The sequence below is a fragment of the Triplophysa dalaica genome, chromosome 23 (genome assembly GCF_015846415.1).
Source record: "Triplophysa dalaica isolate WHDGS20190420 chromosome 23, ASM1584641v1, whole genome shotgun sequence".
Taxonomy (NCBI): domain Eukaryota; kingdom Metazoa; phylum Chordata; class Actinopteri; order Cypriniformes; family Nemacheilidae; genus Triplophysa; species Triplophysa dalaica.
Window position 1 is genome coordinate 10,091,772 of NC_079564.1, and position 60,948 is coordinate 10,152,719.

General features: G+C 38.5%; 3 protein-coding genes across 5 annotated transcripts in view; 1 reads left to right on the top strand and 2 right to left on the bottom strand.

Moving 5' to 3' along the window:
• ccr9b (chemokine (C-C motif) receptor 9b) overlaps positions 1 to 413 on the bottom strand; it is a 3,394-nt gene extending 2,981 nt beyond the window's left edge. Inside the window, exon 1 of the mRNA XM_056738407.1 lies at positions 307 to 413. Coding sequence (XP_056594385.1) covers positions 307 to 331 — 25 coding nt within the window. The 5' untranslated portion in view covers positions 332 to 413. The remainder of the gene's footprint in view (positions 1 to 306) is intronic.
• A 10,397-nt stretch (positions 414 to 10,810) lies between these two features.
• Positions 10,811 to 22,178, bottom strand: lztfl1 (leucine zipper transcription factor-like 1). Its single transcript, XM_056738901.1, has 10 exons — positions 21,977 to 22,178; positions 21,227 to 21,351; positions 20,884 to 21,078; positions 16,882 to 16,939; positions 15,663 to 15,734; positions 15,452 to 15,517; positions 13,988 to 14,065; positions 12,878 to 13,054; positions 12,664 to 12,767; positions 10,811 to 12,561 (listed from the first exon to the last, which is right to left on the bottom strand). The coding sequence occupies exons 1-10, from the start codon at positions 21,977 to 21,979 to the stop codon at positions 12,543 to 12,545; spliced, it is 897 nt and encodes a 298-aa protein (XP_056594879.1). The 5' UTR covers positions 21,980 to 22,178; the 3' UTR covers positions 10,811 to 12,542.
• Positions 22,179 to 27,114: 4,936 nt separating this feature from the next.
• LOC130413234 (dnaJ homolog subfamily C member 13-like) lies at positions 27,115 to 60,474 on the top strand. Of its 3 annotated transcripts, XM_056738299.1 has the most exons (57): positions 27,115 to 27,274; positions 30,721 to 30,801; positions 36,196 to 36,271; positions 36,406 to 36,555; positions 36,861 to 36,902; positions 37,511 to 37,711; positions 37,973 to 38,179; positions 38,342 to 38,437; positions 38,691 to 38,782; positions 38,881 to 39,047; positions 40,018 to 40,097; positions 40,300 to 40,469; positions 41,272 to 41,371; positions 41,468 to 41,575; positions 41,671 to 41,826; positions 41,913 to 41,969; positions 42,041 to 42,162; positions 42,632 to 42,707; positions 42,802 to 42,897; positions 42,992 to 43,132; positions 44,397 to 44,414; positions 44,808 to 44,890; positions 45,524 to 45,677; positions 45,875 to 45,978; positions 46,086 to 46,245; positions 46,348 to 46,410; positions 46,498 to 46,599; positions 46,700 to 46,804; positions 48,607 to 48,809; positions 48,903 to 48,987; positions 49,078 to 49,232; positions 49,408 to 49,453; positions 49,592 to 49,746; positions 49,900 to 50,101; positions 50,236 to 50,351; positions 50,792 to 50,870; positions 50,968 to 51,103; positions 51,200 to 51,384; positions 51,480 to 51,554; positions 51,724 to 51,843; positions 52,297 to 52,692; positions 52,776 to 52,889; positions 52,985 to 53,101; positions 53,189 to 53,366; positions 54,228 to 54,319; positions 55,240 to 55,339; positions 55,498 to 55,572; positions 55,716 to 55,828; positions 55,928 to 56,097; positions 56,171 to 56,213; positions 56,298 to 56,471; positions 56,734 to 56,913; positions 57,080 to 57,220; positions 58,163 to 58,306; positions 58,432 to 58,531; positions 59,050 to 59,153; positions 59,433 to 60,474. In XM_056738299.1, exons 2-56 carry the CDS (start codon positions 30,734 to 30,736, stop codon positions 59,103 to 59,105), a joined length of 6,744 nt encoding a protein of 2,247 aa, XP_056594277.1. In that variant the 5' UTR covers positions 27,115 to 27,274; positions 30,721 to 30,733; the 3' UTR covers positions 59,106 to 59,153; positions 59,433 to 60,474. The 3 variants fall into 3 exon arrangements, with proteins under 3 accessions (XP_056594277.1, XP_056594275.1, XP_056594276.1); XM_056738297.1 differs by lacking the exon at positions 59,050 to 59,153; XM_056738298.1 differs by lacking the exons at positions 44,397 to 44,414; positions 59,050 to 59,153.
• The last annotated feature ends 474 nt before the right edge of the window (positions 60,475 to 60,948 follow it).

Below are 60,948 nucleotides of genomic sequence, written 5' to 3' on the forward strand. Positions count from 1 at the left end.
ACACTAGTAAAATAGTTCATAAGCTACAATATTTCTTGATATAATGTATTACACAATTACAGTTTATATACTGTTGTTGTGGGTAACCACAAATCACTCACGTAAACACAGATTCTATAAACGCTATGTACCTAAATGATGCCAAAAATCATCATGTCACCAAGCTAAGAGTAAATAAAAATACTTTTCATATATTTACGCTTCAAACACTGTCATTTAACTTTGTGTTTACTATAAAAACTGATTTTAGGCAGATTAATTGCATGTTACTCAAGTAATCAAAAGGCCAGTTTTACATGTACTTACAGTCGTATGTTATGTACTGTTCCATTTTCTGTTTTTCAGGCGTCTTTAAATGTCTTCAGGCATTCAGTCATAAGCAATCTCCTCCAGCAGTGTCTCCGCCTGTTTATAATAGTTACACTGTGACCACAAAGTCACGCCTCCCATAGCGATGTGTGTCAAAAGTGCGCCTAAGAACCTTTTACATCTTGAAGGACTTTGAATGAAAATGTTTTATAGGGCAGAGAAAACAAATATGTGGGCTGGTATGGTAACCTGTACTATGACTCAAAAGCCGATTCTGATTTCTCTGTCATGTTTGCATGAGTGTCGAGCATAACAGAATGATTTAAACAGCATAAAGATGCAAAGTATGATTAGAATACTATGAAATGAAAGACTCTATATAGGGGGAAAGGTGAACGCATTGAAATTGCAATGTGGTTATTTGATATGGACACTTTAGCCAGGATGTTTAGAGAAGGAAGAATAAAAAAAGATTATATTTCTGATTACATTTCAAGTGGAAAATGAAACAAAAATGGTATGCAGCTACACTTCCCCTTTCATGTTATGTACCAGAATTTCCCTCATTGGTTGACTTTACAGCATTAAAAGCCAGGAATGTTATTACGCTATACTAATCCTATGTAACAATAAATCACAAAACAGTTAAAGATCAAATGTATAAGGCAACGTCCAGAAATTTCAAAGTAGGATTTTGGTAACTAGAGATGAACTGAAATAAAATACATAAATACAATAACATCTTCCCTTTTATATGACATGTATCGTACTGTACGTAACGGTACCGTGTTCCATTTTTTGCCCACAAGCTGAATATTGGAATAACAGTTTGGCATTTAAAGCTATTTCTTTGTTTTAATCCCAACATATTAAACACTTTTAGAGAAAATTCATTCGCATGTTGGGACTTTTGTTTTATTTTTGTATAAGGGAAATACCACTTTCAACTTTAGAGAGAGGTGGACAAGCTCTTTTCAGATGCTAGCTCCTGAAGCAAATTCAATCTTGGTGTTCGATGTGACTGTGAAAATGAATCACTGGTATGACACGTTGATGTGGATTGCAGAAATATAGCTTCAGCGCTAGTTCTGCCAGGAAGACTCAATCCTGCATCACTAATTACCAATCAACACCCAACCAATCACCTTCCAACATGAAACATAAAAGATTGCCACTTACCCCTTTCTACATCCGCAGTCGAAGCAACAGTGATTTGTCGTAATCCAACAGCCCGACTCGCAGACCTCTGCAATGTCTCAGAATAATTTCTGTGAGTATACTGACTCCGACGAGGAATTCATCCCTCCATCTCCAGCCAACGTGAGGCGTAGCTCAAGAATCCAATGCCGCGTTTCTCCTTGGGCTCAGTGGCCATCAGAATTGATCGCCAGCAAATTAGAAGCAGCAGGCATTCCAGCCGATCCCCATCTCTCCAGGGACGACCTGCTTCAGTTAGCCTTCAACACCTTGGGTGTCCCTCCCGGAACTACCGAGGTAACCCCAACGACATCAGCGCCACCAACCCAGCCCAAACAAGCTGGTAGGAAGCGGTCCAGCAAATCCTCTCCTACTCGCCAATCCAAAAAGTGCCTGCAGCCCACAAGGATCCAATCTCCCCCGCACTGATCCCGCGATGCTAACGACCAGCTGCTAGAGGTTGTTCGATCTCTTTCCGCCACCGTCCAAGGCCTACAAATGAAAATGGTGGATTTCAAAACAGCGCTCAGCAACCCAGGATCCAATATCCGGACGCGCTCAGCAACCTCGACTATTCATCCCACCCCCGAACAGCACGATCACTTTAGCCTGCCGTCAACGTCTACCCCCGTAGCCTATTCAACAATCATCCAGACACCACCACAGGATGAAACTACTTCGCAGGCGACCACAGATTTCACCCTCGCCACCGCCGTTCCAGCGGTAGCTTTCGGCAGGCGATTCGTCCCTCCAGCAGCGGCGACGGTATCTCCCGCTTTACGCAACAACATCATCCAAGGTAAGGACATTAACTTGGCTCCACTTCTACTCCCCTCGCCTGCGACCGACAGGAAAATGGTCGACTGTGGTGACGTGGCAGTTTTTCTCCGAACATCCGATCCCAGACTGCAACGTAACCTATCGTTCGGCGAATTCGCGATCGCTTTTGGAGTTTATCGCGACATACTCTGCCAAGTTTATCCCTACAGGAGGGAGGAAATGGATAATTATCTAGCAACCATGGCAGACTTCAGTCAACGCTACGGGGGTACACTGTTCTACGAATACCATGCTTCGTTCTCTGCTAAATCCGCATCCATTATTTCTCTTTTTAACTCCAGAATTGACTGGTCTATAGTAGACACAGAACTACTCATTCACCACTTTGGCGGCCAAACGACACTTGCATGCGCTATCTGCAGCTCTCACCGACATTCGGCACAGTTTTGCCCTAAAACAATCACTATTCCAGACTCGCACGATGTACTTGGTGCTGGAAATGTAAGGAAGCGCTCAGATGCTAGTGGTCGAGACATATTTAAATGTAACGGCACTCCTCTTTGTAATAATTTTAATGAATCTGTTTGTTCTTTTCCCCAATGCAAATTCGCTCATGTATGTAGCTTTTGCAAGGACCCACACCCAAAAACAGTCTGCCCCAGGAGATCCAGGCCGGCTATCCGAGCGAAAGCCGTCGTTCGGGCGCAAAAGTTCTGATCAACATAGTATCTACCCCCATCAACGTCCCTATCCTCGCAAACTACCTCTCGACGCACCCCGATAGATGTTTTTGTAGACTATTTGTTAACCGGCCTCTCTCAAGGGTTCCAGGTCGGTATTAAGTCAAGACTCACTGCTCCCTTTGTGGCAAAAAATCTACAATCTGCCATGTCCGAACCCGGAATTGTTTCATCTCTGCTGGAGAGAGAAGTCAATAAAGGATATATAATCGGCCCGTTCGACTCTCCTCCTTATTCCTTGTTTCGCATTAACTCGCTCGGTGTCGCTACTGGGAAATATTCGGGTAAGAAACGCCTCATCTTTGACATGTCTTCTCCCCACTCCAACACGACTGCAAGCGTTAATGAATGCATCCCTCTAGACCCCTTTTTACTGCATTATGCCTCAGTTGATAACGCCATCAGGCTGCTTAAGCTAGCCGGACCCGGAGCCTTGCTAGCCAAAGCCGACATCACAGACGCATTCAAAATTATACCACTTCACCCCACGGACCGCCACCTGTTTGGAGTTAAATGGGAGTCAAAATTTTACTTCGCCGCTAGACTCACTTTTGGTTGTAGAAGCAGCCCACACATCTTTAATTGCCTTTCCGAAGCACTGTGTTGGATCCTTTTGAACGTCAACAAACTGCCCTTTGTCCTACACTTGCTCGACGATTTTCTACTCATTGACTTTCCAAATTCCCTAACATCCTCCTTCGACATACTCTGACAGATCTTCGACGACGTCGGCGTACCCCTGTCTGTTGAGAAAATGCAGGGTTCATCTACGGCGCTAACTTTTTTAGGCATTCAACTCGATTCAGTTAAGATGCAAGCTTCTCTCCCAAGCGATAAACTCATCAGAATCAGATCCTTCACTGAAGAGTTTTCATCGCGCAGCGCCGCTTCTAAACGCGATGCTGTCCGTTTTAGGCCACTTAAACTTCGCCATGAGCATTATTCCCCAAGGCCGGTCATTCATCTCACGCATGCTTACCCTGACACATTCGGCGGAAGAACTAAGCGACATGATCTTGCTAGATGAAGGTAGCCGTTCCGACCTCAGATTTTGATCATATCTGTTAAATAACTGGAATGGTCGATCTTTTTTTTTATAACGATGCTTCAGAATTGCTGCTCGACCTACAATTATTTACCGACGCTGCCCCCTCCATAGTCTTCGGGGGATATTTTCGAGGCCATTGGTTCGCCGAGAAGTGGCCACGTGATTTGGCTCGTCAGGTTTCGTTTCGTCCGCTCTTCACGAGATCTATCCCATAGCAGTAGCTAGCGTCATCTGGGGCCCGGCATGGTCTCGTGAACGAATCACTCTGTTCTGCGACAATGAGGCAACAGTTGCCATTATCAACAAAGTGAGATCTCACTGCCAGATTATTATGCCATTCGTGAGACGTCTGATCTGGCAGTCAGTTCTACATAATTTCACCATCACAGCCAGACACACTCCGGGCCATCATAACGCTATCGCTGATGCTCTATCTCGTCTTCGTCTGCAGGCATTCAGACGACTTTGCCCGTCGGCAGACCAGGAACCATTGGCCTGCCCCGCTCTAGAGGAGATAAAGCTGGATTAGATTATTTCCGACAATCGGTCGGTTGGTACATGTCTAAAGGCGTTGCTCCGTCGACACTTAAGGCATACAATTCCGCCTGGTCTCATTTTACAATGTTCTGCTTTTCCTTTCAAATTCCCCTATTTCCCATTACAATTTCGTCAGTTTGCTCTTTCCTAGTCCATAAATACGAAACCTGTAACCACACAATATCCTCCATCCGTATACTATTGGCAGGAATTCAATTTCACGCTAGGTATCATAACAACGACTATCCGAGCCTTTTCACCAATCAATCAGTGCGTCTGTTGCTCAAAGGCATGAGCAATTCGTCGAGCAGCCATCCTGATAGACGCAAGCCAATCACCTTACCAATATTGCACAAACTTATAGACTCCCTTCGCAGCAAGCTTTTTGATTCCTACGTTAATACACTTGCTGGAGGCCATATTCCTCTCAGCCTTTTACGGCTTCTTGCGTCCGGGGGAATTTACCTCACACTCTACGAATCATTTCGACCCAACGCAAGACCTTTCGTTTTCTGATATACAGTTTTCCCACTCCGCATTCTCAATCACCCTCAAAAGCACTAAAACCGACACGAAGTGAACTGGCACTACGATAAATCTAACGAAAACCAACACCAGCTTCTGCCCGTTCACTTCTATGACGCTCTATCATAAAGTCCGCCCCAAAACTCCTCCCATCTTTCCACTTTTTATTTTACCTAACGGAGCACCCGTCACGAAGGCATGGTTCAGAAAAATTTTTACCAACGCATGCAAAGCCTGCAAACTCTCGCCTCTCCAGTATACCGGACACTCCTTCAGGATCGGGGCAGCCACTACAGCGGCCGAACGCGGAATCCCAACTGAAACCATCAAACGAATGGGTAGATTGTCATCTTCCGCTTACGAGTCTTACATAAGAATGGACTCCTAAACCATCTTGGCAGCTCAACGAGCCCTATCCGTCCAAGATTCAGGTAAATCATGCAACTACTGGTGGTGGTGTTTTTTGTTTCATCAGTTACCTCGCTCAGTGTTATGGCCTACCAAGGCCTGTTCAGTGTGGTGGCCTATCAAGGCCTTGTCCCAGTGTTGTGGCCTATCGGGGCCGTGTTTCAGTGTTGTGGCCCATTGGGTCCTCATCAGTGTTGTGGCCTATCGGGGCCTTCTGTCACTGGGGCATCTCGTCGGCCTTGTCAGTGGTTGTGGCCTATCGGGGCCTTGTCAAAAAGGGGCCGTACGGGCCTCATCAATGTTGTGGCCTATAAGGGCCTTGTCAGTGTTGTGGCCTATCGGGGCCTTGTCTCAGTGTTGTGCCCTTTCGGGGCCGTGTTTCAGTGTTGTGGCTCATTGGGGCCTTGTCAGTGTTGTGGCCTTTAGGGGCCTTCTGTCACTGGGGCCTCTCGTCGGTCTTGTCAGTGGTTGTGGCCTATCGGGGCCTTGTCTCAACAGTGGCCCGTACGGGTCTCGTTAATGTTTTGGCCTATCGAGGTCTCGTCTATGTGTTGTGGCCTATCGGGGCCTCTTCAGTGCTGTGGCCATCGAGGCCTCGTCTATATGTGTGGCCTATCAGGGCCTTGTCAGTGTTGGGGCCTATCCGGGCCTCGCCCCAGTGTTACTCACGGCCAGCGACCGGTAAATTGTTTAACATTTGCATTTAATATCGTTCTGCAGGTACTGCTAGAGACTCCGACCAGCAGGTCAGTAGAAATCATTTTTTTTGTTTTGGGGGTGTAGGCCCCGCTCCAGAGGTAAGCCTAAAACCATTCTCTGGGGTTGGCTACGCCCCCGCCTTACCATCTCAATGCGGGAAGTGAAGGACTTCTTCCTCTGGATGCGAGCCACGGACAGGGCCTACTCCAAATAAACCAATAACCATCTTTATATAATCTATATTCTGTCTATCAGCGTCCAATAAATGTTGAATACTCAACTTCGGCCGAGTCTTTCTGGTAGAAATATAGCTTCAGCGCTAGTTCTGCCAGGAAGACTCAATCCTGCATCACTAATTACTAATCAACACCCAACCAATCACCTTCCAACATGAAACATAAAAGATTGCCACTTACCCCTTTCTACGTCCGCAGTCGAAGCAACAGTGATTCGCCCCCATCCTCCCCACCACCACCAGGAGGTCCCTGTCAATATAACCCCAGGGGGGTTGGCTACGCCCCCGCCTTACCATCTCAAGGTGGGAAGTGGAGGACTTCTTGGCCCTCTGGATGCGAGCCACGGACAGGGCCTATTCCAAAGAAACCAATAACCATCTTTATATAATCTATATTCTGTCTATCAGCGTCCAATAAATGTTGAATACTCAACTTCGGCCTTCCGAGTCTTTCTGGTAGAACTACAGTAAGTCTTAAAGGGACAGTTCACCCAAAAATGAAAATTCTGTCTTCATTCACTCACTTCATTCCTCAAGTTTGTCCAAATCTCTATACATTTGTTTGTTCTGATGAACACAGAGAAAGATATTTGGAAGAATGCTTATAACCAAACAGTTCTTGGCCACCCTTGACAATACATTTTTTTATTTTTTTATTTCTATGTTCTGTTGAAAACAGAAGGAGATATTTTGAAGAATGTTGGAAAGCAAACAGTTCCTGGGCATTATTGACTACCCTTGAAACGTTACCTTAAATGTGCATGTCCCCTTTAACTTCATCTGACAGTGAAAACTTTTGGACGTAATGTGGAAGATTTGTTCACTATTTTTAAATAACGTCAAACTATTTCATTCGAAGCACATATTGGGTTAGGTTTGATGAAACATACACAGTTCTGTTCACTTGAGCATAGCATACAAAAACCGACACATAAATGTGGTCTATGCTGTTTTCTTAAGAAAATGTTTTAACACAATGTCCGCCTGGTGTGAAAGTCTTACTTTTGAAAACATCCTTCAACACTGTTCAGAAGTTTCAATACCAGTTTCAGTCCTTGGGTACAAGTGCTGTTTTTTTCTGCGAAGGAACCAGACACACTGTTGTGATGGTGGGGTGTCGTACCCACATCGTTTTTCTTTCTCAGTTCAGACCACAGTAAGACATTAAACGGCCGTGTCTGTTACACCGTCGGCGTGGAGTATGGGAAAGTATTTTCACCGGGTGTGACACGAACAAAGGTGACAGCAATGCCAATCTGTAAAACAGAACGGAATCACCTGCAATAACAGAGAATGAATTCAAGTTTTACAAAGGCTGAAAAAAAATTGTCAAACGAACAATCGTAACACCACCTCCATTTAAGCCTCTTTGACTTTGAGTGTGTTTGATCAGGTCAATAGTTTGTGCATCATAATCTGCTTAACTAGTAATGTAAGAATCAAGGAAGGATTCGTGAGAAAAACTGATCCGTGTTGCCACATGTCATTGATTCTAGTTCAACTGAAACCCCAGCCACAAGGAATACAGAAACTGACTCATTCAAATACAAGAGCTTGTATGAGAGCGAAATCTGATAGACACATGGGATAACCACAAACGATCAGAGGTTAAACCGTACAACTGTCTCTCACGACCGTTTAAAAACCTGACTAATGAAAATCTATTTTAGTTGTCACAAGTTCCCTTCTACTCCAACAGGTCTTCTATAGAAGATCCAGCTTGTCTTGGAATGACCCAAAAGTCATATTATGTATTTAAGCAAACAAACATGTTACAATGATATGTTACAGTGTCATGAACTTGCCATTTGAGAGCTTTGCTATCACGAAAATACACTTATAGCTCAAAGGTGCCGTCGTCTTGAACTGATGACCTTCAGTTCCACATTTTCAGTTTCAAACATCATTGTATAAATCATCTGTTCAAATTAATTTATTGATATTTATAAGTGTAAAAGTGTATAATAAGATTGAAGAGATTAAAGAATTTCATCACTCAAGTATTTACCCTCATGTCATTCTTGACCTGTATGACTTTGAAGAAGGTTGGTAACCAAACAACACTGGCTCCCCTTGCCTTCCACTGTATAGACACAAACCCCCTCCCCCGAGACATTTCTCAAAATACCTTCTTTCGTATTCCACAAAAGAAAGAGTGATAAACAGGTTTGGAATGAGATGAGGGTAAACGAATAATGACAGGGTTCTTACTTTTGGGTGAACTGCCCCTTTTAAGTTTCCAAGATATGGCAAGTAGTGCATGATATCAACATCAGGTGACCCAGTTCATGTAAAATACAACACAAAAGATACCTTTAAAGGTTCATCTATTACATATTCTGCATGTTTATAGTTATCTAAACAACTAATATGACAACATTAGAGACTATTTGGTGTTTACGTGACATTGCTGCAAGTCAAAGGTCCAGTGTGTACTTTTTTGGAGGATTTAATGACAGAAATGCAATATAATATACATAACTATGTCTTCAGAGGTGTATAAAGATCTTTTAATACCTTAGAATTATCTATTTCTATGGGTTGACCATACGTGCCATTTTTCCCAGATAGTCCCGGCAAGGATTTTGGGAGAGTCCTCTGGATGGCGCATTTGTCATCCACATACTGTACGTCATTGAGGTTCTCACATTTCAGTTAATTAAACATTTATTTCTCTTAAAACGTATAATCCTTGTAGTTTCATTCTTACCTTTAAACCTAACAGTTGAATTTTTAATATAAAATAACAATGACGTATGCGGTGGACAAATGCGACCTCTGTAAGCACCCAAAATCCTGGCCAGGGCATGTTGGGGAAACATGGCACGTGTGGTCAACCTAATTTCTCTCTATACACCGCGGGTCCCCTTTCGTGGAATTCCCCATGTTGTTTCTACAGTGGCCCTAAAATGACAAACTGCTCTACAGAACGTGTTTCGTAAATATGTTATCTCCTTCGGCACAGAAGCGAAAAAGGCCACAGCATCTTGGTCCTGTGAGAGCCACCGTAGTGCTTTAAAGGGGAGTGGTGGAGTGAGCCGTTGGTTGCAATTAGAAATCTCGCCCCTAGACGCCGCTAAATCTCCACATTGCTACTATAACAAATACACACTGTAACAAGTTGGCCAATGACTGACAGTAAGAGCGGTTACCTTGTCTAAGAGATTACAAGATGTTCCGTTCTACAGAAGAGATGTTTTTAAAGGGGTCATATGACACTGCAAAGACAAATATTATCATTTGTTTTAGACGTAATGCACTGTGTGTACTTGATTTAAGGTTAAAAAACGCTGTGTTTTCCACATACCGTGCATGTTTGTATTTCCTCTTTGACCCCCTTCCCTGAAAAACATGGATTCTTTACTAAGATCATCGCTCAGAAAAGCGAGGTGTGCTATGATTGGCCAGTTAACCAGTGTGTAGTGATTGGTCGAATACTGCAAACCTGTTACTAAAATGTAACGCCTCTTACCATATTTGGAAAATCAGGTTCCAAAGCAATTGATCTGACAGGTCACCCACATCACTTGCGTAATCATTTGGGTGGTCTTTGTCAAATCATCCCACGAACTGACGTAAATTTGAGGGGGTGTGGTTACACGAGGCGTTTCAGGCAGGTCTGGGTGAGCATTCGCATTTGGATAGAATTAATCTTTTGTTCCGACACGTAAATTTTTGCATTTTATAACACACACCAAATACATAGAAAAACACATATTCGTGCCATATGACCCCTTAAACATCTACTGTGTTAACATAAAGCCTACATTAGGTCAATGCCACACATGTAATAATATTAATAATAAAACATGTTTTTCATTTCTCCATGCTCTCTGTAATCAGCTGTATGTATGTCTGATTAAAATTGAGAGGATGTTGGTGACTATGAAAATCCCTGTTGACTTCTAGGGTCTTTTATCGGCAACCGAACAATCATACGAGTACATTTACAATGATCAGCACTAGTGAAACTTTTGAAAATACCATAGCGTTGTTTATTGGAACTTCTGACCACAAGTAAATGGCAGTCAGAAAACAACTTCCTGTCTGCTGAGATTTGTCTTTTCATTTGCTTCTGATGTAATACTGATATAGCAAATGTTCAGAATTTTATACTGAGTAATGCCACAATAGTGTGTGCGCTGAAGTTTCTAAATATGGAAACCTGTGCACAACTCTTACGTTTCAGGTTTCACAAGTGACATGACGGTTAGGATTGTTGATGGCTGCACGAGATGCTGACTGCCTTAACAGTCAAGTTTCAGTCCCTGTTTGCAGTCGTTAAAGTATGGAAGACTTTTGTCAGGTCATTTTGTTGAGAGGTACATTTTATTTATTTTATTGTTTATAAACAAGCCACTGCTCATCCAACCATAAACAAACAGACACACACATAATACGTGACAACTCTAGGTTACTATAAGGCAGACAGTGGCTTTGCGAGTTTCACTATTAACATTCTAAGGGGCTTACCACTCAATAATTTATTTCACCAAGCTTAGATAACCAATTACGTTGAGCTTTGTGATCTTACAGTGTTTTTGTTGTTGAAAGTGTATTGAAAGTGTCATGATTTCAAAATGAAGAATTCTGCTTGATAACACTAGGCATGTGTACTTATTTCTTTTAAATCTGACATACATGAGTACACATTTAAAAAATAGAAGAATTGGGCTTTAAAGCTTGGTTTCCTTAAACCAGACAAAATCTATGCAAATACACGTGTAAAATTATAGTGTCTAAACCAGTTTAAAACAATACTGAAATTCTCTCGTGTTCCCCAGAATACACTGTGTTGTGTTGTTTTGTTTTCCCCCCATTAGTTTATGCACATTAATGAGGGAATTGTGTGTAATTAAATCAAATACAACTAGTTAAAATCCTAGTACTCCCAGTGTTAGCAGTATTTCACACAAATATAAAATGTGCATAAATCAGACCAAGAGTGGTGCAAAAAACACTATATTTTACATAAGACATCGCAAGAAAGGTGACACAAAAAACAAGACTCCGACCACAGGAAGAGTCCCTCCTACACAGCTGTTTAAGTAGGCCTTTCTGATTGAAGAAATATAGGTCAAAGGACACAAATCTTACAAAAATATACTGTGGACACCATATAAATATACAACGAATGTGAAATACAAGAAACATTATAAAGCACTGGTGCTTTCACTGCTGAGCTGAATGCATTGAAATTGTCCTGTAGTTAGTGTTGTAATGCAGGTATGCGACATTCAGACCTCTAAGACTTATTTCAAAACATTAGAAGTAAAATAAGACAAATTAAAGGAGGATGATCAAAGATGGGAACTGGTGTCAGCCAGAACGGGTGAAGAAAATTCTCTCAACATAAATAACTACAGTACATTCATGTACATACAGTCACAGATTTTTTGTTTATACAACCACAAAAAGCATTTTAGTAACACTTTCTATATATTAGGTGTGTAAAAGCTTTGATTAACGCATTTTAAGCATATTGTAGTGCATACTTAACTTTATTTGCATTACACCACAGTACACAGTATTATAATGTTTTGTAACTGCACTTATGATGTATTATAAGTGCATTAATTTTACAGGCTTAATAGAAACTGTTGTCAATTTACAATCTAATGTTAAATCCTCTAGCAGAATATAATGTATATAAAAACTAAATTTAAGAAATATTATTTGTGACTTGAAACAAAGACAAAAGTCTATGGTGCCCTGAAATAAGATTCTTTTGTTTAAGGAGGCTACGAATTTAAAACAATCCTTGCTCTCAGGTAACAGGCTTCACACACTGAACAACACACATCAGTGAGAAAAAACTACACAATTTGTAGTGTTATGTATGTCAGATTAATGTTTCTTTACCACAATGAAGCCGATCTAGTATGATTGATCTTGCTGACCAGTGATTACATGGAAACTTGGTGGAAAATCCCTCCTCTCGTTTATTTCTCATACTTTGGTTCTTTGCCTTTTGAAATGTGTACCGTCGCAGGCTCACTTCCTGTAATATCCATTAAAAGTCCTTTAAAAGTCCCGCTGCATTTGTGTCCTGCAGTCTACACGTTCACTCATCTGATTCATATCTGAGGAAAGAACAACACACAAAAATACAAACATGGATGGAACTTTAATAACACCACTTGAAAGTTAGTTTGGTGGTCATAACATGCAAAGTTAAAGTGTACCTTTGTAATCTTTTTCTGAGATCCTTAATCTGTTCATTCTTTTTAGTGAGAATCTCTTTCATGTTTCGGTAGGCAGCGGTCTGCTGGAATTTTTTCTCCAGTTCCTAAAGAAGTAAAAAACAAATGGCTGAGTAAACAATGACAGCATTTAAGAGAACTTTAGGTGAACTGTCCCTTTAAATGGCAAAAATCATAATGTGATTATTGTAATCACCTTCTCAGCTAATGCTAGTTGCTCCTGGATTCGCAGCAGGTCGTGTTTAGCCGACACCAGGTTGTCCTGCAGGTCCTTCTGAGAGGCCATGTTGGCATTCAAGGTCTTCTCAAAGTCAGACTGCATTGCCGCTACTGTGCCTTCTAGATTAGCGATCTCCTGAGCGACCATGACAGACTGCAAAAGGACAAAGAGAACCTGTAAACGTCTTTTATTATACTGTAGACTCTATATATAAGGGGGGAGGGTGCAATACTGTAAGTAACATTGATTATAAAATAAACATAAATGGCAAATAAACAGCACGTACCATGTTTCCATGAAGCCAAATAAATAACAAAAATGATCAAACATAACTTCATGAACAAAATATGATGATTTATACTGGCTAAAGCAGGAAGCCAAGCAGGTTGATCAACAAGCTCAAATCAAAATACAAAGAACAAACACAAACAAACCATTGATAACATTTAGGCCTAGAGAAGTCCTGATTAAGTTTTTTTATTTTATTTATATTATATTTTCCTATAGTTAAGTATAAACATCAGATACTCTGTTGTTATAAAAATCAATCCGATTTATATGCTTGACAACTGAAAGCTCTGCAATAAATTAAGAATACTATATATGCATTCAAGTTATTTTCCTCAGCTTCTACATATTTTTTGGGAAACAAGCACATTTTTATTTAACATTGAACAGAACGATGTAGCTTTATAGTAAAACTAGTGTTGTGCACAAAACATCTCAATCTAAAGGTCTTTGCACATACGGTCCGAAATGCTTCTATGCGTTTTTTCGTATTTGGCGCTCGTTTGTACGGTGTCTCTGAATGGTCAAATAGGCTCTCAAAATGCCTGCTACGAATGCCAAAAACACAGACAATCGAACCCAGTCCGAATATTTTTATGACGGACTAAAATATCATAGGCAGTGTGTAAATGTGATTGACACAACATGTCGTATTTATTTTATTTTTTAACGCGCGGAAATTTCGGAAGCAAATTTCGGACTCAATGTAAAATGGCCTTAAATCAGATTCAGCTTATTGGAGCTGCAGCATTACTCGAGACATCCCTATTTAGGTCCATAAAAGCGAGTTTTTCTTACCTGCTGATCTCCTTGGTTCCTCTGAAGGTCTCTCAAGGCTCGTTCTGCTCTGGATTTGTTGTCTAAAGCACTCATAGCCTAGAAAACAACAGCTGAAATGATTAATTAATAACAATAATAATCTTGTTGGTTGTGGTTGGGGGATTTCTTTTGTTGGGGTTATGTGGGTCTGGTTTGGTCTTGTTTTGTGGTCGATGTCGGACAACAGAGAAATAAAGTTACATTATGCAATTACTATTTTCCCTGGTTGTTCGTCTGTTTTCTGGAGTCGATCGCCAAGTGGAACCTGCATGGTTTCGGCGAGTGGGACTTCCTGGGTCGCGGGTGGTGGGCTCTCCCTCTTCTTCGTGGATGTTTGCTCGGTGGCTTTTAGTCGGGGTCACTGAGGGCAGCTATGACATGTCACGGCCCTCCCGGCAGATCCTGGTTTCTCTGTTCTTCATTAATCAATCATTGGAGTTTGGGATCCTCCCTGGGCTGTGTTAGCTTGCTCACCGTGAGACTGCATTTATTTCTTTATTAGATATTATTTACTAGAATGATCTTGCTTGCTCTATAAACACCATGCACTGTGCTGTGTTTTACCTTTCTGTGTTTTTCTGTTTTTCTTATTTGCTCCTGTAAAGCTGCTTTGGAACAATGCACATTGTGAAAAGCGTTATATAAATAAACTTGAATTGGCCCCCAAAACCATCTTCTCACCCTAAAAATGTGTGAAAGTCGAGGCATTGGATAATAAAATATGAAAACCAAGCAGCACAATGGATATGTGGTGTAGGGATGCATGATAAATTATCGGCCATATCGGGATCGGCCGATAAACGGTCATATTTTATGTTATCGGTATCGGCCGGTAATAAAATTAAGCTGATATATTATAGCCTATAAATCATATATCATTTCCTCTGGATAAACTTCTTCAGCTGCACAATACTGTACAGTATTGTCTTTCTGTCATGATCATTCACTTACTCCTATCAACAAGTCATTGTTGATGTAGGTACAGTATGTAGATACAGTATCTGTGAATCTGAAAATTATAGGAACAAAAGCATGTTGCTTGAATCTGACTGCTGTCTGAATGCTTTCTGTCTTAAGACCTGTTAGACTCGTGGCTATAAAGTAATATGTAATTTGTTTATTAATTAAAAAAATTACCAGAATTTTTTAAAGAATCGTTTACTAGTGTAAGGTAGGCTTGGTTCATAATTTTAAGAACCTTGTTTCTGCAATGAATCTTTTCAAATAAAAGCAGTTGTTCACTTTCTGCCTTTTGTTTCAGTCTTAGGGAATTTATGGTAATATTTAGATTCAGTATATCGGCAAATATATCAGTTATCGGCTTCCAATGTTTAAGAATTGTCAGTTATCAGCCAAAATTGACAAATCGGTGCATCCCAAGTTCAGTATCTAAATACTTTGAGATCACTGAATGTTTTTAACTTTCAAGATTTTTCCTTTTACCTGAGACTCCAATGTTTTGAGTCTAGCTTTCAACTTTTCATTTTCTTCTTGTAGTCTGGAAATCTCCTGAAGTCGAAAAGTAATACCTGTTAGTATCATCATTGACGTTGATGTGCATGTGTACATAGATGTTTCCAATGGATCATTACAGATTCTACATTATCTCACAAGTCTTTAGAGCTTTGCTATGTTAATATAAAGTTTGTCTTACCTTCTGGAGAAGTTCTGACACACCACCTTCGTTTAAAGGAGCTAATTTTGGCTTACTGGACTCCTGATTTACCTAAAGGCATATAAGACAGGTATTAATAGTCTCTTGCCATGACAAGATATAAACAAGTTTTATAAGGTTCTCATTCAAAGCTACTTTACAGTTTCAGAATACTCAGAGATCTGGAGGGGGTCTTGGGCCGCGAATACGTGTTTTTCTGTGTCTTTGGTGTGATAAGTTGCCCATGCATGTATTAGACACGTAAAATTGCAAAAATTAAGTGTCGGAACAAAAGATGCATTCTATTCAAAGCGAATGCTCACCCAGATCCAAATTGCCTCGTGTAACCACACCCCAACAAATCTATGTCAGTTCGTGGTATGATTTGACTTAGACCGCCCAAATGTATACGCAAGTAAGGTGGGCGTACCTGTCAGTACAATTGCTTTGGAACCTGATGTTCCTAATATGGTAAGAGGCGTTACATTTCCGTCATAGACTTGCAGTTTTCGACCAATCACTACGCACTTAACTGGTAGTTAACTGGCCAATCATAGAACACCTTGCTTTTCAGAGCGATGAGCTTTGTTACAAATCTGTGTGTTTCAGAGAGGAAGGGCAAAGAGGAGATACAAACATGCACGGTATGTGGAAAATACAGCGTTTTTAACCTTAAATCATGTATACACATTGAATAACAAGAAAATTAAACCAAAAAATGTGCTTTAGCCGTGTCATATGACCCTTTAATACACTTTAAATTATATATTTAGACTCAATCATTAATCATATGGCAGAGAATCATCTGGACATAATTCAAATTCACTTTTGTGTGCTTCATGGAAGGTTGAGGTTGAATAAATAATAACATGCTTTATTTTTCTCCTAAAAGCTGATTTTTTCCCCTCATGACCACCAAACAGTAAAACAGTGAAAACATCACAAGATTCGTTTTTAAACAAAAAAGGAAGTTCTGCTTTTGCTCTGACAAACAACATCAGAGACCGAAGACCTGCAAAACCTTCTGCTTCTCATCTCCACTGATTTAACCGCTAACTGAATATCTGCACATCTTAAACACTACAAAACATGTAAAAAAATTGCACTTTAAACTGCAAAATGTGTGAATCCTCCACTTGCTGCAGATAAAATGAATATAAACGCTGTTAAACAAACACGGACTACGCCTATTAGAGATAAATATCCTTTGATGTCTCACCTTGCTGTTGGGTTTGAAATCAGTCTTCTCGAACTCAGCAACTTGCTCCAGTAACTCTCTAAAAAAGAAAACAAAAACAGAAGTGAAACTGAGGGATGTGAAATTAATGTAATATTCAATGTGGATGAAAAGACAGGTTATGTCATATTGTATATTTCAGGGCCTTTAACAGGGGGGTTTAAAATGATCAATGACCATAAACTTAAAGACTTCAGTATGTTAACAAATACATAACGTTAACGTAAACAAATATAAAAAGTACTCCTAAACATAAAAATAAATACTCATAAATACCACATAAAACCTTCCAAACCTGTATGACTTTCTTCACCAGAATACAAAATAAGATATTTTGAAGAATGTTGTTAACCAAACAATGGCAGTACGCATTCGCATTGTCAAAGGGTACCGCCATTGTTCGGTTACGTCAAAATATCTTTTTCTGCGGTAGAAATAAAGTCATATAGGTTTGAAAGTACGAGAGGTTGAATAAATGATGAGAGAATTTTCCTTTTTTCATGAAATAGTAGGTAAATGCATTTAAATACACTGAAAATGACAGGAGCCTAATCTTTTATCCTAGCTTTGGATAAAAATGTCTGCTAAATAAATCAAAAAATGTAACACTCAGTTTTATAGAACACGCAACAAGGACCCTAATACATCTCTGTATCTAGAACCGGCCAAAGACCGAAGACTCGCTTATAGATGCATGACATGTAAAAATGTAAAAGATGTAGTTACAACATCAGACCCTTCAAAATTTCATTTAACCGTATCTCAAAGCAACACAAAAGAAGTAACACTGGCACAGAATCAGGGGCACCTGCTCTCATTCACTCTAGTAGGTGGAGTGAAAGAAGGCAGAGACTTTAAAAACACTGTTGTGTGAGGAAGAAAAAAGCCCCTCCTTCTCCTTATGAAAACAGTTTGTGGTAGGCAAAACAACTCTCTGGCGCGTGGCTACACGCGTGGTCTTATAAAGATGCTGCCCATGCATAGGATGTGCAGATATGGGTGTTTTCCCTGTGTTTGTGTGTGTGTGAGGCCCATCCCTGATGTTTTGAGGAGGGAGGGACATACACAGCTGTTTGAGGAGGCCGTGTGTTTAGAAACATGAAACGGGTTTAGCCGCAAAAGCACACATTCAACGCTGCAAATGCAACATGTGTTGACAAACGTCGTGCTGCTCAGCTCTCTCTGATCTGTTTATCATTCTTTTTTTTTCGTTTAGTCAACTGCCGAATAAAAGGTCAAATTAAGTTCTACCACTTTGTATGCTATAAAAGGAACAGTGAAATGAAAAATGACTGATAAAATGAAAAATAACTTCTACAAATTATCTACTCAGAATTATTTAGTTTGAAACCTGTAGTTTTTCTGCAGAATGCAAAAGAAAACAATAAAGAATGTTTGCATTTTCATAACATACAATGTATGTGGACTGGGCCTGTCAAGCAAAATTTGGAAAAAGTGAACAAATTAAATAAATAAATAAAAATTATTATTCTTTCTACCATTTAATCGGATGCATCTAATGCAACAAAAGTCATGCATTCTACTGTGAAACACAGAAAAAATCCTTATCTCAAGGTTTTGTGTCCATACAATGGAAGTCAATGGGAGCCAATGTTGTTCGGTTACAAACATTCTTTATAATATTTTCTTTTGTCTGCAGAAGAAATTAAGTCATACAGGTTTGAAATGACGTGTGGATGAGGAAATTATGACAGAATTTTCATTATTGGGTGAACTTTTACATTAACTTTGTTCTATTACTATAGCTGTAATATTAAGATCTTTATGGCTTTATCTATTATTAAGATCTGTCAAGCTTTATCTTTATATCTTTTCTCCGATTTATTTCCACTTTTTTCTAATCACATCATTCGCTTAATGTCTATTCTTAGTATTGTAAGACAAATCTTAAGTCTCCACAACTTGATGACACATCAATCAATTGGTTCTGGGACATCTACTAGTACGAGGACTCGTATAGACTAAAAGTTGTGCACAATAAACCTCTCAAGCCCACCACAGTGTTGCAAAAGTTAAAGTTACCTGCTCGATTTTCACATGACTTCAAGAAAGAAACTTGCCTGCTGTGTGAGTGAAAAGTGAAAGTGTGACATTCAGTTGACCTTCCAGAGCAAGGCCTGAGCCGAGCGGTAGGAAGGATGTGGTTCGACGGTAAAGCGGAGGGCATGGGTCACATTAGTGACAGAAGATGTTTGAGGTCATGAGTGAAATTAACCATTCTGCCTCAAGTTCCTCATCACGAGTTCTTCAAAATGATTATGTGATGTTTACAACAACGCATTACAAACACAGTCTATTGCACACAACTTGCACCAGATCAACTGATTTCTGGATTCGATGACTGTTTACCAGTGGAATTTTTTTATGGAGTATTACTACACGGCTCGTCGAAATGCTTGATTCTGATTGGCCAGTCCTGATATTTGTGTGATACAAGACTCACACCGTCGGGGCTTATTTCTGCAATAACAACCAGCTGCCTGTACATCATACCTTACATACCTAACTAGTATCCACCTGTTCTAACCAGACTTGGTCAGGTTTTTGACGTTCTTCTCTCTGTCCTTCTGTTTCCTCCAGATCTGATTCATCAGTATGCAGTTGCAAGCAGAATTCTTTCAGCCCGGTTCAATCCACCAAATACAAGCAACACCTTGAGTTTCAGTGAACCCTTCCTCTAGCTCTGTAAAGTCAGTCCACAGTGGCCCTTGGAAACTTTTCAACCCAATAAACATACGTTCCACCATACCTGTTTATCAAATCCATTGAAATCCCTCTTCCCCTCAGCTTTTGTACTTCTCACACATCAATAGGTGGTTTCTAGTAGAACTCCATTGACTAAACCTTTTCTCTCCTCTTCTCCCTGATGGATCCATTTCAGCTTTCCTGGTCTCCCTCGCAGTATATGTTCTTCATCTTCTTTAGACGGCAGTCTCAGACAGAATAATTTAATGCTATAGCTGTCTGAAACTTTCTCTATGTCTGACATTCAATTCTCCCACAATCCTTTATAATCGTTATTCTTTTCAATAGCATAATCAGGGTTTCTGCAGGTTTCACAAAGTCAAATTTTAGACTTTTTAAGACCATTGTGAATAAAATATAAGACCTGTATCACAACATAAAAAACCTCACATCCAACATTCCCAGATCAATTTCTTCCTGGCATACGAAGCAGTCGCTTCAAAAAAGTTTGTGTTTCAATATGTAGAGTTACATGGCCATAGGAAAATTAAGACCTGATTAAAATTATTTAAGACCTAGAAGACATTAATTCAGTGAATTTAAGACTTTTTAAAGCCTTACATTTTTACATGGGAATTTAAGACTTTTTAGACTTTTTATTACTCCATGGAAACCCTGATAATATTTCTTGCTTTCAGGGTTACATTTATGCAAGTTTTCTCACATGTCGTGGAGCCAAGGATGCATGTTGCGACCTTAACAAAGCCAAACGCATCCAGAATCAAAGTTTGTGTTAGCAAAATATATGTTTACTGTACATATTCACTTTGTATTTATAAGCACACACATACAGGCACATATTTAAGAAAATATAAATATACAAATTAATAAAAAATATATATATAATTTAAATTATAAGTAATTAAAAATATGTAAATAAGTAAATAAATATTTCCTAAATATTTAAATTACTATATTTTTTATTAATTTATATATTGTATATCTTTCTTAAATATGTGCCTGTATGTGTGCGTTTATAAATACAAAATGAATAGTACACACCACACAGACATATATACAAATAAACAAACGTGATCTCAAGTATCTTATCCTTGTCATGACATCACCAAAGAACCCCCTGCTCACCTAATACACAATAAACCAATACAATGGTTTAATCTATGGGGTCGACTGTTCCTTTGGGGTAAACTGAATCAAAGGTTTCAGTATTGTCGACTTTTTAACATTTGACATTTAACATCCTGATGAAGCCCTCACCTGTTCTCCAGCTCAGAGATGTCTGTCTGCAGTCTCAGGTAGAACTTCTCTGCTTGGGAAAACAGTTGTCGCAGGAGCAGCACGTTAGTGTGAGCCGTGTTTATGAGTTCCATCTCCACTTCTCCACGCACTAGAATCTGCAGCCCATCAAGCATGTCAGACACCTCGTCCACTGTGTACGTCTCCTCCATAAGCCTTTCACATGGGGGGGGGGGGGTAGACAACAGACACAAAAGGCCAAAATAACATTTAAATCTAATGTTTGCTTTACCTCCTGTTTCATGAGATACCTTAAAATGGCACAAAGGAAATGTTTCACCCTTTCTGTTGTGTAGAATGTTACCTGCTGTCCTTGAGGTCTTGGAAACAGGAGTCGATGGTCTTCAGTCTCAGTGCGCGTTTAGAGCGGGCAAAATGTATGTAGTTGATGGCCTCATTTTGATGGTGCTCATTAAAACCAAAATCAGCCTGTGAGGGAAATCAGAACTGTAAATTAAATGACAAACAGCTCTTCACGTGCAGATTTAAGTTTCAGAAAACTTACTGATGAGGAATGGCGCCCTCTTCTGGTCTACATACACATCGCAAATAACGTTTAATTACGAGCTGTAGGAAATAACTTAACAATTCAAGCAAGTTTGGCTTTCATATGTGGTTTAACAGATCTTTAAACATATATAAAGTAATCTGAAATCCTCAAAAAACGATTATATAAATATTTAATTTGTCCAGTAACGTTAGTGGCTATGGTTTCATGTTGACTTTATTGTGCCTCTAACTTGTTAAAGGGTCACTTTTATCAGTATAGCATGATGCTATATTGCGGGTACCAAATACATTTCAAATAAACAAAATTTGTATTGTTTAATATTTAAATCGCTCGCAGAATTGCACATGTTAATGGTATATTATTATTGGCCTAGTTTTTACTCTCCCCCCTGTCGTCATGTACACACTTTAGTGATCAGACAGAGTTTATAGATCATAAAAAGGATATGCGTAAAATCTGTTTCATTCGTGGGAACACACGTGTCTCATTTTCCAGTTTTCCATCAGATCAGCTACGTTAGTGTTAGCTGGCTAAGCTACTTACCATGGCAGAAGGATGATGCGGAGCAGAGTTTTGTCGTGACGAGATGAAAATCTAGACTGACATATACCACGTTTACATAAGGCTTGACTGTCAGAAGGCACTGTAAAGAAAACTGATGGGAATGATGCTCACAACCGGACAATTTGTGGAGCTAGCGAGAAGACAGTCATGTTATGCTTTGGTTGCGCTTGGAAACGGAACAGCGTCACTGCGTCACTAAGCACACCGAAGAGAGCGAGTTGGACAAATGTCAGTAGGGGGCGCTCTGTGCACGCCTGTGTTGGTGGCTGTAAATGTAGATTTATTTCTTTAGATTTTAATTTAAAACGTGTATGTTTTATTTGTGAGCAAAATATCCTAATGAGGTAGGAAATAATCATCTTAATAACAACTTTGAAAAAACAACTAAAATGTTTTTGATATAATAGTCTTTTTTATAGGAAATAAACATTTTAAATTCAACACAAAAGAAGTAGGAACTTTACTTTGCCAGTTTACACAATTGTGACCCTGGACAACAAAACCGGTCTTATGGGTCAATATTTTTACATAATTTGAAAGTTGAATAATTAAGCTTTCTATTGATTTATGGGTTGTTGGGATATGCTTATATCTGACGGAGATATAACTGTTTAAATCTCTGGAATCTGAGAGCGCAAAGAATCAAAATATTGAGAAAATTGCCTTTGAAGTTGTTAATAAGAGGCACTGTTACTGGTCATCCACTTACAAAAATAAAGTTTTGATATATTTAGCATATAAAAATTTACAAAGTATCTTCATGGAACATGATCTTTACGAAATATCCTAATGATTTTTGGCATAAAAGAAAAATCTATTATTTTGACCCATGCAATGTATCTTTGGCTTTAACTAAAAGTGTTCCCCTGCTACTTAAGACTGGTTTTGTGATCCAGTGTCACAATTTAGTTTATACAAATCTCTCTTTCTAGTTCGTTTCTGGACCACCAAGTGCCGTATGACAAATAAAAGGTTTGTGTCCCATGGAAAAGATTTATAAGCATGACAGATATTCTGCCCAACTCTTAGGAAAATATAATATGGTTTTAATATAGCAAAAGAATCGAAATGACTGCAACAGTTGACAGATTGAGATTTGTATTCCTACAGTGATTTCTCTCATACTGTGATTATTCTGTATTGTAGCACACAAAAGTTTAGTTGAAGACTAGTTGAAGATAATCACTTTTTTAACAAAAAGTATCAACATCTGTAGGCCTAAATATTTTTCTGTTTTACCAAATAATTCTGTTACTGTAATAACAGGATAGGCAGATAAGCTCTGCTTTTTGGAGCCATGTAATTCTGTCCTATCAACTCATGTGAACTTAATAAACGTTCATGTGTTTCTGTGTTTACTTAAAGGCCAAACAGTAGTCAATATTCGTTTTAGTTTTGCATTGGACTACACTAAAAAAGCGTGAAAACCCAGCCTTTATTTCTGCTGTGGTCAGTGACTAACTTAATTAGGATAACAGGCAGCACATGCTAGACCCCTTGGATCAGATGCTTCATAACGTGACTATACGTCCATTACTGTCCTATTTCACATCACTCTTCATGAGGACAAGACACGGACAGCAAGATGTTTCCCCTTTACCTCCAGTCACGGTGAGTCCCTGGGACTTTAGAACACTCATTTCTTACCGAGAGGATCAAATAAAAGGCAATGTCACAACAAATGTGCCATGAGCCGGTTTTCAGTTAGATGTAGAAAAAGCTTCATTCCCTCTTGACTTGAGTTTTTAAAAAATAGCTAATTGAATATTTACAGTTTATTAGTCATTTCATTTTAATCTTATTTTGCTTGCATCTATCATTCCAACTGAGCTGTATTTATGACTTTTTTTGTTTTGATTGACATAATAGTCACAGGCAGTGTCACTTTAAAAGGTCATAATATGAGAATGAGTTTAGTATTTTACGTCATTTAATAGAGGAAACAAGTCATTTAAACTAATAATTTTAGATAGGACTGTGTGATGGACTGGACACTTGTTCAGGGTGGTTCCCTGGCTCGGCACGAGACAGTTCTCTCAACTTTATTATTGGCAGATGTATAGTAGCTCAAAGGTCTTTATGGTGTCCAAGTTGCCATAGGTGTTTGAGAAACTCCATGAATCATATTATTCTATCGGATCACATACAATTCCAATTGTATTAGAAAATTCATGGTACCGTATAAACAAAAAACAATTTAGTTGTCTTGCAGACTTTGTTTGGGTCTGGTTTTACAGCGTCTTTGCTTTTTACAACAAAACATTTGAGACACCTTTTCGTTCATTTCAAGTTATATGTCCAGATTCTCCATCTTCACACATCTAGCAGATGCAGGACTTTTCTATTTCCTGTGTCTTCAAAGCTTCTGATTGTTTGAGGCTCCAAACATGACTGTCTCTATAACCAGAAAAGGCGGAGGAAAATTCCACCGAATTACCCGGACTGTTGGAATCGACTACAATTCGTTGGACCTCCAGCAATTTGGAGAAAGGCACCCGTGTCTCTATCAAAAACTGGACATCACACATTCTCATGTCATGAACATGAGCTATAAACTCAATACGGGCCCAGCCGGTCACATTTGAATGGTGGAGTCTGACTCTGAAGGGTGAGATGCCAGTAAGAAGACACATTTTCTCTGCCATAGAGAAACTACTCCATTTCAAAGTAACCCTGGTTTGCATCACCAGGTTTTCAATATTTATAGCAAAAGGTTGAAGGGGGGCATTTTGGAAATTATCCCGATGTACTTTTAGAAGGAACCACTAGGGGAGCCATTAGCAAAGGATTTTGTATGGATGTAGAGATTTACTGGTGGTACTAATGAGTCAATATGGATAGCTGTGACCCCGGGGACTTTCACTACTGCATTGTCATCCACCCTTGTGTCAATATCAAGGCGGCAAAAATTTCAAGACGTTCTGTCAGACAAGGACTATTTTGTGGCATCCAGACTCACTGGAAGATACACAAAATGGCACGTCACAACAAGTATAAAGGGTAGATGAATTTAGCATATTGTAATTCAGCAGTGTGAAATCAACCCTAACCCTACTAGAAACCTCTAAATATATTGGCTGGAAAACTTTACATATAAATGTATTAAAGAAATTCCAGATTTTTATGTCACACACACAGTTATATGTGCATACAACCAGCAGAGAAATCAAATCTGACTGTGTAAAGTTGCTGTCAAACGATTAATTGGGATTAGTCACATCCAGAATAAATGTTTGTGTTTACATAATAGTATTTGTCTGTGTACTGGGCATATTTATTTTGTATTTATAAAAACATACACACGCATGCCTGCATGCAATATAAAAAATTCATACAAATTTATATATAATTAAAATAATTGGTACATACAAATAAATATATGTACACATGTATGTGTATGTGTTGATAAATAAAAAAATAATATGCACAGTATTATTCATAATTCTGGATGCGATTAATCGGGATTAATTAAAATGGCGGTAACTCAGACAGCTTCTGAATGTCTCATGTTAATCTTGAGTACTTACTGAATAGTACCGTACCCTTCAAATATCTGTAGAGCCTTTAGTTTGATAACATTCATATAAGGCAGATACGGCTGTACGATTATTTCTGAAGAAGTAGGCTTACTGATGCGTACGGAACTAAAGCACTGACGTAAGCACACATTGTCAACAAAATACAGACATATGGGAAAGTTTCGCTAACTGTGTGCGGTTCATGTAAGGCATCTTTTAGCGCTTTTTACAACTCCATCTATCAGTTTCAAATGATCTCCAAAACCAGCGTTATATCCATCGTTTATATAACATCCATCACTGAAATGCCGTGAACAAACAAACACACCTCAACTTCTCTCTCTATCGCAAGAGAAACAAGCTGCAGACGCAGGCCCATAGGACAGTCAATCTGGACGCAGCGCAACCAATCTTGATGGTAAGCAGGTCTTCCTATCGCTCGTCGGTTGACACGTGCATCGAGCAAAGAAATACTACATCATACGTCCAACTCGTTTTTTGACAAGTTGACCTGTTGACATGACGAGCATAAGAAGAAAGCGCGTTTAACATGGTTAAGACATCAGAATGCATGAAACACTATTGCACATCACGTAAGACAAAAATATAAAGGAAAGGAAAAAAAGGCGTTGAACTAGTGAGCTGAACGATTGTAAGCATATGCAAAAACATTAAAAGGTTTCGAGCCTCGGTTCACTGTGCTTTGTAGCAAAACATGTTGGTAGGACATATCTTTCCAGAGTCTGTGTGCTGCCAACACCCACCGATTCACCTTATCTTACTGTAACCAACACAGAGATATCAAACCGAATTATCACAAGGACAAAATTAATTTATAATTCTGTATATTTTACTTGCTAATTTTTCACATTTTAAATGTAAAGAAACCCCAGACTTTGCCTGCGCTAGCTCATACATTCTGAAAGGTCTGCATTCTATACTTGGTTGGGCTATAGTCTAACTGACACAAGATCTTATCTATAATTAATTGGACGTATTAAGATTTATAAAGTATATGCACATCAAAATATATTTGCATGGAGCTTTTCAACGAATATGAACTTTTATTATATATATATATATATATATATATATATATATATATATATATATATATATATATATATATATATATACATATATAAACTTCAGTTATACTTCTAGGAACATTTTGTATGGTCACATTATAAGCCTAATGAATTGATATTAGTTAAATTATCTGTAAGAGTTAAAGTTAATGAAAACCACGTGTTAACTAAATGGGCACATCATTTTTTGCAGCGTGGCTAAGGACTTTTAACAGCTACCTTCCTGGATTGAGCATGTTCAAGTCTAGCTTGACCATTTTACACTAGTTATGACAAGCAAAAACCTTATAAAACATATCTACAGTTTTGCAACTCCAGGAAGATTTGTTGAAAAAAATGCGTTTCCAATGAATTTGCTAAACCCTCGCAATCCTTTACTAAACCCGTTGTGTGCACACACCCCTGTCATAACCTCCACTTCCTTACTTCCTGTCAAACCAATCACCTGACAGACGCATGAGACGCGGCGGTCGTGCGCACGCGCAGTGCCCTGCTGGTGGCAGAAGGAAGATGGCGGCGTCCTGAGTTTTCCTACAGAGGGAAGCGCAGTTGGCCAGTTTGGGCATCAGTTTGGGCATCAGTTTGGAATTACTGAGCTGCACCATCCGCGCATAAAGGAGGGTGGGGGGCTGAGGGACAACACCGAATCGCTCCTGATATCATAGATCCAGGTAAACACATCGGCGAGAGGTTCCTTCCTATCTGCATTCATTGCGCTGGAGCTGAGCTGTGATATCAGGCCACTGGCGTCTGACAGCGTCCAGTTACTTCAAATGCAACACTTACTGTAGAAAATATCCCATAGTTTCCCCACTACAATACCAGCTAGATGTGAAACCTCAATGAGTTAAATAAAATAATCTTTCAGGCATTGTACGGATCTTTCGTAATCTGGCTGTCATGTCGAACGATTTGTTTTTTATTGCATTTATGCAAATGGCAAGTTTTTTGTAACCAGTGATATGTTGTTTGCGGTAAACTGTGGTGATGCTACAGGTAGTAATCGGTATGTTACTATTTTTTATGATGATGCAAGCCTAGTGTCTTTATAAATGGTGACTTACATTTAACTTGCAGTTTTGCTTTCTCTTGTGCTGCTGGATGGATGTCAGTGCAGTGTGCTTAATCGTATGGCCATGCCGTTAAAATATGTGCATATGTTACTCGTTTGATTTAATGTCATTTTGAAAGGAAGTGCCACCAGCTCACAGAGCCGAGTAATGTTTTCTAAATGCACTTCCCACTCCAATTTCTTCAAAAAATGTCTTTAAGCGTCTTGCTAGCGTTTTTTTGACGTCAAACTCTTGAACTGTATGCTTGCTTAATATACATATGAAATGCAGTCATATGTCACGTGGTGTTTTGCCACATTCAGGGAATTCCGTAAACCTTTTGCAGTGATTTGAGTTTGCAGGCCTCGATTTCTAAAAAACAACATGAAGAATGTTTTGTGTTCCCTTACTTGAGGGAAGTAATAACGGTTATGTTCCCAGGGTTGTATTAAAGGCGATTTAGCACTTTCTGTTTGAGGCTTCGGGTTCTGACATGGGCACTGAAGCACATGACCGAGCCATGTGACTGCCATCCTTTATTAAGATGAACACTGGCCTGTCAAGCTGAGAGTGTCTGGACTCTGGATGACATGTTTGGCTTCCTGCTGAACCAGCTATTAATATGACATCATAATTCAAATGTTGTTTTTAAAAGAATCCAGTGTTTTTTAGTCTATATTTAATTTGAGTTGTTTTTAATAATTTGTCCTATAAAACAATATACAGCACAACAAAGTTGTTTCCAATAGTATTAGCCTTCGTAAATAAATAAAGAGTGGGATTAATATTTGGATAACTATTTATATTATTTTGTCTGCGCGTTATGTACTCAATATTTCATTTGTTTTTATATTTTTGACATTTTTTCCGATTATTTATGTTTTTCATAATCTCCTGCCAGGGTGCAGGCTCACACTTGTGCAATTCTGTAGTTTTATGTTAAGTATTTTACACCATAAATATGTGCTCATCAACCATGTGTTTTATTGAAAGTTTGTATTATTGGTTTAGCCACATGTTCATATGTTCATCATGTCCTCAGCCTCAGGATTATCGATTAGTTTAGTCCTGGCATATTCCACAATGAAAAAACTGTACAGAGAGGCGGATGTAGAGGCATGATCATGAAGAATGAAGGACACTGTAAAACTGCTTCTATTGATCTGTACTAAGAGCTGTTCAAATTGGTCACATGACTGCCATATCCTGGAATCATTGCTGCCGTTTTTGTACATACTCGGGCTATTAATGCATTTCACCTGGTATAATGCATTTTACTGCTGCTAGACTGCAGATTACCCAAGAGGACACACATATTAGTGTTAGACAGATTGGTGAATATTCCACATGCTGTAGCCTGGCATTGCTTGTCTTTGTCAAAATTGAGAAACGTTTTTAATGCACTGCAGCTGCATTCATTTTTAAAAGCTTATGTCATTGCAGTTCATCGCTTTTCTGTCATTGATTTGTACTTCATCATGAAAACAATGCAGCATCACTTACCGGTATTATAAGTGACAGCCCTGCGTTTTGTTGTCAACATAATAAAAAACTACCTGCAAATGAAAACAAAAAAATATTTATATAATAATTAAATTTATTTCTGTATAATGCATGAGAAATGCAATTATACTTTTTAAACCGTTTAATCTATTTAATGTTCGGTTAATAATAGCAATAATCAAGAAAATACAGACATATTTGTCATTGTTGGTGACTCAACGTGCTAAAAATAATGTCACGGTGCAAAAAGCTAATTTTATAGAAATTGTACCTGACTGGCTGTTTTTATAAGTTTAGCCAGAATGCACAGAATTTCAAAATTGTCAAAGGTTCAGTCAGTGTGAGGTTTGGGTGATGAATCATGACCTCTCACATACAATAAGTGAGTTTCTGAGCTCCTGTAATGGCGTCTCGGCTTTAGCAGAGAAAAGTGGAAGGAAGGAAGGATGGAGTCAGTCATTTTCAGCTCTGATGCAGAATGCTGACAGAGACATTCATATATTCCTGTTCAACACGGTTCATGGATCAAACACATCTCAGCACTCTTTGCATTGCTCTCTGAATAGGCGCCCCCTCTTTTCTTTCCCTTCTTTTCTGGCTTGTTTTTTTTGTGGCAATCACAGTCAGATTCTCCACCTTGTTTTTGGGTTTTGTCAGACAATACATACAGATCTCACATATTCTACACGCGTCTATTATCTTGCATACCTTTGGGGATACTTATTGAGATTTCCATGTCTGTGATTAATCATGGAGTAAACTTAACGCCTTCTTTTTAGGAGGGCCAAAGTTTTTCTCCCAAAGTTATTAAAAGTTCCTTTTACATCTTTGTGTATCTCTTTTCCATGTCCCCAGTCTGTTGCTTTCTAAATCTTCACCTGCCTCAAAAACAAACATTTGAATAGAAAGGCATTGAGGGTGAGATGTGGAATCTGTGAGTCCAGTGTGAAGTGTGCTTGTGTTGTTAGTTTGTCAAGACTGTTGGTTATTTTCAATGTCTATATGTGGTATGGCAGCGATGCCATGTGGCAGTGAAATATGCAGACTGGTTGGCTTACTATTCCAGTTTAATAGTGTGCTTAGTAATACATTTCCTGTGAAGGAAATATGCTGTCTTCATATTATCAGTATTTTACCATGTCCAAAAAAATCTGACGCATACAAATATCTTAGAGACACAGAGGTGTGCTGGGCTCTTAACATTTGGGTCAGTAAGTAACCAGACCCATAGCGACTTTTTAGCAATGTGAAGATTTGTTGTTGAGTTTTGCATGACCAATCAGAATGCAGTTTAGTCTATTAAATCTTTGAAAAATATCATACACCGTATATGTAAAAACTATTATTAGTACTAATAACCAAATCCTTGATTTTTTTCATTTCACTCTGTTTAGATGTGATGAAAAAACACTGTGCTACATTTAGTTCCAGTTTTCTTAACTATGTATATGCTTAAATACTATACCTTTGTCATCTTTGTTGAAAGTAAATCAGGTTGTTGTCAGAGTTGCCATCCATCCTATTGAGTTACACACTGTGACCCTCTTTTCTTTTTTTCACAGGCCCTGCCTGAAGATGAACGTCCTCAAAGACAACAAAGACTTGGCCTGTTTTTACACAACCAAACACTCCTGGAGGGGGAAGTAAGTGCCTCATTCTGCTCCATGCTCTCTGTTACTATGATACATTTAATTTAGGGGGAACTCGCCCATTAGATTTCGTAACACTCTCTATAAGTGCGTTTTTAAATCTGAGGCTTGCCTGGAGGAAAACTATCCTGTATAATGGTGTTTTTGATCATTGAGCGCATAAAAATGAAAAGAGCGTTCTCAAAAACATTTGTTGGTTGACTTTTTGCGATTCTGTTCACTGAACTTTGTGATTTTTATGACATTGAGTCTTTGAGAGATATTCAAGACTGTTCTTTAGGGAATTTCTTCACAAGTAAATGAGAGGTCCCTTAGGACACCTGTATATGCTTTGTGAACAACCCGTCGAACAAGAACTCAAGTTAGTTCATTTACATGACCTCTTCCTGTCTTGGTGGGTGGTACTTGTCCTTCTGCATTGTGAATGAGGCATTATGCAATATAGTCAACAGTCTGGCTTCATGAGACCATGGTGTATATGCTGTCTGTATTCCCACAGCCTCTGATGTCATTACTTTCCTTTTACTCCTGATATATTCTGATGGCTATCAACCCTTGCTGTTTAAATAATGAATGGGTTGAGAATGCCGCCTGATGGGCTGGCCAGGCTGCGTTTGATGTGAATGAAAGCCGGATGGACCTTTACAGGCTTATTGCTGCTTAAACAGGGGAACATGAGAGGAGCGCCTTGATGTATTGAGAGAGACAGAGAGAGATACTGTAGCTGTCTGTGGATTTGTGGATGTCTGACATGTATTAAAGTGATAGTTCACCCAAAAAAGTCAATTCTGTCATCATTTATTCACCCTCTTGTAATTTCATACCTGTATAACTTTCTTTCTTCTGCCAAACACAAAAGAAGATATTTTTAAGAAAGTTGGTAACTGTGGTACCCATTGAATTGGATTGGTATTGTGTCTGTACAATAGACATCAATGGATACCCCAGTACCAACATTCTTCAAAATATCTTCTTTTGTGTTCTGCAGAAGAAAGTCAGACAGGTTTGAAAAGACAAAATACAGGGGGAATTTGCAATTTTGTTGTTTTCCAACCCCTAATTTATTTGCATACAGAGCAAGTTGAGAGTACGTTGTCCAGGTAATGTTTTTCTATGCATTTTTTTATGCACATTTCCTGATATATTTAGCCAAATACAATTTTTTGGGACATTTTGTGCAATGCATCTCATATTTGGTGATTTAATCTATCCTGAGGACGCAATAAAAGCAAATACTGTGCAAACATGCCCACAGCAGTTAGGGCTTAAGTGAATGTCAACAGTCAAATGTGTTTCAGTATATTGAATCAGTGTATTAAGTACATAATAACCTTTGTCTGTCTTTGATATTTGTCATCATGTTAATGAAACAACAAAATACAATCATTCACTGTTCTCAATGAAATGACTTTTTTACTGTCATGGTTGTATTATTATTGTTTTTTAAGTTCTACTGATTAGAACATATTTCTTCCATAATTTACAAACAAGCTTTACTGTTAGTGGACATTGGTGCACAATGTAAACAGATCGTGGTCCTGCTTAATAACTGGATTTATTACTCAAGTCAAGGGGAGGCTGGTGCTCCTGGAGCCTCCCCTTAATTTCTTTGGGTCATTAGTCTTTGTTTTATTCAACCAAATATGTATGAAATGGTTTTCTGTTGACTTTAAAAAAGTGTCTGGTATTTGTGTGGGATTAGCTAGATGTTTTTTAAACATTGTTATTCATGTGTATGACAAGTTGTCGAATTTGTAAAAAGGAATTTTGATTTTTGACTTTTAAAATCACTTGAACAAGTTAACAATGATGTCATTTGCCAGTTAAGTTATCTCTTTAAATTTGATCTCAGCTCTTGACTTTGAGCTAGATTTGTTTTCCTGGACCAGATAGATGTTTGTAGTGTTTCATTTCACTCTCAGTGATGTTAGCAGGTTGGGTCCAGTGAAGGAATATTAATTATAAGTGATGTCAGCTGAGCTAATAAGAAAGCTATTGGATTCATCTCATCACTACACAGCTGACTTTAGATTTACAATTGTATTACATGCATTTTCTTCTGACGTACTGTACTGTCAGTGCAACTGTAATCTCAGTTTGGAAACCTTTTGACCTAGTTGTGAAATTCCTAATGTACATTTGTGTGTGTGTGTAGTCATGCACATTTGTAGCGTTTGAATACAACACTTAGCTTTTAATAATGCACTTTTATTATCTCATTTTGGTGGTGTCCAGATATCATGTGAAATATAAACTTAAAACAAGTATATGAGAAAAAGCATCTTTACATGCTGTGTCCTGCAGAAAGGCTGGTTTTGTTAGTGTGCTATTCATAAAATTGCCCAAGTCTCAAGATCAAATAGCAGAATTAAAATGGTCCGGGCATATGGTGTTGTTGTGATGGAGTCAGTGTGTGCTATACTTGTTCAAGGGAAGATGCTAAAAGCCACAAACTATGAATAATTAACCAGTCTTGTGACTTGTCCCAGGCTGGCAGTATTGCTCAGCATGCAAGGTCATAAAGAGAGAGAGAATGGAGAATAGTCAGATAAGCTGTGTTTAACTGAATATAATGGCTATTGCCATACAACAATTCTGCACTTAGGACTTGCAACGTTTGCTGAATTGTGAAAGAACAGTAGGCTATGAACAGTATATATACAGTGCTATGCAGTAAGCAGTGTGCAGTGTACTAGTATTTCAATCAGGGCATTCGAAATCCGGTCCAGACCCTCATCATGAACAAATGGTCTTCTCAGCATTAACCATCATTTAAAGGTCCATTGTATGAAATTAAGAGGTGGTGAGGTTGCAAATTGCAACCAACGGCACACTTCAACCACTCTTTTGCAAAGCACTATGGGGGCTGACACAGACCTTAGACGTCGTCGCATTTTCACTTTCTTGCTGAAGGATTGACGTGTTTACAATACAAGCTCTGTAGAGCAGTTTGTCTGTTTAGGGCTACTGTAGAAACAACATGCCAAATTCCATGTAAGCGGACCCACGGTGTATGTAAATAGTTCATTCTAAGGTAATAACCTAACGCTTCATTATGCAAGTTCTTTATAAACCTCTGAACACATAGTTATGTGTATTTCAATGCCTTTATGACAATAGATCCTGCAAAAATGACCTTTATTAGAGTTTGCATTTACTTGCAGCATTACTGCTGATGTAAAGCTCCATGCAAGGACTACGGTAGTGTTTGTCAGCACACATTATATAGCAGATGAGCTAGTGTTGAAAACATCCCATCCCTCTCACATAAATGACTTGCGAAGGATGATCTTTCATCATAAACACTGAGGCATAATGCAGTGCTCTCCCAATGGCCACCGGATAAACAGCCCGCTTCAGACACTCTCGCTGCGTTCGAAATCGTATACTGTGACAGTACGTACTGAATTTGAATAAGTACCTATCTATCTGCCGTCAAAACAGTACGTATTACATACTATAAGTGGGTGTAGTATGAATACATTTCGGACATACTGCGTCCGCCGTGTTTTATGGTCATGTGACCCGTACGCTCTTTGTCCTGTGACGTATAAACGACATCATATACGTGAGTGTTGTTGACAAACATAATTTAGTTACGAGAAATTCATTTATTGGCAGAAAATGGATGTCCACGCTATATTTATTTGATTTACTTTTAAAATTTGACCGTTGCTCAGCTCCCGTGCGGTCCATCCGATTCACACTCCATCCGGGTATTTCTCGCGGCATTAATCTCGCCTAATATTTTTTGCACACCAAGGTTTCGGACTATTCATGGCTCATGCTCATTTTCGGATGCAGCGACTGTCTCTCAATCTGTCTCTTAGTGCTTGGCTTATCCTCATCAAACAAAACCCGCAGAGTACGCTTTTTTTTTTGTTCATCTCATCTACTTCAATTCCTCTCTGTGGTCAGTCTACAGTATTTTACAGTATTTTTGATGTACAGTATTATTATTGCTTTCTGCATAGCTTGTTTTATATTTGTTTACATTTATCTACTCCGTATCTGAAAAATAATAATAAAAAGTAATAAAATAGAACAGCGATATGATAATTAAGTGTTTTTACTTTATTGTCTTTGCAAACTTCACAGACATGTTTTTTTTTCCCTCCGGAGTGGTTTTTTGTGTGAATTTATTTTTAGTTGTTTAATTCTTTATTTTATTTTTTAGTCTTTAGTTTATATTTCAAAACTGCTGACTTCACAAATTACTTATAGTTTATACAGTATGTTTTTGAAGAAGTGATTATAACCACTTCTCTTCATTATCTTTATTGTTGTGGTCAATTGATTTGCAGGAAATTGCACATTCTGTGCATAGCTTATCTCTTCCTGTGAGAGCTTTCACGGTTTTATTTCCTCGCCTGTAGAACTTGTGTTGCCTGTTTTGCTGAATCCTTGCTGCTGTCTGTTGTAGTGCTCAATGCTTCATGTATGTATAATAACATAATGAAGAGTGGGTGTGGGTGGAAAGCGCTTTTGAAGCTTCTTTTGTTGCTGTGGGGCGTTTCGGGTTTGTTTCATGCGTGTGTATGACTCTACTGATTGATGGATGTCAGTACATTTCATTTTTACGCTATTATGCAAGAAAATGCTTTTAGAATTCAATAGTTTTTTTTTAAGTGAGTATATTGTTATTGGACAGAATTACATTGAAGCTGAGGGAGTTTTGTCTGGGTTGATTTTTGTATTTAGTTCTCAGTTCTGATTGAAAAGTGTGTCTTATACACTCTCTGGTCCTTTAGGCTCCAGTTGCTTTCTTATCTATGCTCTTTCAAGCTCAACATACTCCTATCTGTTTTTCCTTGTGTGCCATGTGCAATGTTTGGAGTGTTTTTTTAAAGCAACAGTTTGCCCAAAAATGAAAATTCTGTCATAATTTACTCACCCTGAAGTTGTTCCGTTGTTCTGTTGAACACAAAAGAAGATACTTTGAAGAATGTGAGAAAGCATACAGTTCTGGGGCACTAAAGACTACCATTGACAATTTTCCTTCTATGGTTGTCAATGGTGATCAAGAACTGTTTGGTTACAAGCATTCTTCCAAATATATTTCTCTGTGTTCATCAGACATCATTTATATAGTATCATTTATCTAGCATCATTTATACCGTATCATTTATACCGATTTGAAATAACTTTAGGGTGAGTAAATGAAGAAAGAATTATAATTTTTGGGGAATGTCCCTTCAAGTCAGGAATACGTAGTAATGACTATAGTTATTTTAGATAGTCACAGGAAAACACATTCAGACATAACAGGGTCCATGGTAGTGAAACGTGTTTTATTTTTGAATTAAATGTGTACGTGTTGTTTTAAATAGCTGTGGTATGTGTTTTATTGATCTCACAAGTTCACAAAATGTGTTCTTTATTTCTCAGGTACAAACGTGTTTTCTCAGTGGGGACTCATGGCATCACCACATACAATCCCACCACGTTAGAAGTTACAAACCAGGTACTCTTGCAGAAATACATCACACAAAGTTAAATGTATCCCTTATAGTGTTTCTTTCAAACCTGTTTATAAGTTATTGTCTGTATCTCCATGTTGTTTGTTTGGTCACTCTTTCCGTGTCATTCCATCTACAGTGGCCTTATGGAGACATCTGCGGCATTGCTCCGGTGGGTAAAGGTCAGGGAACGGAGTTTAACCTCACTTTCCGAAAAGGCAGCGGGAAGAAATCGGAAACACTCAAGTTTTCCACAGAGCATCGCACAGAGCTGCTTACAGAAGCACTGGTGAGAGTCTCTCCCTATTAAAGTATCTCCTGCCATCTTCTACCTTTGTATTGATGATCTAGGGAAGACATCAACAAGTGCTAATGGATGGCATTCAGTGAAATGATGTGAATTTCTATGTTAATAACTAATAGTGAAAAGATTATTGTGGCCAATACTTATATTATTGTGCTTGGCTACATAGAAAGGAACCATTATATTAGCGTTGTTACTCTAAATAATATTTAATAATAGTATTGATCACATTGACTCAGTCCATCTGTTTAAATTGTGATGTCTCATGCTTGTCTCTTTCTTCTCCACAGAGGTTCAGAACAGATTTCTCTGAGGGAAAAATTACTGGAAGAGTGAGTATAGTCTGATCTGTGTTGAAATATTAGACAGATTCATGATTCATACACAAAATCAGAAATCAAAATGCAGTTTATTACTAAGCTGCTTTCTTCCTATAAATATTTATAGCTTTGCTACACCAATAAGACACTTAAAATAATACGTTACCCATTTTATGCAGCCACATTTGTAATAAAGGGACAGTTCACCCAAAAATGGATATTAGGTCATCATTTATCTCTTTCCCCATTTACTGCCATTGTAGGAAAAGTAAATACTGTGGGAGTCAATGGGGGAGAAAATTTGTTTGGTTACTGACATTCTTCAAAATATCTTATAATAGAACAAAGAAATTTACCCAGGTTGGAACAAGGGGTGAGTAAATGATGACAGAATTTTCATTTTTGGGTGAACTGTTCCTTTAACTATCACAATCATTGCATGACGTGGAATTTTTTATATTGTTTTTTTATTGAACGCAAAGTCAGTCGGACTGTTTAGTAGAAAATGTTATTGTAAATGCGAAACTTTAAATTTCAACTCTGTATGCATACAATAAACCAAAGAATGTCTTCTCAATGTCTCAAAATCATGATTGTTTGTGATCCTGTTTTTTTCTCAGCGCTACAATTGCTTTAAGCATCACTGGAGTGATGTGCGGAAGGCGGTTTGTTTAGAGGTCACACCAGGAGGGATCGATCAGATTGACCCCCAAACCAACCGGGTGATCTGTTCCTATGACTACCGCTGCGTCGAGGGCTTCGCCGAGGTCTCCGATTACCAAGGCGGCTTCTGCATTCTTTACGGAGGCTTTGGTAGACTGGTATGTGTGTACAGACGTTGCTATTATAGCAAAGAATGAAATTGTCACTGCAATGTGTAAATTGTAATGCCTTCTTATAGCTCAACTTCCATTGGATTGCATGTACAGATAAGATTTTCCACTGCTGTAAAACCACAAAAATGATTTTTCATTGCAAAAACGATGTCGTCATTACTTCACTAATTTGTAAGAACTACGTTTATAAAGCAGTTACATTATAGTCATCTGTGTAATGTACTTTCTCTATTTCATTCCACGCAGCATCTTTTTGCATCAGAGCACCGTGAGGACTTCATCCGCAGTGCTACCGAGCATGCCGGCAACTTCATCGGGATCACGCTGCGCATGCGTAAGGAGGTGCTGACTTTCGAGGGCTTCCTCACCGAGCGCTTGGGAAAGTACGGCTCAGACGAGTGCATCACCTCGCTGACAGAGTTTATCGTGCAGAAGGTCACGCCACGTCACGCGGTCAGTGCACAGTAATATATTTGATGCCTTTGTCATGTACTCTATTAAAATGTAAATCATTACTCTCTCATGAAGCAATGTTTAACTGGCTTTTTATTTTAGTTTACAATATTGAATTTGTTTTGCTAACGTTTTGGATGTTCTTGGTTCTGTTTGTCTCAGGAGCCGATGAAGAGGCTTCTGGCCCTCACAGAGACGTGTCTAGTGGAGAGAGACCCCGCCTCATATAATATAGTCACTGTTAAGCCCTTTGGAGAGGTTTGTACACCCTCATTTAAAAACAGAATGTAAAACTATAGTTGGTATTAGAAAAGTCAAATTATTAAAAGTTTTTTGAAATAGAATTAAAATGGGACAGAAATTAGCTGTTTTTTATTTCATTTAAAATGTAATTGTCAGTTAAAATCACAAAAGTTTCACCCAAAAACACAATGTGTGGATTCAAAAAAATATAAGTGTTTCTATAAAAATAAATGAATATGTTGTGCTGCATTTGTTCTTGCGTTTGCAGGTGTTTGCTCTGATCTGCGATTCAGAAAATCCTCAGGTGTTCACGATCGAATTCATCCGAGGACAAATACGCAAGTACTGCTCCACAGAAAGGTGCCTCATCCACAGACATACCAAACTAGTTGCTTTTGATTTTGGCACTGCAGAAAGTAAAAAAATACTTTCCTGACTTTCGTGCTCTGGTTCTGCAGGGACTCTCTGCTGGCGAGTCTGCTGGACAGCGTGAGAGCGTCTGGGAACAGGGATGTGTGTGTTAAAATGGTCCCCACTCAGCGAGGGCAGAGGTGGGGTCTGCTCAGCATGCCCGTGGATGAGGAGGTGGAGAGCCTACACCTCAGATTCCTCGCTGCCCCACCCAGTATGTAAAACAAGCACAGAAGTGTGACCGGATTTTACTTGTGTGTGTGTGTGTGTGTACGCTTAAAAACAAGTGAATATCAAGTGTTTTTGTGCTCAACAAAGAGGATTGACATAATTCTCAATATAGTAATTAGGGATGCACGATAAATTATCGGTTATGTCGGTATCGGCCGATAAATGGTGATTTTTAATGTTATCATTATCGGCCGATAATAAAATTTAGAGCGATATATTATGGCCGATAAATCCTAAATCATTTCCTCTAGTTAAACTTCTTCAGCTGCACGCTGCTCACAGTTAAAATCTGTACAGTACTGTCTTTCTGTTGGGATCAATCATTTATTGCTATTAGCAAAACATTGTAGATGTAGGTACAGTATGAAGATAAAGTATTTATAGATGTGTAATTTATAGAAACTAAAGTAAATTGTTTGAATCAAACTGTTCTCTGAATGCTGTCTATTTTGAGACCTGTTAGACATGTGAATAATAAAGAAAAAAATCTGGGTTGCTCTGGACGAACATCTATAATTTGTTTATTAAATAAAAATATACCAGAAAAGTTTAAAGGTTAAAGAACCGTTAACTATTGTAAAGTAGGCTCGGTACATGATTTTCAGGGGATAAAATAAAACTAATGATTACCTTGTTTTCTGTAGTCAACCTTTTCAAATAAAAGCAGTTGTCCACTTTTTGCCTTTTGGTACAGTCTTTGGTACAGGGAATTTTATATTAATATTTAGCTACTGTTTATCGGCTATATATCGGTTATCGGCTTCCAATGTTAAAGAATTATTGGTTATCGTAATCGGGTAACAATGTACATATCGGTGCATCCCTAATAGTAAAGCATACAGACATTGTTATAAAAAAATGTTTTTAAACCAGCCTATGACAATGTATAATACGCATAAAATGATGGATGCCTAAATGGAATAAAATCAACTGATCCACCTTTTTTTTTGTAGATTGTAATTTTGCAGATGCAGTGTTCAGATTTAACGCCAACATATCTTACAGTGGAGTATTACATGCTGTCACTCAAGACGTAAGTACCGCCTTTCATCACCTCTTGGCTTTTTGCGAACTCATGTTTTTTTGGTCATTTTGAGGTTTTTTAAACAAAATTGTTTTTGTAATTGCCTCTATATTTAAGAGAAAATGATTATTTTAATGTGCCTGTTTAAGCCTGCATTCAGTATTACTGTTGCTTTTGGTGATTTCTGTTTGTTTGTTGGTTTTGTTTGTAGGGTCTTTTCTCCGAGAACAAAGAGAAACTGATCAACAATGCCATACTGGCTCTCTTATTTCAAGATGCTGAGCTCCCAGGCCCAAACTCTGAGCTGGAGGCTCATTTTCAGGCCATCAGACGTCTGGTGGCCTCCAAAGCTGGATTCCAGGCATTCACACAGCTTCCAAAGTATGATCATCTAGTTTCAACAGGCTCCAAAAGGGTCGGATCAAAGCCTTTCTCTGAAGAGACTGAAAAATTAAATAATTGTTTGGCATTCACAGCACTAAAACATATCAGCTCATGCAAAATAGATTCTGAAATCTCATAATAATATATTTAGAGAAAATATCATCATTTCTAACAAATAGACATGTTTTTTTTTGCGAACCTGCTGTTATTGATAATGGTTTATTCTGCACTTCATCCTTTCTTCAAACAAACCTTATCTTGCTCTCTTCCATTACTCTTCGCTGTCACATTCTTCACTTTCATCTGTGTACTTGCTCAGCAGCACATCTTTTAATGAAATCACTCTGTTGTTCTAAGGTCTGGTCCTATCAGTGGACACGAGCACACAATGTAAATATTAGTCGATATACATCAGTGTTCCTCCTTTGTGTTCCCAAATCTGTCTGTTTCTCCATCATCATCTCCAAATCCTTGAAGCATTTCATTTAACAAAATCCTTATTGTTTTTTAATGCAGTTTTTTGACGTGTTGTATTATTTTTCCATTCTACATCTCATACTTACTACCAGTGATATTTCTCTCTTTATGATGTATGAATTGGCTGCCAGGTTTGCTAGCTGGTTACAGTCCACTATATTTATACATCTAGGAATCATCCTGTATTTGTGAAGCACAAATATTGAACGGATCACATTTATTTATGTGAATTTGTTTACTTGCCATAGTTTAAATGTGTATTTTTTTAATGTGAGACTATAGTTATGTGTATTATTAATATTTATTTTATGGCTGTCTTTAGGTTTAGGGAGAAGCTGGGCGTAAAAACCGTCAAAGCACTCAAGAGAAACAACAACGGTGTGATACACGCAGCAATAGACATGCTCTGTGCTTTGATGTGTGTAAGTAACTCATTCGCACATGCATCATTCACATTCAGTTCTTGGTATAAAACGCATATTGAAAGTCATGGATGTGTGTTGTTGTTGTTGTTTCAGCCGATGCATGATGACTACGACCTGCGGCAGGAGCAACTGAACAAAGCATCTCTCCTTTCCTCCAAGAAGTTTCTGGAGAACCTCCTTGAGAAGTTCATCAGTAATGTGGTATGTCTTCAATGAGCCCCGGTATGTTCACATAAAACAAGCATTAAAAGGTAAATTAATCATTTTCCATCTGGTTTTACTCTCTTGTTCTCTAGGATCACGGCTCAGGAGCTTTAGTGATCAGCTCACTGCTGGACTTCTTGACCTTTGCCCTCTGCGCCCCCTACAGCGAGACGACTGAGAGTCAACAGTTTGACATGCTGCTGGAGATGGTGGCGTCTAATGGACGGACCCTCTTTAAGCTCTTCCAGGTCAGGGGTCACATATGAAAACGAATAACGTCTCCTTTCTTTTTTTGTTTGACTAGACAGATTTAACGCTGATTGTTTTTCTACAGCATCCCTCCATGGCCATTGTTAAAGGAGCAGGTCTGATCATGAAGGCTATCATTGAGGTGAGACCTGTTTCTACGGTGCGTTGCGATGTTTCAAAGCACATGTTTTGACCACCAATATCCTCTTTCAGGAGGGAGATAAGGAAATAGCCACTAAGATGCAGGAGCTGGCTCTAAGTGAAGGAACTTTACCCAGACACCTTCACACATCAATGTTCACCATCAGCTCTGACCAGAGGATGCTCACCAACAGGTCATACACAACACGCTCTCATCCTTTCAACATTGGTCCAGGGCATTAGTTTAAAGTCCCAGTGATATAAAAATTACATTGGCTATTTTTTTCATGAAATATCGCAGCGTTTATTGTAAATTGTGTCAATGTGGGTCATTCTCTTTATAAAAATCGTGTGACCTCATAACCTTCTAAATCTGAAATGCTCGCTGTCCTCTGACGACTATCCATCGCCTTGGTCTGAGCATCCTCCCCTTCAACTGTCAAGTCTGCTACCTGTTCCATCCCAAAATCCCTGGCTGTTTTTAGACATCCAATCAAATTGCAGAGAAAGACGACAGCCACACCCACCAAAAATTCGAAACTACATTTTACTCGGAAATGCCTTAAAAATACGGAAGTTAAAACGATCGCAACTTCCGGATCTCGGGGACTTTAAATGTATCCTATAGTCAAATACTAATCTTGCTTCAATTTTGTCATACAGACAGTTGAGTCGTCATCTAGTGGGTTTGTGGACGGCGGAAAACCCCACCGCCTTAAACTTGCTCAAGAGAATACTGGTGATTTACTTACATAAGTACTGTAATATATCAGTTATTTAAGCCTATGAGGACAGACCAAAGTCTTTATGATGTGTACATCTTTCTCTTTTAGCCCACCGGTCTATTAGCATACTTGGACAGCTCTGACCCAGTGCCGGAGAAGGACGTAGACAGGATGCACATTCGTGACAATGTCAAAATTGCCACGGTAGGGACTCATTTTCTGTCTCTCGAACAAGGGTGTAGTCAAGTCTTTCAGATATTTTCGAAACTTATAATAATTTTACAAAAATATTTTTTAGGACCAGTTTGGAAGAAATAAAGTGCCGGAGTGGCAGCGTCTAGCTGGTAAAGCTGCAAAAGAGGTGGAGAAGTTTGCTAAAGATAAGGCAGATATAGTGTTCATGCATTGGAGAGACAAAATGGGCATCGCTCAGAAAGAGGTAAACCACTTTAAATGGATTGATCTTGATTCTTCAGCTTTCTCCTCTCTCTGGTGGTGATGTGCAGTACTGCACAATGTTTCCACAGCTGTTCATGCTTCTTTAAAGCTGGGTTGTCAGTTTTGTCCATGAGCAGGTCTTGAAAGCATTGGCCATATTAACACTGCATGACACTGGGCTAAAACTCTTTCTTCATTGTCAGTTTTTAAATGTTTGATCTTGACTTCCTGATGTTTCTGTCTGGTTACGGAGGTGATATAATGTTTCCTTATTTGGTGAATGGGTGTTTCGTATCAACAACATCTTAATTTTCTGGTTCTTTTGTTGGGACTTTTTTATTTGCTAATCAATGTGTACGTTCTTTTCTAAGTTTTTTCTTGACATGGCTTGCTTAAATTCTAGTTCCCTCACACATGACTTGAATGACTCCAATCATTTCAGCCAACACAAATTCACAGACCATTGTTGTGCCTTTTACTGTGCCTGTATGTATTGTTTTTAGTTTGAGTCAATTGAATCCACACATTTTAAATAACTTTAATTGGGCTAACTGTTAAAGAAAGCTTTTCTGGCACATCTTGCATATACAGGCATTGAATATTTGACGTATTATTTTCAGCTCACCATTGTTTTCAGTAACAAGAATGTAGAAAATACTTGGCTGCTTTATATATAATCTATATAACATTGTTAGGAATATTTACATTGTTGCAGGGCCTTAAAGTCTTTAATTGCATTCATCAAATACTTACCTACTATATAGTAAAACATACCGAAATTTCATGAAAACATTATAATTGAGATTGTTAAACGGTAAATTATTAAACATTATGAAAAAAATTGCTATCCTTTCACTAATTATATTGTCTTCTTTGATATAATGATGATATAATCTTCCACGTGTGCTGTTCAATTGTAGCCTTTGTAACAGTTCATACATGATTGAACCACTGTATCGACCAATCAGTATTCAGCACTGAAACACTGTTTTGTATATATAGCATATGCTGCAGATAAAGGCACAGCTTTGGTTTTGAGAATTTGGGTCATAAATGATTTCTTAGCTCTTGAGCCTCCAATCACGCAAATTAAATTACTTGCCACCAAAATGCACAAAAAACTAACAAATTTAACTTTGGTGTTTTCCATAATTATTGAAATGAGATGTGTGATTGGTAGACCTCAGGACCAATAACCTCTCTTATCTCTACCCATTCCCCTCCCACCGGCCCTTATTGTGGTTCCCTGCTGTCAATCAATGCAGCAGGACAGGAATAACCTGGTGAGTAGTATTATCCAATCAGAGACCTCTCCCTCTGTCAGACCCTCCCCTCTCACTGTCAGTCATTCGGTATCATATTTTCACATTGTTGCTCATCTAGACATTTTGCGTTTGTGCATACATATTTATACATACATATTTAAAACATGTAGGCAGGTATATTATTTATGGTGTCGTGTTGTGTGTTGATGTGTGTGTTGGTGATTTGTTGTTTTTGGAACAGGATTTTAACCGGTTATATAACAATATACCTACATTCCCATGTAACGCACAAGTAAATCATAACATTATCGCTCCAGTTGTCATACAAACTCACATTGTTTATATTGTACAGAGCATGTTCGATGAGAACCTGAAAGGCTCTTCCTTCATACTGTATTTTACTGCTTGTAGAATGCAAACCAAAAACCTGTCATTCTGAGGAAGAGACGCCAGAGGATCAAGATCGAGGCCAACTGGGAGCTTTTTTATTACAAGTAAATCACGTTTACATTATTAAACGCTATTCTTGTAAGTTGAGTTTAGTCATTGGGTCTAAAACAGAGGTTCTCAACAGTGGGGCTGACTTCCAAGGGGGCCTCAAGATGACAGATATTTTATTTTGACAAAAAATGATCAAGACATTTATTATTTGGCCATTTTGTATAATTAATAAATGGTTTTCCATGTTAAGCACTTAAATATTTTGTTAGGTAGAAATGTTAAGGTTTTGTGATTTGGGCTTTAAATCTTGTTGAATACAGTAGGGGGGCTTAGAGTCAAAAAGGTTGATAACCCATCTGTAGGTCAAAGTTCCCAAAAAATAAAGAAAAATGCATTAAGAAATGTTTAGAATTATTCCCATAATAATCGTTACAATAGAAAAAAAATCCACAAATTCTTGTTGCTCAATGTTTTCCTTTGAAGTTGAACTTTATTATAATTTTTGTATTATGGTAATAATAATCATTACTTGCACTTAATTTGAATTAGCACTAATAATATTAAAGATAATTTTGTGATGTACTGTAAAATATGTCCTGGACATGTTCTTGACCAGTTTTGTAAAAGCACTGTTTTATTCAATGTTTCCTCTGTCTCTCCCCCGATCTCTGTTTGTTTGTCTGAAGGTTTCAGATCGATCATGCTCGTTCTAATCTCATCTGGAATCTAAAGACCAGAGAGGAGCTGAGAGACGCTCTGGAGGGTGAGATGCGCTCCTTCAGCGTGGACCGCGAGCTGGGCAGCGCTACTATCATCTCCTGGAACCACCAAGAGTTTGAGGTCTGGTTCTGTCTCCATGACTTTGAAATTGATACAGAAACTAATCAAAGCGTCCTGGAGACTTTAAGATCCTAGAAACGGCTGTACGGCAGCTGGAAGATTGAATTTCTGTCAGTTTCATTTCAGACTGATGAAGTTGTCTTTTACACCTTAAAGGATGAAATGCAGAATCTAATCACGTTTAACTATGTGTTCAGGTGAAATACGAGTGCCTTTCGGATGAGATTAGAATAGGAGATTATTACCTGCGTCTTCTGCTGGAGGAAGATGAAAATGAAGAGTCTGGTGCCATCAAGAGATCGTACGTAACACAATCATGACTTAATATTGCCTTATACCATATTACCGATGTTGTGAAAGACACGTTTTGCCAATTTTCTTATAATATCACCATGTGTCTGCTTGTAGGTATGAGTTCTTTAATGAACTGTACCACCGGTTTCTATTGACACCCAAAGTAGCTATGAAGTGTTTGTGTCTGCAAGCTCTTTCTATAGTCTATGGGAAGTGCTGTGAGGAGATCGGACCTTTTACAGACACCAAGTATATCATAGGCATGTTGGATCGGGTCAGTATACATAATATAAAAATGAGATCCTTCATTAAATTTGCAAGCTTTTTATACCGATGTTCGCTGTCTTTCTCATCTACTGTTCCTGTAAATCTCCAGTGTACAGATAAGCTCGAGAGAGACAGACTCATTCTGTTCCTCAACAAACTCATTCTGAACAAGGTTAGTAACTGCCGCAGATGACCCCAAATTTTGTTTAGTCATGTTATGTTCATGTTCATGTTTGTTCCGCTTGCTTTCGACTGATAGAAAAACGTGAAGGAAATCCTGGACTCAAACGGCGTGCGTATATTAGTGGATCTGCTGACGCTAGCGCACCTTCACACAAACAGAGCCACCGTACCACTACAGGTGTGTCCACGTGTCCCTGTATTTATGATTCATTGACTGGATATTATCATTTATTATAACATCTTCATCTGTGTGCATGTTTGTTTGATTGTTTGATCAGAGTAACGTGTTAGAGGCTGCGCCAGACATGAAGAGAGAGAGCGAAAAGGAATGGTACTTTGGGAACGCAGATAAAGAACGGAGAGGACCTTACAGCTATGAGGAGGTAAGGTGGTTTTACATCAGATATATCTGAAGGGTTTTGTTCTTGGGATTAGTTCAAGTAAAATTGTGTTATGATGCCATGAATCTAGGTTCTCACCAAGTATTCATCAAATGCTGTTTTTCTTTTTTTTTAAATGGGATGAAAGCAGGACTTGTCTATACAAATAACATTTGATCTTGATATTCTTGGTACAAATATTGAAGGAAATCGTTATATATTTTAGTATATTTACTTTATTGAAAAATTATTGAAATAATTGAAAACTTTTTTTCATCAATTAAAAAACGTTATTTAATCCTACTTTTTAATTAGCTTGTGTTTAAGCTTTTTTTCGAATGCAATTTTGATAATAAATATTGAAATATATTAATATTTAGGTTTGAAAGATCAGTGGTTCTCAACTTTTCAGATCAAGTATCACCTATAATAAAATGAGTTGTTTCAAGCACCACCTAATGTCCGCTGTAGTAAATGACATGAATGACGGCTCAAGTTTATAGTATAGCTGTGACTCTTTACTTGCTTTACTTAGATACACCTCGTCCTCACAGTTTTTTCCTTTTTGTTTCAAGTAAGACAGCAGTAATTGTGGACACAAAACACTTTTCTGTAGTGCACTGTAAACCGGGCTCTGCAAATTTCTCTTATGGGGGATTTATTAACTTTGTGGGGACTTGCAGGACGACTACAAACCGATATTATAGACAGACATATATCACAGAAGATAAGTATAAATATATGCAAAAGCATTGCAGAGAACAGCTGTATATTATACACACAGATATATAGGTTTTATGTAAGTCTGTCTTGTTTAATTTGTATTAGACTTTACTGCAGCGGCCCTTGTCAAAGCGGCACTTCAAAACTAAATCGCAACGCACCCTTCATTGATTTAACTTGTGTGCTTCACAGCATAAACAACAACAGCTTTAAACAGCAGTTCAAGTGCAGAAATACATAAGAAGCTTAATTTATATGCAGCTCATGGAAAGAGAGAGAGCGAGACTCATAGCATCTGTCTGCTCACTCTCTGTGTTCGAGCTGCCCGTCAAGCGCCTGAATTACGTCATCGACCAATGATAAATAAACAATCATTCATACAACTATATTAAAATTGCACATAGGCTTTAAGAGATGTATTCCGTATTTATCGATCATGTATCACATTTGAAATTGTATTTAAAACACAAAATGAGTATATGGAGTTTTTGTAACACTTCAGTATAGGGGGCAATTCTCGCTATTAATAAAGCATTAACTATGACTTTTTCTCCAATAAACTCTTAATTTGTTGCTTAACAATAGTTATTTAGATAGTTGTTGGGTTAAGGTATTGGTAGGATTAGGGATGTAGACTATGGTCATGCATAATATGTGCTTTATAATCGGTAATAAACAGCCAATATGCCAATTATAGGCATGCTATTAACAAGTAGTTAATAGTGAGAATTTTTGTCTGAGTTTTTAATATCCTGTCTTGTCACGTTCCACCAGGGGTCTCTTCAAGTACCACTAGTGAGAACCACTGATATAGATAATAAAGTTACATAATGAAACATTACATATTCCCTGAATCTTAAACTTGAAGGGGTTGAGATATTGTCTATTGGTACTATCTTTTGCACATTAATCTTCATTTTCAACAGTATTCAATGTTCAGATGTATATTTCTGATATTTAGTTTTATATCTTCAGTGCAAGTATCTTGAAAATGTCTAATATTCAAGTTTTGTTTAAAATGTTCCATGAGGTTATAGAAAAATGTCAAGTAGATGCTGTAACACCACTGGTTTGTCCAACAGATGCAAGAATTCTGGAACTCGGGTACTCTGACGGCCAAGACGCGCTGCTGGGCTCAGGGAATGGACGGTTGGCGCCCCCTGCAGGCCATCCCTCAGCTGAAGTGGTGTCTGTTGGCCAGCGGGCAGGCCGTGATGAACGAGACTGACCTGGCCACTCTCATCCTTAACATGCTTATCACCATGTGCTCCTACTTTCCCAGCAGGTTCAGTCTAACTCACATATTCGGTCTTCACATTGTGCCCGTTTGCATTGAATTAGATGGTTACATGTGCGTCTGATGTTTTTGTTTGTTTAGGGACCAAGATAATGCAATTATCAGGCCTTTACCAAAGGTGAAGAGACTTATAAGTGACAACACGTGCCTGCCTCACATTGTTCAGGTACAGGTTCAAGTTCTTATAAAAGTAGTCTCTTTTAAGAGTTATGTAGACTACAATAGCATTTTAAACATCGAGTGTTTATTTTCTCAGCTCCTCTTGACCTTTGACCCTATCCTGGTGGAGAAAGTAGCCAATCTGTTGTACCTGGTGATGCAGGATAACCCTAACCTACAGCGGCTCTACCTCACGGGAGTGTTCTTCTTTATTATGATGTACACCGGCTCCAATGTTCTGCCTGTCGCACGGTACCGTACCCTTGTGTTCATGAGGAAACAATATTTGTTCATGAAAGCTAGTTTGCAAATGTAAACGGAATAGATAAACGTTGCTAACTAAGTAACGGCCCCATTCAGACGGAGGCATTTATTTACATTATTTTGTATTAATATCTAATGCATGCGTGTTATTTTCTTCCTCCAGCTTCTTGAAATACACTCACCTGAAACAAGCCTTTAAATCAGAGGAGGTAAGACTTTTCACACTATAATCATTCCTTTCGTGCATAACGTACAGATTTGGTGTGAATTGGCTGTGAAAACCCTATACTATTTAAATTTTGAAAATGTATTTTTAACTACTTGTTCGCTTTTCTCGATGACCACAGGCTAAAGGTGTGGACATTGTTCAGAGAAGTGTGTTAGGCCCGATCATGCCAGAAGCCATGGTGTGTTACTTGGAGAACTACGAGGCCGAGCGATTTTCGGAGATTTTCTTGGGAGAGTTTGACACGCCCGAAGCCATCTGGAGCAGTGAAATGAGGTGAAATGGCCCCTTTTTCTCTCTTCCTGTTCTGTATACATGTGTGTTTGCCTTGAGTGTTTCTTTTTCATAGATGTACACTAAAGACTAATAAGTGCCATTTGTACCACTATATGAATTTGAGCAATTATACTAAGCTATGTGTGTTTATAGACGCATGATGATCGAGAAAATCGCAGCTCACCTGGCAGACTTCAGTCCTCGTCTGCAGAGTAACACTCGTGCTCTGTATCAATACTGTCCCATCCCTGTGGTGAACTTCCCTCAGTTGGACAATGAGCTCTTCTGCAACATCTATTACCTCAGACACCTGTGTGACGCCAACCGCTTCCCCAACTGGCCCATTCGAGACTCTGTACGTACATCCCGAGAACTTTGAATTTAATCTATTCCTAAAGTTTTGTGGTTCAAGAAGAGCGCACTTTGAAGTGTTCAAGAGCCTTCAGTGTGATGTATGTACAGTGAGTGTATTTATACTGCCCCCTGTAGGTGAAGCTGTTGAAGGACACTCTGGATGCATGGAAGAGAGAGGTGGAGAAAAAGCCCCCCTCTATGTCTGTGGATGATGCTTATGAGGTGTTGAATCTCCCTAAAGGACAGGGCCAGTGAGTCTAGCTTTTAGTCTTTTTCCCTTTTAGGGACAATTCACTCAAAAAGAAAAATTCTGTCTTCATTTACACTCCCTCGAGTTGTTCTGATGAACACAGAGAAAGATATTTGAAAGAATGCTTGTAACCAAACCAAACAGAAGAGCAAACAGTTCTGGGGCACTATAGACTTCCATTGTAATTTTTCCTACTATGGTAGTCAATGGTGGCCAAGAACTGTTTGGATACAAGCATTCCTCCAAATATCTTTCTCTGTGTATCGTGACATGTTAGGATTTACTTACATTTTCACATTTTTATATAAGTAGCAGTCCAAAATTGTAAGATTAGCATCCCTAAATGTCCATAAATACTATTCATAAATGGTCTGTGTGGACTTGATAAAATGCTTTGTGTTGTAAAATGCTCTTCCCAATATCATGTTTTTGTTTTTTAAGGCATGAAGAGAGTAAAATCAGGAAAGCATATTTTAGATTGGCCCAAAAATACCATCCAGACAAAAATCCAGAAGGCAGGGTATGTATATTAAAGCTTCTTTAAAAAAAAAACACATCACATATAAACAGCTGTGACTGATGGAAAACTTAAATGACTTGTATGTGTGTTTTTTCAGGACATGTTCGAGAAGGTGAATAAGGCGTACGAGTTTCTGTGCACTAAATTGGCACGTATTGTGGACGGCCCTGACCCTGAGAACATCATCTTAATACTCAAAGCCCAGAGCATCCTCTTCAACAGACACAAACAGGGTACCAACCAGACCCATAAATACAATGAATCAATGTTTCAGCGTTTGCTTTGACAGACTAAACATGTAAGTAAATGTGTCATTTTTCCTTCCTCAGAATTGGAACCTTATAAGTATGCTGGTTACCCCATGCTCATTAAGACCATCACCATGGAAACAGGCGATGAGCAGCTCTTCTCTAAAACCTCTCCATTGTTACCGGCAGCCACCGAACTGGCCTTCCATACCGTCAACTGCTCCGCCCTCAACGCGGAGGAGCTCCGGAGAGAAAATGGCATTGAGGTTTGAATTCCTTTTCCTGTCAGCAAAGATTTGTTAACCAGAACAAAAGTTTTGTGTTTCACATCATTGTGATTTTGCCCTGATGTCTTTCTCAGATACTGATGGAGGCTTTGTCTCGATGTGTGGCTATGCTTATGGCTTCTAGCAAAACTGAAGACATGGCAGTAAAGGTACAATTTAGATTAAACATGCAAATTATGTATCAAAATGACCAAATACAACCATCTTAAAACAACCGGTATTAAATTAATTTAATTATATTTATGTTATGTAAAAAATATATAAATCAGGTACATGCATGTTTAACTACTGACTTTGCGTATTTTGGTTACTTTATAGGTGTGCGGGCACATCTGCAGGTGCTATAGTGTAGCTGCTCAGTTTGAAGAATGCAGAGAAAAAATTGTTGCGCTTCCGAACATTATCAGAGATGTTTGTCACATTCTTTACTATGGCAAGGTAAGAACGTGCATGTTTTCATCGCATCTGTGTTGACTTTCATCCAGTGTCATGGCCTATGAAGCCCATTCTTTCTATCCTTTACAATGTTCTTAAAGGGATAGTTCACCCAAAAACCAAAATCATGTCATTTTTTCGTCCCATGTCGTTCAAAACCTGTTCATGACTCTTTCTTCTGTGGAACACAAAAAAAGATATTTTGAGAAATGTCTCCGTGGTCTTATGTCTATACAATGGAAGTCAATGGGGGTCAACGTTGTTTGGTTACCAGCCTCCTTCAAATCATCTTGTTTTGTGTTCTTCAGAAGAAAGGTTTGGATTGACACGAGGGTGAATAAATGATAAATAATAGAAGAATTTTCATTTTTGGGTGAACCATCCTTTTAAATGCTCTTGGTGAACTCTTCTTCATTCATATAATGAGTTTTATATCCATTTCCACTTTTTTTTCAGGGATTGCCACGTTTAGCTTCACTGACCGTTCAGTGCGTGAGCTCCTTCGCCATAGACTTCTTCCTCCAGACGCACTTGTATCACGCCGGTGTTCTGTGGCACCTACTGGTCAACCTCTTCAACTACGACTACACTTTAGAAGAGAGCGGAGTCCAGGCCAACCAGGAGACCAACCAGCAGGAGGTGGCCAACAGTCTGGCTAAGCTCAGCCTGGTGGCCCTCGGGCGGCTCGCGGGTTACACCTCAGCTGTGACCCCAGAGGACGGGCCTGCCGGAGAAGCTAATGGTGGAGGAGCAGCGAATCACCCTCCAGAGAATCCCTCCATCAGGAAGAGCCTGGCAGCCATGTTGACTCCATACATCTCACGGAAACTGGGCAGCAACACGCCGGCTGATGTGAGGGAGAAAAGCAGATGATGTATTGAACGTAAAAAGTACAAACTATACTGTGTGTTTATGTTTTCCTACCATGTTTGCAGGTTCTGAAGTTGCTAAACAGCAACTCTGAGAACCCATATTTGATCTGGAACAATGGAACTAGAGCGGAGCTAATGGAGTTCTTGGAAGCACAGCAAGAAAGCAACATCAAGAGAGTAAGAGGAAGAACATTCACCATTATTAGTATGAACAGTAATGTCAACACACTAAAGATCATTCAAAATACCGCTTTCGGTGTCTTTGTCTGTAGAGCGAGTGTGATGAGAATTTTGGAGCGGAGTTCTTATTCAGTGAACATGGGAAGGAACTGATCGTGGGAGAGATCTTTGTTCGAGTTTACAACGAGCAGCCAACGTTTCCTCTGGAGGTGAAATATGTCACTGCACTCCTATTAAAGTTTGCTTTGCAATACGTTTAGAGTACTTCTTTAAAATACTGTTATTTTTTATTTCAGTATCCAAAATCATTCGCATCGAGTCTGTTGGATTACGTTGGCTCCCAGGCCCAGTACCTACACACTTTGCTGGCTATGACACAGACTAATAAAGTAGAGTCTGTGCAACACGCTGAGAGACTACGCTGGGCTGAGATGGCTCTCGAAGCTCTGCGAAACGTCATCAAAAATAACCCAGGTGCATTTTCACTTCATAAACATAAATCTTCGTCTTATAATTATAAGGTTCTATCTGACATTTCGGTCAAAATTCAGTTATTCACATATTCTTAACTTATTTGGGCAATTCCGTGAAAATGTTAACTTTACCACGAAAAAAGTATGTTTTTACAATGTTAACAGCAAAGATTTAAAATTTTTGTTTCAAATACCCATGTATTCAAATACCCTCTCTTCAAATTTGAAAAGCATTTGTTTTAATTTCAGTGCATGATTTATCATAGTCAGGTAAGTGCTATTTTCAGGATTGTCACATCCATAACGCTACATATTCCTCATAAATGGACACATGAAAAGGAATATAAATGAACTATTTTATGTACTATAAAGAGGCATCCCTTCTTCATTCATTGGGTATTAATGCTTCAGGATTGTGCTTTTTATTTTACAGAAACCATACAAAGTTTATCGTCTCCCAAAAACGCGTCCTTTTTTGTCACATCCATAACACGTGTTCATTTATCTTTTTTAAACATATCTTTTTTTCATAGGCTGACATTTTTGGATGTTTAGACTCATGGGTTCAGTAAAATATAAACAGATGGTTCAATTTCATTCTCTGAGCATTTTTATGTCACGTCCATAATGCAAAATGTCACCTCCATAACGCTGGATTTTTTTTTTTTAAATTTGGGCATTTTGGGACTTTTTTTTAAGAAAACAGAAAGGTCAACGAGTATAAACGACCAACGAGCAGCTCTAAATTTTTTGTTTTGTTGATGAGATACATTTTTTTTTAAATTATAGACACAACACTAGCCAGCAGCGCCAGGTTCCTAATAAAGAGTTATAACTGAGGTGTTGTGTTTTTATGTAACAGGCTCTGAGACGGAGTGCATTGGTCATTTTAAGCTGCTTTTCTCCCTGCTCAGAGTTCATGGAGCCGGCAAAGTTCAGCAACTTGCTTTAGAGGTACATTTCTTCACATAACCCATTCACTTTAAGCAATTTATTCTGAATTCAAATCCCCTGTGGCGAAAACCAGTCAGAACCATTGTTAAGTATTTTTTCCCTAAAACTACATTTTTGTAAATCACAAACATGTGACAACCAATCACGTCACACAGTTCACTGAGTGATCAGATAGTATGAGATGAGATGTTGTATCGCCATAGTTTGTGATTTTTGATTTAGCAATAAATCACTATTATTAGTCACCCTTTATGTGTGTCACTGGGTTTTGGAAATATCTAACCAATAAGATATTTTGCAAAGTGATTTTCAACTTTAACAACACAGTATTTAATCATTTTTAAAGTGTTTTTTCAATTCCCTGAAAAATTCATTTGGAGGTTTAGGGAGGACAGCGACTATAGCAAATATATTCATAGTTCTGTATATACTAGATAAATGAAGGGTGTACCCTTACATGTATTTACATTAATATTTTAAAGCATAAACACAAAAGCGTAGAAATGTCATCCAGAAGATCAAAGATGAGTTTAAGGGGTACATTTATTTTAAATTGAGATGAAACATCTAGTTTTCGAGGGGGCCCCACAGTAAACAATACACAGACACAACAAAGATTTACATAAAGAAGAGGAAACACTACAAAATAACTTGATAGCTATATAAACATTTAACCCAGAATTGTAAATAAACGTTAAAAATATATATATACATATATATGAAAAGTGACAGATTCAATAAAAACATGTACAAACCAATACATAATGTGATGACAGAATTTGTTTAAGCTTCTTTAATTATGTAACAAATCTAATATCAGCAGGTCGATTATTCAAAATTAATTGACTACAATGTTGTATTGCTTACGTTTTTCTATTAATAACGGTGATAACTATTACCATTACGTTGTTTGGCTGTAGGTTGTGAATACTGTCACATCAAATCAGGACTGTGTTATCAACATCGCTGAATCTCTGGTTCTGCCCAATCTGCTGGTGCTGCTACACTCTTTACCATCCAGTAAGACTTCCACTTTACATCACATCCACTATAAAGAGATGCCTAGCTGTAAATATTCCCCTAACATTATTTTGCGCTGAGTAGATACAGTATTGAGATAAACTGTGAATGTCTCAGATTTTTGTTCCCTCTTTGCTAACTGTATCATCTGTATACAGGCAGACAGCTGGTGCTGGAGACACTTTATGCACTGACATCGAATACTAAGATTGTTACAGAGGCCATGAACAAAGGTGAGTATGTTCACTGTGTAAGATGGTTTACTCCTGGTAACGGCTACATACCGTAGTAATTAAAGTTTGCATTTAAGGACCAATTCTTAAGGTCCAAAGGGGTGGAGTGAGCCATTGTATTATATTTAATTTTTCTCTTCCAGGTGCATTGATCTACCTGTTGGATCTATTCTGTAACTCCACCCATCCTCAGGTACGAACCCAGACGGCAGAGCTTTTCTCCAAAATGACTTCAGACAAGCTGGTGGGACCAAAGGTACATTTCCTCCACCGTGTTTTCGTATTTGTCCTTTGACACTCTTCCAATGTCATGATCATTTGAGTTTTATATTAGCGCATCTCTTCCCCCAAACAGGTCCGTTTGACCCTGATGCGGTTCCTGCCAGCTGTTTTCATGGACGCCATGCGGGATAACCCAGAGGCTGCTGTCCACATCTTCGAAGGAACACACGAGAATCCCGAACTCATCTGGAACGACAGCTCGAGAGAAACCGTCTCCACGACTGTCAGAGAAATGATGCTCGAGTGAGACTCTTTGAAACTCGACTCCATTAAATCTCATAAAGTTCTTATTAACTCGTTGATCTTCTTCTCACAGGCATTTCAAGCTGCAGAAGGATAATCCTGATGTAAACTGGAAGGTGAGATTCAAAATGGTCTATTGTTTTGATGTATACATGGTCAGGTGCTGTATTGTCATATATTTCTGTTTGTACGGCTCATAGTTGCCTGAAGACTTCTCAGTGCCGTATGGAGCAGGTCAGGGAGAGCTGGAGGTTGGTGGAGTGTTTCTACGGATCTTCATCGCTCAGCCAGGATGGGTGCTGCGCAAACCCAGAGAGTTCCTGGTGTCATTACTAGAGACTCTCACCGTACTTCTGGAGAAAAACAATCCAAATGTGAGTGTATTCAGCATGGACATCTGCACTCCTCTACCGAGTTCATACTTATATTTAAAAACATTTTTGCAAACATACTTTGCAGCATCTTTAGTGCTTCAGTTTATTGTATTATTATTTACTTGACCTTTATGTTATTAGGATCAACAATATTGCCATTGGAATCAACTACAGATTGTTTCCCACTACAGAAGACATACTTTGATCAAATTTGTATTCATAAATAGCTGTGTACTTTGTTTTCCCCTCTTTATAATCTCAGGGTGAGGCGCTGGAGACGGTTACCACGGCAGCGGTGTGCCTCTTTGGTACCCAGACCCAGCTGGCTGACCAGGTCCCTCCTCTCGGGCATCTTCCACGTGTCATATCGGCACTCAACCACAAAAACAATGCTGTGCCCAAAAGTGCCATCAAACTGATACACATACTCTCAGACAATGAGGTACATCACACACTAACTGTAACTGTAATGATATTTTTCCAACTTTGTGGACCATTTTAATTTAACTGACCCCATATCATGCAATGTGTGTTTTGTTAGTTTTCAAATACAAGATGCTAACATCTCTAGCCATCTACACGATATCATTTTTTTTTTCATCCTGTAGTTGTGTGTGCGGTCCATGGCTGCTTTAGACGTCATTGGTCCGTTGATCACCGGGATGAAGATGAGAGCTGATATGGCAGGACTGGCCTGTGAGGCTCTTAACCGTATGTTCCAGCGAGAGCAGACTGAACTGGTCGCACAGGTAAACACATGCAACGTTTATGCTGAAGATGAATAAATAAGAATCAGCTCTATGTATAAGGAATTTGTTCTGGTTACAGGAGCTCTATTTTTTAGACAGACTGTATCTACATAACACAGGAAATTGAAAAGAATGAATATGAAACTAAAAGGATAAAAAATATAAATAATATACAAAGGTGCAGTTTAGTTATTTGCAAGTGTGCCTACTAGTACGTACTGTATATTACAATTGTGTATTACAATTGTGTGTAATGTACATTTTTATAACCATAAAAAATTATAATTTGTATTTACATTCAAATATTGCACAGAGATATTTTGCACTTAAAGGGATAATTCACCCAAAAATGAAAATTCTGTCATCATTTACTCACCTTTGAGTTGTTCCAAATGTGTATACATTTCTTTGTTCTGATGAACATGGATAAATATATTTGGAATAATGCTTGTAACCAAACAGATCTCAACACCCATTGACTCCCATAATAGGAAAAATACAATGGTAGTCAAAAGTTCCCCAGAACTGTTTGCTGTCCTACATTCTTCAAAATATCTTCTTTTGTGTTCAAGATAACAAAACATGATAAAGTAATTTTTCCTACTATGGTAGTCAATGGGTGTTGAGATCTGTTTGGTTATAAGCATTATTCCAAATATCTTTCTCTGTGTTTATCAGAACAAAGAAATGTATACACATTTGGAACAACTCAAATGTGAGTAAATGATATTATTAACGCTCTCCTGTAGCTCAGTGGTAAGAGCGTGGGGGATTGCACATACGGAACAAATGTATAGGATAATGCAATGTAAGTCGCTTTGGATAAAAGCGTCTGCCAAATGCATAAATGTATTTACAGTCCCATAGAAGTTATTAATCACCGTTTTATTTTTTTAATAAATACCATCTTATTATACCAAAAAAATGTGTGTGTTTTTGCAGGCTCTCAGAGTAGACCTGGTGCCGTACCTGTTGAAACTGTTGGAGGGAATAGGGTTGGAGACTCTTGAAAACCCCTCAGCAACCAAAGCTCAGATCGTCAAAGCCCTTAAATCCATGACCCGCAGTCTACAGTATGGAGAACAGGTAACAAAATCTCATTCATCAGCATAACAGACACATTAGAGGTGAAATCAATGGTCCGTTCACTGTTATAGATAACATATACATCACATGGCCTAAGGATTGATGTTGTGGTTGTTTTGTTGCAGGTAAATGAAATCCTCTCTCGTTCCACCGTGTGGAGTGCCTTCAAAGACCAGAAACACGACCTTTTCATCTCCGACTCCCAAACTGCAGGCTACCTGACGGGTAAGAGAGATATCGACTGCTCTTCCGTGCTCTTGCTTTTCTTACTTTGAACTTGCCTCTCTTTATGTGGAACTGGAGTTCCCCCGAAGCCGGACTGGACTCTTCAGACATAAGGGCTTTCTTAAAGGGACAGTTCACCCGAAAATTTAGATTGTCTTCATTTACTTGCCCTCATGTTATTCCAAATGTGTATTCATTTCTTCGTTTTTGAAGAACGCAGAGTAACATTGTGCTTGTAACCAAACAGTTCTTGGCATCCATTGACTACCATGGTAGGAAAAATGACACTGGTAGTCTATAGTGCCCCAGAACTGTTTGCTTTTCCACATTCTTCAAAATATTTGTTTGTGTTCAAGATAACTTAAACATTTATACAACAACTCGAGGGTGAGTAAATGAAGACAGAACTTGCACTTTTGGGTGGGCTGTCCCTTTAACTGCATTTTAATGCTTTCTGGTTCTGACTTGTGCTCGCTTCCTCTCTCCTGCACTGTTGCCGTCCTCTTCTCACTCTTCAGGTGTGTCCACTCCCTCCCTTCTGGCTGGCAGCAGTCCGTTGCGGAGTGGGCTTTAGTGGACTCATGTGGCCTTTCCCACTCCGATCTTTATTACTTTGAAGCAGGTGACACTCCTCCTTCCTTCCTCTTTTTCTTCCATGTTTCTCATTTCCCATTTCTTTTGGCATCTCATTCCCCTGACATGAAGTAGAGAATGGAGTGAATACTTTGTAGGATACTTCATTATCAAGACGTCATCTGTCAGTCCACCTCATAGTACATTTAGATGCATGTGTTTATTCTAGTCATCATTACCATCACAATAACACAAGAACAGACTGCAAGACAAAATGTAAATATTGAAAACAATTTGTTAAGTTTGATAAAAAATTGAATGTGTTCAGGTCCAGGCGTGGCAGGTTATTTAACCGCAGGCAGCGGCTCCACGGTAATGCCAAGTGTCCCACCACCCGTAGACAATGACATCGGAGACCTGGGATGAATCGGACAAATAAAACATCAGACTAACCCAGACACAGATGAACCTGCTTCTTTGGAGTGGTGGCATCCCCGTAAAAGAAAAGAAGATGAACTGAAAGATGGAAAGGAAATAGAGGAGAAGGATAAATGTTTCCTCAATATGCTGCCACCAAACTAAGAAAATGTCCAGCCCCCTTAAGACAGCACTCGTGGTCTTTAGTGATTCCTTCATTTTAATACTCAATCCTTCCTCTCTAAATTCTTTTTATTTTCAGTCGCACCTCAAACTTGATTTCTTTCCAAGGAGAGTAAAATAGTTTACTTTTGTATGGAGATATTTTATGATTTTCTGTTTTTCTTTTGAGACACTGAATGACTGTCATGTTGGCTCTGATACATGGTCTCTTTCCCTCGACTGCCTGTAGCTCACATTCATGACCAGCTTCTGTTTGTCTTCATCCTGTGAATAAATCGCAGCCCCCCACACAATCATAATTCCCCGGTTTTGTGTTTGTCATTTATTCTGAAGTACTCAAGGTGTGCTTATGAACAGATGAGAAACTTGATAAGGAACCTGTGATTATTTGTTATATGAATACACGTGCACATGTGAGTAACGCACTGGATGCAATCCGACCATGTTTTCCTTATCTCTCATATCTGTCTTCTGTCTGTAAGACCCCAATATAATGCCCCCCAGCACTCGGGAATGATAATTTTCCTTACCTTCCCAGAAAGCACTAGACTATTTATTCCTAGTTGAATACAGACCAACCGAAGATGAGCATCAAAAAGGACAAATTGTACTGATTCTGATTACCAATGTATGTGAAAGACTAGTGCAATTGTGAAATGTTAAATGAAATATGACGTACATAAACTTTCTATATTGAATGTACATTAATAAAAAAAGAAATCGGTTGCACTTGTACATAACATTTTAAAAAATAAAAGGGAATCCAAATATTTTTGTTTCTGGTAATTTCATTTTCTTATATCGGAATATTTGAATTAAAGGTGTTGTTCTGTGTAAAACAATTTCTCTATTAACAATATATACATTTATTACTTAAACTGTGCATCTTCAAATGTGCATGATTTTAAAGGAGGTTTCGACGTTACCCTATCCAACATTACAGCGGGTGTAGCAGTGCTTAGGAAGAAACCACCTGAATATCTTCATCCACTTTCTTTCTCCTGAACTTCTCCCTCGTTTTTTCTTTCCTTCTCAGTCTTGACCAAAAACATTTTAATCCTCTCCTGCAGCTGCCTGTCGACCTGTTCCTTCTCTGTCTGCACCTCATCCGCTGTCTCACGGCCATATTCATTTTGTTGAATTACTGGCATAACTCATAACTGAGACACAAACAGGTTTGTTTGAATATTGTGTTACAGAAAATACCTAAAATACAAGATCAACGTACCTTATCACTTGCTTGA

Coding starts and splice junctions, on each gene's coding strand:
- lztfl1 (XM_056738901.1), bottom strand. Junction 16,940..20,883: donor ATCTCTGAGCTGGAGAACAG/GTGAGGGCTTCA, acceptor TTTCTTTTTTAG/AGAGTTACTGGAGCAAGTTG. Junction 15,735..16,881: donor ATTTCAAACCCAACAGCAAG/GTGAGACATCAA, acceptor ATATGCCTTTAG/GTAAATCAGGAGTCCAGTAA.
- LOC130413234 (XM_056738297.1), top strand. CDS start 30,734: ATGAACGTCCTCAAAGACAACAAAGACTTGGCCTGTTTTTACACAACC. Junction 37,712..37,972: donor ACGGAGGCTTTGGTAGACTG/GTATGTGTGTAC, acceptor CATTCCACGCAG/CATCTTTTTGCATCAGAGCA. Junction 45,678..45,874: donor GGAACCACCAAGAGTTTGAG/GTCTGGTTCTGT, acceptor CTATGTGTTCAG/GTGAAATACGAGTGCCTTTC.